Source organism: Sceloporus occidentalis, unplaced genomic scaffold (genome assembly GCF_023333645.1).
Source record: "Sceloporus occidentalis isolate IW3139 unplaced genomic scaffold, rSceOcc1.0.p SCAF_70, whole genome shotgun sequence".
NCBI lineage: Eukaryota > Metazoa > Chordata > Lepidosauria > Squamata > Phrynosomatidae > Sceloporus > Sceloporus occidentalis.
The window spans coordinates 1,975,011-2,047,099 of NW_028317050.1; the positions used below are offsets into that span (position 1 = coordinate 1,975,011).

The 72,089-nt window shown below is 41.0% G+C and overlaps 1 protein-coding gene across 1 annotated transcript; it reads right to left on the bottom strand.

Moving 5' to 3' along the window:
* Nucleotides 1-8,955: 8,955 nt before the first annotated feature.
* Nucleotides 8,956-29,677, bottom strand: LOC149286337 (D site-binding protein-like). The gene is made up of 4 exons (XM_089494241.1): nt 29,512-29,677; nt 22,322-22,654; nt 9,684-9,904; nt 8,956-9,171 (listed from the first exon to the last, which is right to left on the bottom strand). The coding sequence occupies exons 1-4, from the start codon at nt 29,675-29,677 to the stop codon at nt 8,956-8,958; spliced, it is 936 nt and encodes a 311-aa protein (XP_089350367.1).
* Nucleotides 29,678-72,089: the final 42,412 nt, after the last annotated feature.

Genomic DNA, 72,089 nt, shown 5'->3' on the forward strand with positions numbered 1-72,089 from the left:
GGTTATGAATGGATCTATTCTTTGAGAATATGATACATGGTGTCAATTGTGGGAATCTGAACTGATTTTAAAAATTGCAACTATCTGGTCAAGTATATCATTTTATTTAACGGTAATCATTAAACCTGTAGGGCATCATCCTTTTATTTGTCATAAATGTATTATCAATTTGAATTCAAATGTCCTCAAAGTAGAGAACACCAGAAGTAGTAGATAATATCGAAATATACTACTTTACAGGTACCAAAATCCAATAAAATAATATATATATATAATATACAATAACAATATTTTTTTTTTCATTTGGCAGTCCTCAATGATTCAATATAATATATAATTGCCATTTCTGGTTACACTTTTGATCCATACAAAAATAGAATATTTTTACAATGATATAGCTTTCAATATGGATTTTTGCTTTATTTTTACCCTTAAAATATAGAGTACAAATATCTTAAAAATATATTGTCTTACCTACCAAAGCAGCTGTTATATGCTGTTGTATTATAACATTGATTGGGGTTTATAAATGATGATTGTCATAGTGAACAAATAAATAAATAAATTAAAGCAACCTCTGATCTTGCCACCGCACCTTCGAAGACAAACAAACTTTTTACAAGCTGTGCAGCTTTTGATCATTATTGCAGCACATGCTTGTCTGTCTGTGTCCTTTTCCATAGTAATAAAAATAACATTGAGGAGAGAAAAAAAAAAATCAACTGTGCATGTCACAATTTGCAAAGGCTTTCAGCATACGTATGTAATGCAACGCAGATAAGACACTGTGCCGAGACCTATTTGTTACGGTGCCTGTTTATCAGCTAATACTAGTCATGTCATTTTAATTTCTTTGTAAAGCTACCCTTTGCTTCTTAATATAAGGGAAATTGGAAAACTATACGACGACTCCATAGCCACAAGAGATGCCATGTCTAAATGTGCCCTCAAGCCAGGCCAATAAGCAAAATACCCTGTTGTCTGCGTAGTAAAAAAGTACAACTACATTCAATAAAATGGGCTTTAAACATAGAAATAAAAGGTCTCTGTATCGTGTTAAGAAATTAAAACGTCCAACTTTTTATTAATTTAAACTTGCACTGCTTAGAATTAATTATTATTGTGGCAGAAATCCAATTAGGCCTTCCCAGCTTTCCTTAATTTTGTGAGATACAAAACATGTTAGAAATAGTTTGAAGTGCACAAAGGAGCAGCATCGGAGAGTTTAGTTCTAAACTAAACTGAAGAAAAAATCAACACCAAATAACAGCAGTATGAAATGAAAACCTAGTTTGGCCATATATAAGTGTCGAGCCATTTTAAAATTACAACACAATGTATTTATGTTCCCCCGGTTTCCTGATTTGTTCCCTTGAGGAAAATATAGGGCTCTTTTTCTTAACATATGAAAAAATATTAATTGCTTACATAATGTAGGGGTGCATTATTTAAAAAAAAAAAAAAAAAAAAAAGCAGGTTAAACTATCCTGAGAAAATAGAACTGCCTAAAATTGTTTCAGCAATACCCAAAATAAAAATAAAAATAAAAACACTCACCAGGCATGCACTCAACGCGTGTAGTAAATACCAAAACAGAAACCAGGTTACGGATTCAAGTTCTTGTTATTGTTATCATTCTGTAATATTTATGAGAAAACACTAAATGCATTTACTTCCCTGCCCCGCCATCATTTAGCCTTAAATGTAATGGCAGCCAATACACCCCCAGCCACTTACATAGGTAGGGCAATTGTAGAGTTGTTATCAAGCTTTAAATACCTTCATCCTTCTGTTCTCATGTCTACTTTACTGTGAGGCTGGTAGATACGTTGTAAAGCCTTGCAGCAGAAATGGTAGAGGTTAATACATTGAATTTAAATATGCATATGGCAAAGAAATTTTGTTTGGTTCTTATCTGCAGTCAAATTCTTTGTTTCTATATACTTGGTAAGACTGAGCAATGTATATCCAATAACCCTCTGGCATTCACATTATAAAAAATATGCTCACTGTTTAAAATATATTCCAAAAATGCTGTAAACCACTTTTATGATTGTGTAATTCTTACGAGACACATTTATATAAAGTTAGCCAGCTCAGTGAATGCTTAAACAATTGGGTATATTCTATGTATTTTATTTAGAGGGTAACTGCCATAATTTTTTTTATCACTAGTATCACATTTAAAATATGCTTTCAAAAGTATTGTGCTAGTTTTTGCATAATATGTTTTCAGATAGCTGCATATTAGTAACTTTTAGGTGTTCTAGCTCTAGTTATTTTAGCCCAATCTAATTATCATGTCTCCGTCCCAATCCCCCAGACATACTCTATGGTGGAAAGGATTTCATTGAAGAAAGAACATTACTTTAGAATTGCCAATAAGCAGCTCACTGTCACATGACTGACAACAATGGCATAAGAGAGTTTCAACGTGCATGAGTTAAATGAAATATTTGATTTTGGGCGGCATGGTCATTGATGCAAACACATGGATCCCTTTGATCTCACATTCAAAAGGAAGATGGCTCATGCAGGGCCTGTTTGTTTAAGTTCTAGTTGGATATACTTGAGAAATCTCATACCTTTCTTTTCAAATTGTTGCATTTTTTTAAAAAAATGTTACTGTATTTTTTTTATTGTATGCTCCAATATTGTTACGCCTTGTAACCAAACTTGGTTAACATTGTATGGTTTACAACCTCCTTAGAATTCCTATGCCATGCTTAGTCCTTGGGGTAACTTGTTTCTCTCGTTTCCCCTGTAGTGAAATGTGTTACGTCTGCTAGCTCAACTTTCCTTCAGACCACTGGCTTTCTGTCAGATTCCTATGACTTTTATTTGCAAAATAAAAGAAATATAAAATACACACTATATACAGTATAAGGTGCTTTGATCAGTTTAATCCTATGGCTTTGTCATTTTCATGCCTGACAATAATACTGATTAAAATCAATACATACATAATATACTTAAAATAACTAATAGAGAGGCCGTTTGTATACTATATGCTTATCAGCATGATGGGATCATTTATTAATATATTATACCTAAAAAACAGGATAGGGTGATATGTTATCCAGTTATTGCAAAGTACATATTCAAAGTTGAATTTTATATAAAAGAGATCCTCGTGGTGAGTTTGGCTATAGAGAGTACAGTGGGTTTCTCATTTCCATAAACAACTCTTCTGATACTTCACAAGAAAACTGCTTTATTTTGGGTCCCTCGCCCTTGACCACTCACAACCTTCCAAAGCCTGCGTCAGCACCTGTATTAATAGTCTCTCTGCAACCTGCTGAGCAGATGGCAACTCCAACAGCAGGATGTGTGCAGAAGTGAATGGTGACATCAACCTGGACTACAAATTGGTCATGTGCTAGGGAGCGTTACCACTTGCCTCCGGATTCAAAATACAGCGTCTGTTGAGTGGCCTGCAATAATTACACCATTACAGCTCTGGGATTAGGGCTGAAGGAAATAAGCTAGTAGCCGACTATGCGGCTCCCTCCCTGGTGGCCCCATACCACCACCAGTGTCGCTCCCTCCCTGGTGGCCCCATACCACCACCAGTGTCGCTCCCTCCCTGGTGGCCCCATACCACCACCTGTGTCGCTCCCTCCCTGGTGGCCCCGTACTGCCATCCGACCTGTAACCTCCTAATGACAACCGTGCTGAAACAAAGCACCAAGATCACAAACTGCTTGAAAAGAGCTAGGTTTTAAGTACCTCGCTTTATTTAAACAAGCACCTGCTTGTATATCGCCATTCATCCCACCAGTAATTAATGAAACATTATACAATTTTTTATGGTACATCCCATCTTTTTCACTGTATTAAGGTTCATGCATATAAAAATATAAAACATTTCAAAACAAACGTTTACTGAATAAAACCAATACAATATTTTAATATTTTTTTTATAAAGTGTTTACCCTATAGTGCATTTCTAAAAGTCATCTGTTGTACAAAGGATATGCCAAATGCTTTGACAATATTTATCTACCAGAACATTTTACCAAATACTCGATGGAACAGAAGTTTAGTTTTCTAACTTGTACCTTGAGCCACTGATACATAAAACTGTGAATGGCTCCCTCTTTACAAGAGCAAGAGCATAGATTGATTATTGGATCTGTGCAAATTGCTAATGTTTCAAAAAAATATATCCTAATACATGTCGTTTCCAAGAGTATGTTTGGAGTATGCAATAAACTGTGGTCTATAACATCTTTGGGACTAAAAGGAAAGATCAAGTGCAAGAAAAATACATTTGGAGAATACACCACAATATGCTTCAGCAGTAACATCAAAAAGTATTAGGACATTACAAAATATACATATTTAGCTCCAAGGATAATAAAACCCTCATGACCTTTATTGCTAACAAATATATTTTTGGATGATAAATTTATCTATACATCTATACATCTATATTATATATTTTTAATATAAATTTCTTGTGCTAAATATAACCATAAAAATAAACCAAATACTTTATATTTTTTTCAATTTTATAAGCAAAGCAGGTAAAAGTGCTGAATTTGTCTTGGAGATTCAAAAAAGTTTGCAGCTTACTTAAACAACATTTCAATGGAATATTGATTAAATTTACCCCAATTTATGAATTTTATAACAAAATTTTAACATTTGGGGTTTATTCACTAAAACATGTCAACTTAATATCACAATGCAACACAAAAGCCCAACTTAGGTAAGCTTCTTCTACAACAAAGGTGAGCCATGCACTTAAAATGCTAAATGCTCTCTTCTCAACTTAGTTTAGTAAATAGAACCCACTGTTAGTAGACATTGTCTAGCACAATTCAGATTTAATGCTTCTTTTTATAGTTGGGGGGGGGCAGTTTTGGCACATTTTGAAACAGCTTGTGAAAAAAAGTCAATCTGAAACACATGCCGGGTAACAGGGGAGGGCTGCCAACATTCAAGCCAAGGGGCAAGTCCAGCCAAGTCACCTATTCATAAAACAGTGCAAGACATCTGCCAGATGTAACCTTCTAGAAGACACATGGAAAAACTTCAGGTAGTTGCCCAAAATTTCTAAATCGGGCCAGCCCAGAGGGCAATCCCACCCCCCCCTACTCCTGTCCTGGGAGTTATTGATATACCCACATCGATAAACTGCAGTGTCAGTACATTTCAATATAACCTTGCTTTATTGATTTACATATTAGCCATTTTGTATATAACTTTTATATAGGGTGATCTCACCACAGATGTATATTATAATCAATAAAAAGAAACATCTGTGATTTATGCAGATAGGTATGTTTTTTCAGTAAAGAAGATGTGTACTTAGTGTGCAGTATAGTTAAAAATGAGAGCCATCGTTTAAAGCTCTCTCAAACCGATTGTCTTATACACTAGATATTGTTTATATATCTAGATATTGTGCTCAGCATTACATTTCCAATTCTTCTTTGCGTCAAAGCTCTTGGAAATGGGTTGTGTTAAAATATCATAAGAATAAGTGCTAAATATACAGCAGTATGCCTGTACCAAAAGACCATTATTCTTCAGCAATGAAAAAACAAAGCATTTTAAAGTGGTATTAATGTCTGTATGATTACTTCAGGGCCACTCCAGCTATCATATGCATGTGATTGCCGAGAGCTTCCTTTAAATTATCATTGTGCTCCCTTTGCAAATGCAAAGGGGGATTCGGCAGCATCCCTGTATTTGCCTATTTTCTGCTATTTTCAGTGCAGGGGACGTGTTCAGCTGAACACGTGTGCCTACATGTGATATACATACTACCAGTCATCTCCAGCTCTGGCTTGACTTGCACATAAGTGCATACTTACAAAGTACTTTAATATGCAAATTATTTTTGTTAAGGCTTTCTTGGGGAATTTTACTGATCCTAGTAGGTTCCTAAATAAAAATCACAAGCCAAGAGAAATTCCCTGTATGGTTTTGCTGTTTCCCCATCAGTGATCAAGCGACATCTTGTGACCAATGTACGCACTGCAACAAAGGGAACATTTAAGTCCAGTTCATTTCATTTGCTCCACTGAAACTACAATTCTGTTAGTGGCCATGATTGTATATATCTGCAGATTAGAAGCATCTATAAAATACATCTATATAAAAAAAGACAAAAAAAATCAATAAAGTCTCCTTTGAAAGATTACAAAGAATGCCATATTTTCTGTATCCATTATGAACTAGTGCAAATCACCTATGTAACATGCTTATTATCGACTCCCAAGTTAGGTAAATGGTCAAGTTCGAAATTTGATTCTGGCTTATTTCTCCTATTTTAGCTAAAGTTCGTAGCTCAGTTACAGCTAGAGTACCAAGGTTATCTATTCCCAATTTAGACATGAGGCTGACAATCTTTCATAGGAGGCATGGAAACCAGTTTTACTGATTCAGCTTACTATTAATGTAATGCTAATTTGATAAGGAAATATCTCCTTATTCTCTGCTAGTTTTTTTTTTCTTTTCAAATTTCCGATCTTGCCTTTTCACCCAACCTATCGCTATTACCCTTACAGAAAATAAGACATAAAAGGCAGATGCACAATTGGTGGCTGGCCTAGAACAACTAACTTGAATGAGTTAAGAGGAGAAAGCTACTTGACTGCACACAGGAGAACAGCTGCTGCGGCACCTTTTCATTGATGAGATACTGGCTGGAGATACTACTATATACCAAGTTGTTCTGCAGCAGCATGCTTCTACAAAGAGATATTGAATAGTTCATGTTCCAGAAAGCCTTTTAGAATGAGTCTGCTAATGAACTTGTATCTGGGACACAAGCATTTGCCCTTAAGTCAAAAACCTGCCATCCTCTCCTTTCTAATATTATCAGCTGTCAAGCTATTAGGTTTCATGTCCACAATGGTCCTCATGTACCAATTACAGTCGGGATAGAAAGAGCACCAGTTACTTTATGGCTGATAATATTAAGAATTTTTTTTCAGAATCAATCCATGTACATGCAAAACATCACCCCATCTGTATATACAAAAACCAATGCTAGCGTCCTTTCATTGTGCCTTTTTCTTAATCAATCAGATGTAATAAACCCTTAAAGTTTCCACTCGGAGACTATGCTAAACCATATGCATAAATAGACAATAGCTTTACTTGTATTTCCGATCCAACTACAATAGATTGGATAACCAAAGTGCATAAGTGGCATCAAAGTTATATTCTGCTTTAGAATACATTAAAATCATTCAGAATTTTTCATTGCTTCAATTAAGGCATTCTGTAAAAGGGTTACATGAGTGCAGTGTTCTGTATGAGCTTCTTATCTTGTGGCTGCACCAGCACCATCTTCTTGTTAGTCTATGAAGGTACAGCCACAAAATGGAACTGCTGTTATGGCCAAAACCAAACATTTTAACAGGCATTTCCACAGGTGGCTTTCCAATATTTAAGAAGAAAAAGCTTTAAAAATGTGATAGACCCTTTTACCTTGTTGTTTGTTTTTTTTAAGTTGGATTTCACTGAGCATTTAATATAATACTTTGCAGAACGATAGATGATAAAACATTTAGGCTGCAGTGTCAATGCTTGTGAACGAATGGAAATATGCAATACTCTATATTGTTATTCATACCACCTTCTGTATGTATTTAACATAGTAGTAAATCTCAGCTGTGTGCTAAAGATACACAGCTCCCCAGATCTCACAGATACAAATTGGGAATTCATTGGAGAAATTAGTGTGGGCTAAACCAAGAACAGTGGTTCAAAGCCAAATCTTTAATATACACCATCTTTTAAATACCTGCTCCATATGGGATATCTGTATTTCCTCAAATGTTGGTGTGTATTAGGACTGGGTTAGGAACCAGTGATCTATGTATGGCATCAAGGTTAGCAAACTTGCTCCTCAAACTTAACTACTGGTTTGTCAACAACCGATGGATTGTTTAATAATATAATGATTATTATCCCCAAACTACCCATGGACAATCATGGTGGTGTAAATGTTTGGATTCACAAGGAAGTTTAACATAGGCTAGTATGTAAATACACTAACCTTTTAATTGCCATTTAACTCACAAATATACCCATTTAAAATCGTTTTCTAAACCTGCCACCACAAATCACAATCTTGTGATATATTTACTGACATGTTGTTAACCAAACTGCCAAAGTTGTATGGCCAGAACATTCTACTAGATATGACTTGGATGTTGTGTAACCACTATGTTTCTGAAACCAGGTGATCGGCCATTATATTGATCTGCTACTTTACCAACACAATGTCATAGTTCCTCGGGAAAAAAAAGGAACTAAACTTTCATGGAATGGTATCAAGCCATTCACCAAGTGGGAGCCATTGTTCCTCTACCATATTGTCAAGACATCAGTTACAATTCCACACTCATAACTCAAATCTTTTAAAGGCTTTGTCAAACTGCTAGATGATCTCATGACAATTTTCCATTTATATTTCTAACAAAATTGTATTTTCATTGACCAGTTATTAGAAGCTTTTGTCATTTGTTTTGTATCCATTTCCCTACATACCACAGGATTTACAATAAAGAAACACAAGATAAATACAATGCAACTAGGGAGTGTGTAAGGGATACCTGATACCAAGTAATTAGCTTTACATGCTAGCTGGTGTATTGGATAATGCCTGTGTACACATGGCAGGATCAACTGTATTTCTTGTTTTCATTCTTCATCTTGCTTTACTCCCAGGTGATACCCCACATTGTCTATTAGTCAATATAGCACCTTCATCCTTGGGTAAAAGGAGGTCTTGATGGAATGCTAAAATATGGAGCTAGAAAGCAGGGTAAGAAAAGTGTATATTTGCCTGCTTTCTACTGTCCCTCATGCCCGCTAACTCTTGTGCTATTTGTCAGTGAAGGGTCAGTCTCAGGGAAACAAGGGGCTTTGTGGGGGCAGATTTTTGTGAAACTGTGTTAGTTTGTGCAACCATGGGGGACAGCTACACGTTTACAAGGCTCCATGCTGTGACTCGTATTTGGAGAGAATGTTGCGATAGCGGGAGAGTTCTTGACGGATTTTTGCTACCTCTTGACGAAGCACTGCATTCTCTTTTTCAAGAAAGGCAGCCCGCACTGTGATCTGATTCTCTTTCAGGCGACGAGCATCCCGTGACCGTTTGGCCGCTTCATTGTTTTTGTACCTCCGGTTCCAATATTTCTCATCCTAGTGATTATTAAAAAGAAATGTACATTGTAACAAGTCGATTAAGAACTTCAAGGCAAATCTCTCTGCAGATTAACAACAGCATACACAGGTGAAAGTATGTACATGGGTTGTTGTTGTAATCACACAATTACAATTGTTAGGGTAATCTCATTTATATATTCTTTATATTGAGTTCAGTGAAGCAAACACTATCTTTTCCCCTAGAAAAACATCTTAGATTTAATGCTTGTTTAACATGTAACAGTAAAACAAATTTCTCTTATTCCCCACATCTTCATATTATGAATGAATCAGCAACACGTTTGCCAATGTATTGCTGTCATATGTCTTTTCCTGAAGATGTGTGGAATTAAAGATCAAGAGTAGATTATTGCAGACTAAATATCATGCTAAAAATGTAGGCGTTTTGCCTACTTCTACATATCTGCATATAGATAAACCACAGCTAACGGTTTCAGCCAAATCAAAATGCAGAGCCAAAAGAGAATAACACCATGTCCTCACTTTACCTTCTGTTCATCTGGCACCTGTATTTTTCTAGCTTTTTTCATAATGGGCTGTGGTTTCAACTCCTCTTCAGAAAATCGATGTTTCCTAGGGTCGAAAGTCTCATGTCCTGGCACACTGGACAAGGCAAGGTCAGCAGGATCTGGGTCAAAGTTCATCATCACTTCCACAGAGTCTGGGTCCACAGGACTTGGACTGTCCCTAGACACAGGAGTCATCTGATCTTAAGTGCAAAAAAACCAAAAAACAGCTTGGATTACTCAGAGGACACCAGCGAAGAACCAGTTATGCCGTAAAGATTCGGCTTCACACTGAAATACATGTCACGCTTCCATATTAAAAAATCCTATTGCAAAAAATGAGCCTTTCAACAAATATGTCCATGTATTTGCTAAAAATGAATGAGAATGGAAAGTCCTTTGAAAATGCTATTTGTCAGGAGAAACACGTGTATGGTTACAACAGCATCAATTTAACTTAATAATGTATCCATCTATGGTATAAGGGAGCACGACTGACATAGTTCTAGGAATACAATATGCAAAATATGCTCCCCCCTTCACATTATATCTTTTTTATTTAACTTCATTTACATAAGAATAATTAGATTACTACAAAAGATTCAAAATGTTGACCTATGTCCAGTATAATAGCAACTATAACATGTTTCACTGCACATCAACATCTGAAAGACTACAGGGGTTCATTCGCAAAGCCTCGGAGGCCAGAATGGTAAATGATTTGTGAGCTGAGCTAAGGCAGCGTTATATTTGGAAGTGTTGCCTCTTATTGTTTCATGGGCAAGCAGTTACTTTCAGCGTATGGAAACCCGTGTTAACCACCAAAGTTATGCATTTGTAAAGTCTACCTCAAAATCCAGGAAAAAACAATACGAGAACAAGCTTTCATTTTTAATATGATAGTATTCAGGAAATTATTTACCAGCTTCGCAAACTGCCATTAAAGCGATCTGTCGCATTTTGATGAATATTACACTTTGCAATGCATTGCATTAAGTAAACTTTTATAATGAAGTTTACTTATTAAAAACAATATACATATCACTAACTCCTTTTATCTTTTAACATAGGTAGTAGCCTTCTTAACTTCACATTCACACAATTTGTAGGATTATTCCTCCTCATTGACGAATAAAAAAACTTTATAAAAAAAAACAAAAAACTAGATATTCCATATTGATATAACAAAGTGCAAGCTACATGCACTTCTAATAAATAATTTATAATGTATGCTAAAATCTGTGACAGTGGCTGGTCCCTTTTAAACAGAAAAATATCGTCTACTGTCATGCCTGTTACATCTAAATGTGAAAAACTCTAAGCTGTAGTGAGGAGGGCAACTGTTGGCATTATATAAATAATCATCATCAATAAGTGGTACATTTAACAATCTATGGGTAGCTGACATACATATAATGAATGCAATGATGTTAAGGTTTAAAATGTTTTGAGTTGGTTGTGCTGTTAAGACAGATCATTTAAACGGTGCATAAATAAATACTGAAAATGGAAGGCACTTATTTTTATTTCTTCTGGTCAAAGCGGAAACTCCTACACTAAGTATGCTGAAATGCTTTGCGAGATGATGTTCTTGATGTAAATGTATAGAGATTTCCCATTAAAATGGAGAGCATTACACAGTAATCCTGCTAACATTGCGTTGAATGCGGCAAATGGCGCCCCCAGTCATATTGGCTCCGATTGGACAGAGGTTAGAGAAAAGAGAATTATACTCAAATTAAAACATCCCATGCAAAATTTGCCCTTAACCCCTTCAATCCACTATAGACGTACCGGGACATCCAAAAAACGCCCACTAAGAAACCCCTATGGACGTTCCGGTACGTCCAGCCCTTCGTGCAGCGTCAGGGACACATCCCTGCCGCTGCACGGGAGACCAGGCTGTCGTTTGACAGCCTGGACTCCCCCCTGGCAGCAGAAGCCGGCATCGCCGGCTTTCTGCTGCCCGATCTCCCGTATCAGCTTCCGGCATGAAAGCCGGTAAGCTGTTACAGTTGAAAGTGCCCGATCGCGCAGTTGCAAACGCGCGATCGGGCATTCCCTTCCGGGTTACGTCACTGCTGACGTAACCCGGAAGGTCATCAGAGGACAGGATATCCCCTGCGGGGATATCCTGCCCTCCGATGAGGCACAGAGACGCTGCGATCTCTATGCAGGTCTGTGAGGACCTGCTAGAGATCACAGTGTGATCGGTGCAGGGGGATCGCGGGGAGGGGAGTGAGAAACCATGTCTCTCACTCCCCCTCCCGTCCTGAAAGAGAAAAGCAAAAAACAAATATAATCTGAGCTGTGATGTCATTGTGACATCACTGGCATGTTCAGGAGGTCCCTAGGAGGACCTCTAACCATTTCTGTGTAAAAATAATATATAAAAAATAAAAAAAAATGTAAAAAAATAAAAAACCTTACTTCCCATTGCCCTAGCATAACATCTAGCTAAGTGGAAACAGTGACTTTTCCTTCTCCTTTAATGGACAAAGGGGTTATGAACAAATGGCGCATCCACAATTCTACATATCATTTAAATGAATTTTCCATATGTATGGATTGTCTAGATTCTATAAGATATGAAAGGATCACTCTCGTCTGCAATTTCCATGGATTTCTGTTCCCCATTAAAGTAGAGCAGTATTCGGAGAGGTTCCTTCTATTGCCGTGTAATCTGCAGACAGGTGATGGCCGTGGCCCTGCACGAGTCTGGGTACAGTAATCAGGTCTCGTGCTCTCGCACAGAGAGGCGGCTGCTGCATCAGCCCTCCCCGCCTCCCTCGCTGGCTTGGCACATGTCAGCTCCTGCAGCTGCTCCCCGTGAGTGGATTTCCCTGGCTGGCCATGTTCTTCTAGAAGGAGGGAGGGGTATATTTGCAATGAGCATGCACATGGAGTTGGAGTGTGAGGTGGCCCCAGGGAAGGGAATGCAAAGGAGGGTGTTAGAGTAAGGAAAAGGAGGGGTGGGCAGTGGAGAGAGGACTTTTACAAAGGGAGCCGGCTGAGCGAGACTAATTGATGTGAAATCCTAAATTCCTAGGGAGGAAATGGGAGGGGGTGGGATAGCTGGATGTAGAATCAGATCTGCTGCCAGCCTTCTGCAGAGCGCTGTTGCTAGCTTATCTGGGTAGAACTGTGCCCACATAGGAATGCAATTTGCATTCACCATCATAAGGAAGAATCAAGGATTAGATATGTAGGATGCACAACATAAGAGCAAAAAAACCTTCATACTGTCACAGTCTGTGCAAAGGAATTAAAAATACTGTTTATTATCTACAATGTATCTTTCAGGAATACTGCTAATTGCGTATTTATCACAAAAATATTTACACAATTTCCTTTTAACAAGCTATATCGAATGGGATTCACAAATGTAAAAAAATGCCCGAACCCCACGGGTTTATAAGTATACACATGAACAAATACATGGCCAAAACAGATCCATCTACTAAAGTTCTGTTTCCTCTTTGGATTAGCCCCAGAGACTCAGCCGCCGCTAGCACTTCAACACTAGATCGCAGAGATTCTAGAGAAGAAACTGTAGGTAGTCATGAAGAAATCTGTGGCTGTAGCCAAAGGTCAATTCATGTAGTTTCAAAGAAACTAGGAAAATCAAACAGTTATACTAGCTTTATGAACTGGCACCAATATTCTCGGACTGGGGCTGTTCTTAGGTTCTTAATGAGGTACCAGGAGGTTTAGCGCAATCATAAGCAACTACTACCATCCTAAAATACAGAAAGACAAACCAATCCAAAGTGATTTTTGCTGTTTCACTGATGGCATGAAACCACAGGTGTTATGGGTTCACAACAAGCTGATAAATATATTTTAAATGAGTTTGCACACAAGCATTCCCTAATAAGTGGGAAGTTTGGAACCCCTGGCACATTTCATACAAAGCATATGAGGCATCTAATACAAAGATTGGGGAGATGCCAGGGGATTATGTAGCTTTTCTCGAAAGATATACAACACCCTGGATTTAATGGAAATGTAAACCTTAGTTTAATTTATTTTTTTTACTTAAAATGCAGTTGTAGTGTTGGAATGCATCAGATTGTTTGCCCGGTAGCTGGTGGTGTATTTTGCCAACATCCGCTCTGCCCAGTGAGTAAGCAGTGCGCCAGACAGCCTGATCGCCCAGAAGTATGCTCTGTCCTATTGATTATGCAGCTGAGGGGCTACCATCCCACTCAGCTTTAGTCCTAGACCCACCTACCTCTGCGGAGCACTACCGTATGAGATCAGTTACTGACCTGTGGATACTCTTAGCAAAACAGATCCTAATTTACCAATTTTACCTCTGACTACACAAGTCAAATGGACCTTGCTCGTTAATGATTTCTGCAGTGATTCCAGGACAACTTAACTCCTGATAAATATTTAACTTACAGGCTCTAGACTTTTTTTCAAATTATTTCAGAATGACTTCAGTCAGGTACGGAGACGCTACCAATGGGTATACAGGAATACCATCCCGTTCCTGTTTTGTTATGAAATCTGTTCATGAATATGCATGAAAACAGGGCTCCGTACAATAACATTATGGCTCAGTGCAGTTCCTGACTAATGATTTGATCATCTGATCATATACAGTATTTGAGAAAGAAATCATTTCCGAGGATACACATCTTACTATTTACTGGAGACAGGAAAGTGGAGGGATTCAGACACAATTTGGCTGAACTTTCTAAAGAGTCCCTCCAGGGGCTTCAAGCAAACCTCTGCAAAATTGACTTGAATCTATGATTTAGCTATGGAAGCTAATCTTACTCAAAGCAAGTCTGTAATAAACACAAAAGGTAGAACAAAGGACTGCAGGATTTAAATCACGAAGCTTCACAGGCAGGCCACAGATGGAAGAATTATAATACCTTCAAGCAGATTGATATACAATAGCTTTGCTAATAAGGTTATTTCACCAAATGCAATTTAAGAAGCCTAACAAAAAGTAAATACACCTATGTAACTTCCAGTTTTTTTTTGGAATATATAATTTAGTGCTGCAGTATCAGTGGCTTCTTTTTATATGCTACGCTCCATGTGTTGGTATTTCAATGGTTACATTGTCACTGGTATACTTTTTTATACCTCTATCTGCACACATACAGACTGATTATTTAAAATTCCTATAGCAAAGGTTCTTTAAGTAATGCCTAAAGATTTTTTATTGCTTAGTATATACACCGATGAGCCATAACATTATGACCAGTGAAGTGAATAATACTGATAATCTTGTTATCATGGCACCTGTCAGTGGGTGGGATATATTAACCAGCAAGTGAACATTGTGTCCTTAAAGTTTTTGTGTTAGAGGCAGGAAAGGTGGGCAAGCCTAAGAATCTGAGTGACTTTGACATGGGCCAAATTATGATGGCTAGGTGATTGGGTCAGAGCATCTTCAAAACTGCAGCTCTTGTGGGGTGTTCCCAGTTTGCAGTGGTCAGTACATATCAAAAGTGGTCCAAGGAAGGAAGGAAAAGAGGTGAACCGGTAAAGGGTCATGGGCAGCCAAGGAAAGGTCTGAATCATATAGAGACCGACTCCCATCATAGATTGTCCTCAAACACTAGTCTTACCACACTAAGTTCAGTTAGGGGAAGTGGGACATTGATGGATATCATCAAGACATTAGGAGGTAGTGGGAACTTAATCACACACACTCAAATGAGTGAGTCAAGATTCTTGTGGGACAGCTCTCAGGCAGAGCAAAGGAAGCCTACACAGCCTTTCCTAGAAAGGAAAGACTAGATGGGCTGAATGGTTCTTATCTGCTGTCACTTTCTATGACTATGAGGAGGTTAAGCAAGTCATGCTGGCACAGCATGCTGTTATCACTAAACTCTGGAGGTTATAAGAGCTTTGGCAGAGGAGTGGGATGCGCCAGCTGACTGAATCAAGCTTGCTGAGGATGGTGGGACGTGCAATTGACACAGTAGAAGGAATCCAGCTGGTGCTGCTGGAACGGATCTATAACAAATGTCCAGCTGAGGTGCACAAGGAAACAAGGAGGTCAAGAACCTTTAAGGTATCCCTGCAGATATACTGCTTGGCAATGAATTGAAGCCAGTGGAATCCTGCTTTGCGACTGGTGTGAGCTATTGTCAAACTCGACAGACCAACACTAACCCTTGTCCTTCACTGGCAACTGAGAACTGATCCGAGCATAGGCTCTGAGCAAAGTAGAACACACTGTGACAGACAATGACACTTAGGAAGACAGATCCTGTCTGGGAACTGATAACCAAAGTGCAATCTTCCCATATATCAAGGCTATCTTAACCTGTAAGTTTTCCCCACAAAGGCTGACCACCCTCATGGACCCTGCAAGATTTACATTGGAAGGCTTATTCCAGGGTCTGGAACCTGACACCTTTATACTTGGGTTTCCGTGGGCTGTGTTTTATGAAAATATAATAAATGGATATTAGTACATAATTATTGCACGAAAACTATGAAGAATTGTGCAAAAATACGTATAAACTTATAGGAGACAAGTGGAGTTTGAATGATACCTTTATTGGCTAACTGAGTAAATATAGATTGCAAGCTTTCAAGACCTCTCAGGTCCCTTCATCAGGCATGTTATACAATAATGTGAAGAACCTCTCTTTAAGTATCAGTCAAATAGCATGGTTACAATTGGGAAGCAGATAACATCAAAATGTCTAAGACAAGGTTCTTTGATCAGTCAATAGTGTTAAAATCAGAGGTGGATTGGAGTCATAAAAGGAGGTGTCTGGAGGTATTCACAACTCTAATGGGGTCAGGTTGTGTGCATGTCTCGTTTGTTATCTACAAAGTGATAATGGGATACAAATTCCCTACCCCCGTTGAGGCCAGCATTTAAAGAGTTAAATTTAAGTATTAATATAACCTCCCATATTTTTCTCTCCCTCTGAGTTTTGAACAGTCCCACTAATACAGCCAGTCTGATGTCACTGATGCTATGTCCATTTTGGCAAAAATGTTCTCCCACTGGTGTCTCTGCTCTGTTGTTGTTGATGTTGAATCTGTGTGAATTAAACCTTTTATGCAATGGCTGGCCTGTTTCGCCTACGTAGAGGGCTGTTGGACACTTTGCACACATAATAAGGTAAACCACATTAGAAGATTTGCAGGAGAAGGCACCATTGATCTTATGGAGTGTATTAGAATTTGGTATAGGCACAGTGTGGATGTGTGCGCATGTTTTACACCTTCCTTGTAGGCAGGGGAAAGTGCCATTTTTTGTGGACTTGTTCAGGGCACTCCTGGTTAGTAGTTGTTTAAGATTGGGGGGCTGTCTGAAGGAAAGTAGGGGAGGCTGTGGAAAAATGTCCCTGAGTCTGTCATCAGTGTGTAGTGTTGCTTGAAGTTCTTTAGATATTTTGCGTAGAGCTTCTACCTGGGGGTGGTAAGTGACAACCAGGAGCACACGGGTTCCAGTATGATGTTCTTTGTACTTTAGTAATTTTTTTCTGGGAATGTTGGTGGCCTTCTGTATCTGGTTGTCAATTATCCTGGCATTGTAGCCCTGGTTCATAAAGTCTCCCCTTAGTTTCTGGAGCTGTTTGTCGCGATCTGCTGTATCAGAACAGATGCGGTTGTATCTGATGGCCTGGCTGTATATGATAGAGTTTTTTGGTATGTTTAGGGTGGAAGCTGTTGTTTTTAAGGTAAGTCGGTCTGTCTGTTATTTCTGTGGGTGAGTGGCTGATTGTGAGGTTGGTGGTGGGGTGAAATGTGTTGTAGTTCTCGTGGAAGGTGATAAGTTCCTCTTTGCTGGCGGTCCAGATGATTAGAATATCATCTATATAGCGAAGGTACACCAGGGGTTTTGTTTGGCAGGTGGATATGAAATCCTCTTCTAATTTTGCCATAAAGAGGTTGGCGTATTGTGGCGCCAACCACTATTGACTGATCAAAGAACCTTGTCTTAGACATTTTGATGTTATCTGCTTCCCAATTGTAACCATGCTATTTGACTGATACTTAGAGAGGTTTTTCACATTATTGTATAACATAACCTGATGAAGGGACCTGAGAGGTCTTGAAAGCTTGCAATCTATATTTACTCAGTTAGCCAATAAAGGTATCATTCAAACTCCACTTGTCTCCTGTAATTATACGGCTAACATGGTACCAACTCTCATCTTGTATAAACTTGAAGAGAAATAAGTCACCATTTCGGCTTACAAAAACAATGAAAAACTATTCACTACCAGCTATGTGCATTTCTACGCTTTGGATTATTACATTGCAATTAAATGATTAAGTGGCATGTTTAGCATAGTTATGTTGGGCATCAACAAGTAAAATCATAGAAACACAATTTGAAAGAACACTCGCAATACATCCCAGCAATGTTCCTGTCAGCATCTACACGTTTTCTCTATATCATCTTATTCTCTGAATCTGGTTAGCTTCATAGGTAACTATGCCAAAGTACAACCCAGACACAAATAGAGAATATGGTAATTTAAACTTCAGATAATCCCACGTGAAAACACATTTAAAACTATTTTAACCTGTTTTGCGCCGTATTATTTATTATATGCATAAGTGTGCTGTTTGCCCCCAGTGCATTCATGCTGGCTATAGGATTGTAACAACCTACTCTACAGAGAAAGCTTCAGAGGACTTTTTTTTAGGGCAGTCCAAAATATACGGTGACCAGACCTTCTCTTTATAGGGGAAAATTTATATAACATGACGGCTTTAAAACCCGGTATTTATGAGCATGTTACCATTTGTTATGTCTTTCTTAACATAGTTACATTATGCTGACACTTTTAGGTATCATTTCCAGTAAATGGTGTAGGAGTATGGAAAAACACTCTTCTATATCCCCACATTTGTACCTGCAGCGACAACTTAAATCATGGTTGGTGAGTTGTTTTTTGTTTTTTTTTTTATTTGCCCCATTGCCTTACAATATTACTATTAGCAATAAGTTGCCATTTAAAGTTCTGAAAGAACAAAACCCTGTATCATTACAATGGCCTTGCTTTATATATATATTGTAGTTTACTATACTAGTAGTTACATAAAATGACGCAAATGAGAGCAAACACATAAACATTCAAGTAACACTGCACATTTACAAAAAAATCCAGATGTGAAAGCGAAGACAAGGAATTTCTATCTGACCTTGTGAGGGATTACATGCTCCTGTAATACTTCAAACTTGTTATGCTGAGCTCTTTTCATCTGACAATCTCTAACTATAGTACACAGATTTTGTCTCTGGAAGTTAAGATGAGAACATGTAGCATAATTACAGATCAAGTCAAATGATCCTGAGAAGTGTGCATTAGGAGAGGGTATAATGCGTTCTGCAATTTAACAAACAATGCAAAAGACAGACGCGCCTATGCTTCAGCACTAAGTTCAATCAGTCTATCCAGTGTCATTTTTTAATCACAGCTTTAGGGTGTTTTTTTTTTTTTAAACTGTTCTAATGATTTCAAACATGAACTTTAGCGAATTACTACGTTTTACATATAATATGAGCCTGCTCTAGTAAAAACATGATGCAGTAACTACTAGCCACCATTGACACGATTTCTGGGCAAAATATTTGCAGTTACATTATAGCAGGTGTATCTTTCAGAAAGTCTGACACTGAATATAGCGCTATAGACTGCTACATAATAATGCAACTGTTACTTGTAAAATGATACATCATAGTAATTAGTTTTTATTATTGCCATACACATTGCAAACACATTATGATCCAAGAAAATAGTTTGACGGGGGTCCTTGGATCTGCACCCATTAAAGAGGTCCTCTTGTGAATGGGAACTTTTAGCTTATTGAAACTACCTCTAGCCCATATTATATGTCTGTCAATCAGTGTAATTGTTTTGGAAATATTCTGTTTATTTTTTTCCATGCAAGTACAGTACAGAACCATAATAATAATGTTCTGTCACAAATCACAAAAATTTGGGTCTAGTCACTAAACAACAAGATGCTTGAGAGTTCTCTAATGAGATTTGCCTAAATCTGCCATAGATTTAACAGCTATGAGGTTGTTACAGATCCCATTAACGGACATCTAATGTTCAGAAAGCAAACCAATGTTGTATATAAAATGCCCACAAGCTATCAAACTGTACAAAAACAGAAAACGCCGCGTTCCTCAGTCCTCAGAGACATGATGCCAGCCTCTCCCATAACCAGCATTCTCTTGTATTTTGCTTCCTTAACACTTATGGGCTTTGTTCTTGCCAATTCACCCCACATCACCTCTACAAAAGTATACTTTGGCTGTTGACAAAGAAGCAATAGGCATAGAGCCTGGTTGTCAAGTAGGCACATGCATTCAGCCAGGCAGGGCCACATTAATTCCCTGTTCTACATACACTGGCTAAGGATGAACTCGAGGCAGACACACATTCAAGCACTCTCTTTTTTTCGTTCACACACATACTAGCGCACACACACACACACACACACACACGCGGCTGTAAGCCTCTTGCCATCTGTTCCACCCTGCCGTTTGGAGTATAAATGCAGACTGTAACTCAGAGTTGCATCATGACTATGAATGCTGGGGAGGCACGTGGACTAGAAGCAGGCGTCTGCTTAGTTCATCTCACGTTTTAGACACAGGTTCTGGGAGGAGACAAAACAACAGAACAAAAAGCACTCTCTGGTGAACAATACACCATTATTTAAATACTAATAAAAAACAAAGGAGAAGAGTGATCATTTCTGCAAGGAAACATTGTTGCCTGGAAAGAATATGATTAATGTAGGTGCAGATCCCTGACATAATAACTTAGTGGCCTTGAGAAACCTGTAAATACCTATTTATAAAGCAATTGTGAAATATTGCTACCTTACTATAGATCAAGCAAAATTAATCAATGACTATAGCATATTCAAAACAAACAAAAAAGCCAGATATGGGTTGTACAGTGAACCCAGGGATAGGATTTTAAGTAATCCTCTTGGCATACAAAATCGATCTATTACAAAGAGACTCATATTCTTATCTGTATGACACAATCCCATCTGTACCTCTGTTACTACAAGAGAATGAGGCTCTTGTTAATGTCCCAGCTAAGGGTTTAAGATGTGATCTCTCTGTACATACAGTGGCATTTCTGGCTGGCACAACATGGCAAACCGGTTATGTGTTTGTGGTTGGGACAGGCTTCCTCGTGTTAAACTCAAAACAAGGCACAGACTTGGCCTTTCTTTTTGCTCAATGTGTTTGCCAGGAGAAGAGGAACACACAGTGTTTCCGCCAAACTGTACAACTGGATGCAATTATTAGTAACTCTTTCTGCTCAATACACCCATTATTTTTACCAAATTAAGGATTCCAAATATTTACCCCCAAAACACATTTGTTTGATTAAGTGAAATTCTCACAGTCTCCGTTTGACTTGCTGAGCATGCCAATGAGAAACCCTCTGCATGAACAACAAGCCACCCCTTTTTGCACAATGAGTTCTAGCCCGTCTAACAATAGACAACAAACCTGATCCGTGTAACAAAGAGGAAAAGTATTGGTTAAGGCAACTAAATGGCACCTTTGAAAACTTGGGTGTTAATGAAAAATGTATTATACAATCCAGTGATTGTATAATACATTTTTCATTAACACCCAAGTCATCTAGGCACCCTGGCACAGGAAGCACTGGATACAAATCCCTAAGGTTTCAACAAGCCAATCAGTGACACAAAAAGGGTAAGTGATCTAATTTTTTCTAGGTTTAGTCAATTTGTTTTAACTATGTTGAAAAGTGGAGGAGGAGTTTAGGAGGCTGCCTGGAACATTGGAGAAAACTATAAATATTTTCCCATTTATGGTAACCAGTTAGTTTACACATTATTAATCAGACATCTCTAAACTATGCTACATGCCCACTATGCAATGACATTGATGGAGGTCTGTTTTGTTACAGCACAGACTACCTCAAACTGCAGGTAAGATTACCAGTTGGTCCTGCCGGGCCTCTAACTCTGCCTCTGTCCTCCATCTCTGCCTCTATCCCTTCCCCCAAAAAATGTTGGGGTATGCAATTCCTATAGTTGCCATTAAGGCTACCCCAAAAGGGTTAATACATACAAAATAAACAGTCTTTCACAAGTTCATGCATGTGAACATTAAATTGATATAATTTGTGGTAAGTAACAAATGATTTAAACATGGACATATGTACTCGTGTATGTCCCTGCATCCATACTATACTGTTGGTACTTCAAAGGATTTGACAAGCAGTTTCAACAAAATGGTAAAAAAAAAAAAAACTTTACAGAGAAGAATAAAAAAAACACTTAGGATGGACTTTTCTTTGCCTTTAACTGGATGAATACAACTATTTTTCAATCACCATGAAAAATATATTTTTCTACCTTATAATCTGTTGAAAATGCATACTCAAGTCTTGGTTTTTTGATATAAAAAAAAAACTTGTATATAGCGTTAAATTGACACTGACTTAAAGGAACAAAGAAGCAAAATTTCAGACCATTCTTCTAATCTACACATTCCCTATAAAATGTAGTTAGAAATGTCTTATTTGTTAGCTCCTCGCTTCCATCAGTAAGCAATATTTTAAACTCAATATCAAAAGTATAAATAATAACATTATTGAATGTTATACCTGCTTTGCCACTTGAATGTTCAAATTCACTACCCATCATACTTTGTACTGGAGAGGAACAGGCAGAGGTAGAAGAGGCGCAGGATGCTGGTCGGCTGAGGTCTACCACTGACTGGTTCGATGGAGGTGGTGTTAGATTAGATGGTGAAAAAGGCTGGTGAGGTGGGCTTGGTGGGAGACCATTCTCCAGCAGAAACTCATCCAGGTCAACATATTCTATTTCATTATATGGCAGGGTACGTTCCCAAAGCAGGGATCCTAGGAAAGCACAGTGAGAGGAGCGCTGACCAGCCATTTCATCTTCTAGTTTTCTCTCCTTGTCCTTCATGATACCTTGAGGATAAGGCACATAGTATAATCAGAAGACAGAAAAATTAAGCCATTATAATACTTTAAGTATTTTTTTTAACACAGCAGAATCCATTGTAATTTCTTGCAGGTTACCCAACACCTCATACCATACATAATACATTTAGAAACATTACAGCTACAAAATTTAAAATGTGTTTGCATGGCCTTACAGCTAAGACAGATCATATAAACCTTGATTATTAAGCTTCGGAGATATCACTAGAACCCACTAGCAAAGCAGGCATTGCGTGAAAATTGTTTATAATCCAAATAAAAACCACACAAATAGTTTAGAAATTTTTAGTCGTTAACTGGCTCCGGTAATACATCAGGTCCTGCCTTACCCTAGGAACCCCCTGGCCAGGCAGGCACTCATGCAGGATGACTGCAGTTGAAAATCAAGGCCATGTGATAAGATTCACATATATACGCACATTTATAGTAACATTCATTCTCAGTGATGAAATCTGCTTTTCATATCACACATAAACAGGTAAAAGCTACCAATGTCACACTGGATGGTGGTCTACATGCACCAAAATGTTCTACTGGTGAAAGCTTGACAAGGGCTAAAGTATTCAACAGCTGGAGTATTAGTGGTCACGTGATATATTTAATTTTAAAATAACTCCTTGAGCCTTCAATAAGACCAACTCATATTTTAAAAATTCATGAGGATGAAATATTCCAGTTTATTCCTAGAATACGGCAGGTTTAGAGTCGTAGCACAGCATAAACAATATCAAATTCCTGACCAAATGGTAAAGCAAACCATTCTTAAAAATACTGCAATGAAAACATGGTTTGAGTAATTTTATAGGATAAAAGCTAAAAGTTGAGCACTGTGGCATATTATTATATTACTAGCTTTTGTGTCACTCTCTCCCTTTTACCCTTTCCTCTTCTCTTTGGGCAGCACATAACCCCCATCTCCCTGTCGGACATAACACTATCTGGCAGCCCCCACTCATACACAACGTTATCCAGTACTCCAGCACAAGGCCTTACATTGGACAACATTGCCATGTTGCCCATAATTCTTACTGTGAGAAAGAGCCAATTGCCATGTTGCCCAGCTGTAAAAAAGGACTGTCAAGGACATTAATTGAATGTATATGTCTAATTTTCAATTTAGGTTTGATGCTGCACAGCAGGAATAATAGACTCCTATTGTTTATTTCAGTTTTGTACGGAACGTTACATTTCTCTAGGTGTGTCGTCCAATAAATGTCCAATAGAGCCCCACCAATTAAAAATGCATATTAAAGTACCTTGCAGGTACCTTAAGATGCATTCTTTAGTGCAAAAGAAAAATCAATTCTTTCCTTGCTAGAAAACCTGCAGCTCCAGAACTGTTGCAAACCTCAAAGTTTCAACACTGCATGTTGGTGCCTACACCTGGTATGTTTTTTTCCTGGAAAGTGAAAACAATAACACGCACACAAGCATTAACACACACACTCACATGCATCACACAGCCTGTAAGATACAGTTTATTTGGGGAAAATATATATTTTTTGTTGGGGATTAATGCAGCAATTTGATGAATAATATGCAATGTGTTTAACCCTTCTTTTCTCATATCTTAAAGAAGAAAAGTGGCATCTACACGTGGGTTCTATCTGAGAAGCCACCAAACAACTTTATTCTAAATGTAAATAAATATATTTAGATTAAAACAGGATGGATGCAAGGTATTTGGTGGCTTCTCAGATGGAACCCATATGTGCTGCTACCGCCACTATATCCCCCCTTCTCTCAATTTCTTTCCTTCTCTTTCCTCATTATCTCTCCCCTATATCGTTCTCTTTATCTCTTCATTTTCTTACTACTTATCTCTCCCCTATCCCAGTGCTCAGCATCAATAGCCAGCAAGCTTTGCGAGGGAACAGTGAAACAGAAGTCTGTATTAACAGACCTTGTGCCGTTTAATAAAATTAACTAGTTGCTCTAGAGCCCCAACATTCAGCCACATCCATACTTCTCACCTGTCTCACTAAGAGGCAATCCAACTGGGCTCCGAGATGTATAGAACCCACTGACATTGCACTCCTGGAAATGACATCACTTCTCAGCAAGCTTCCACCGCATACTCTGCCGCTTGCTTTCCAGCTCGTAACCCACAAGATTTTGGAGTGTTTCTGTGGGAATTTTTGACCATTCATACAGTAGAGCATTTGTAAGGTCAGGCACTAACATTGGATGAGAAGGCCCAGCTCGCAATCTCCATTCCACTTCATCCTAAAGGTGATGATGGGGTTGAAGTCAGGGCTCTGTGTGACCAGTCAAGTTCTTCCACACCAAACACATCCAACCTTTATTGACCTTGCTTTGTGCACTGGGGCACAGTCATGCTAGAAGATAAAAGGGCCTTCCCGAAATTGTTCTCACAAAGTTGGAAGAATATCATTGTCCAAAATGTCTTGGTATACTGAAGCATTAAGATTTCCTTTCACTGGAAGTAAGGGGCACAACATCTGAAAAACAGTCCCATACCATATCCCTACTTCACCAAACTTCACAGTTGGCACAATGCACTCAGGCATCTGCCGAACCCAGACTCGCCCATCAGACTGCCAAACAGAGAAGTGTTTCCACTGCTCCAGAGTCCGGTGACGGCGTGCTTTACACCACTCGATCCGCCACTTGGCATTGTACTTGGTGATGTGAGGCTTGCATGCAGCTGCTCGGCCAAGGCAACACATTCTGTGAAGCTCCCGCCGCACAGTTTTTGTGCTGATATTAACACCAGTGGAAGTTTGGAACTCTTCAGCTATGGAATCAGCAGAGCGTTGACAACTTTTCCACACCACTTTTACGCGGTCTACTGCTTTGTGGCTCTGGTCCTGCTGTTTCTAAACGCTTTCAATGTCCAATAATACCACTTTACAGTTGACAGTGGGATATCTAGCAGGGATGAAATTTCACAAACTGACTTAATGCAAAGGTGGCATCCTATCACAGCACCACGCTTGAATTCACTGAGCAAATCAGAACGACCCATTTTATTCACAAATGTTTGTAAATGCCGACTGCATGGCTAGGTTCTTCTTTTAACCCCTTAAGGATAATGAGCGGTCCCTTAACCCATTGAAAACAATGCATTTTGAGCCCGTACATGTACGGGCTTTGTCATTAAGGGGTTAAACACCTCTTGCAATGGGCCAGATTGAAACACTTGAACTAAACCATTAAGAGGTGTGTCCTCATACAAGACAAGAGTCTACATAACAGTCTTAAGCTAGATGGACAAAGCTTTAAAAGTAATATCAGGAAATTTGACTTTACTGAAAGGGTAGTGGATGCAAGGAATAACCTTCCAGCAGAAGTGGAGATTTAAACAGTAAAAGGCAATTGAGCAAGCATGGGATAGGTATATGGCTAAGCTAGACATAAGATAAGGCCAGGGACTAAGGGAAATATTCAGAGGTTGGGCAGACTAGATGGGTCGAATGGCTCTTATTTGCCGACACCTTTTATGTTTCTAACCTAACAATGACCTGTTCCTTAGCAGGTCTAATAGACAAATTAAACCTCAGATGTGCAACACCACGTGACATATTACATCGTGTCATGATTTATTCAACAAAAATAAGCCAAAATGGAGAAGCCATGTGTGAAAAACTAAGTACACCCCTACTACTTCCATAGGAATTAAGACACCAAGTAGCTGACAGGTGCTGCTAATCAAATGCCCTTCATTAGTTGATCATCAGCAAGTGTGACCACCTCTATAAAAGCCGAAGTTTTAGCAGTTTGCTGCTGGAGCATTCAGGCGTGTGTTAACACAATGCCAAGAAGGAATGACATTAGCAATGATTTTAGAGAAGCAATTGCTGCTGCCCATCAATCTGGCCATTTTCAAACAAACTCCATCATTCTACAGTGAGAAAGATTATTAAGACACGGAATACACATGTAAAAAAAAAAAAATTATACAGCACTTGTGTATATGTGGACAGAGGCTCCACTCCCACTAGTGTCTCACCACTAGACAATAAAATCAACAATCATTCATAGAGAGTGCGCTTATTACTGTTTATTGATATATTATGTGCGTGCGTGTGTATGCACATGTCGGTCGGGGCAGAATAGGAGTCAGAAAGAGGATGAAAAATATAACTAGCAGACAAGATAGAAAAAAATCAGCAAGTCATATAGTTCCTTTTACAGAAGGAAAGACCACTAGGGGAGCAGAGAAGAAAGGGGGAAAAGAGCTTGAGTAAAGCATGAAACCCAGAGAAGGGGCCCAAAGCTCCTTAATACGGCCTTGCAACTGTCCTCTCCTGGTAGCCTCCACTGAAACCAGAAAGCATCGGTATGAAATCTAGCATATGATTGGTAGCACTCTCTCTGAAGTGACTGAAGCAGCAGCCAATCTCCTGTATGCTAGCAAAACATGTTCAGGTAGCATACATGTGATTGATGGCTGCTACTCACGTGAATTTCAATGTCAGCTCTGAGAATTGAACAGAGGCAGCAGGGGTAATAGTTATGATACTGAAGAACTCAAATACCTAAAGAATGCTTGCACCCAAATGCACTAGATTCCATGCAGAATAGACTCCTACATACCCTAAATCCGGGAGTCCTCCCTTAACGCCAAACTAAAGTATTACATGGCTCACAGAATCTAGCTCGATGTTTTTAGGCAAGTGGTGTGGTTTTTAGGCCAGGTATGTTCAACCTAGTAAATGTTTTGTTTTTTTTATACAATCTCTAAAATGTTATTATACAGGCATTATAATTTTCTTATGTAGAAAGGAAGAACATACTCCACACCTGAAATTTGTCATTTAAACAAAATAAATAATTGCTTTACCAACTGGAGCGCAGTTTTTCTGCATATTCTAAACCACCTGTTCCTTAACTCCAAAACAAAAGGACAAAGCTTGCACTCCAATGTTTCATAGTACTGTCAACCCCCCTGTATAAATTTTTTCCCCATGCATGAATACATTAATGTTCTGAAAGCACAATAAACACTTGAGAGGCATAACAATCTCTTCCACATGGCCCGTCCTGTCACCACCCCATACTACACGTGCTGCAGTAACTCATCCAGTCAGGTGTCAGCAAGGTAGGACGCAACATTGAACACCAGCTTCTTGCTCACCTGAAATGCACTCTACCTACACCCTGCCTTCCATGCTTTACAGGCAATGGTCCATGTTATTGTGCAACTCAGCTCTCTAACGCCAAATCCTTGGAGATCTATCTACTAAACATTCACTAAATGTAAAATAAGTACATGTGATTCAGAGAACTCGATACACACGAAGTTCCACTACAGAAGAGAATATGAGCCAAAGAAACCTCTCCCAAAATAACTATTAAAATTTCATGCATGCTATGTATTTATTGCTCCACAGTCAATTATACTTATATATATTTTGTCAAATAAATGCACGTGAGATCATGTGTAATATTCTATTAAAAAAAACTGGAAAAATCTATTTATTTATTTTTTAGATTATGTGTCCTACATAATCTAAAAAATAAATAAATAGATTTTTCCAGTTGTGTAGTATTCTGCTGAGTCCTCAACAACTAAAAAGTAAAACAAGAAATAGAGAAATGGGTAAAGTATTGGTCTTGGCAACACCCATACTTGATGTTTTGATAATTCTTTGAAATCTGCAAACTGATAGTATATATAACCAAAGAGATTTGGGGTGGAAAATGAATTCATTTTGGAATATATCTCCTGTTTATAGTTCCAGTAGCTGCTGGTAATTGCAAGCCATTAAAATAAGAGTTTGCATCATGGTTGTGCTGCTTCCCTAGTAATATGTTATTTCTGAGATGCACAACCATACCAAGAATGAAGGATCTGGAATCCAAATGATGAAAATTAAAAACAGGGGCAATGTGCACCTAACAAATTTGATGGACTTACAACTGTATAAAACCTCAAAAGTCAAAATGACAAAGGAGGAGAAATGTTACAAGAAGAAGTCATGATCTAGATGTAAGGTAAAGAACTTTTACATTGCTAACAGAGTGGGAAAGAAATTGAACAGCCTTCTTCCCATCAGAAGTGGTACAGGGTAATATAGTGAGTACGGTATGGGCATAAAGTCTAAGACGATACCAAGGACTTATTAAGATCTGAGTCTTTATATGAGGAAATGCTGGCAGACTAAGATGGGCCAAATGTTTTCTATCTGCTGTCAAATTCGGTTTCTATGACAAATGCCTCCATCACCCCAAAATACTAATTGTTATTATTACATTTTATTTATAAACATGCAAAAGATTTGTAAGTTATGTAACAATACCAAAGAGTGAAAAGCAATAGCGTTACAATTGGCAATATACAAAACTGACAATGACAACTTAAGACACACTGGTGCATGAGTATAAGAAGACCATGAGCAACCTATTATTTAATATGGTCAATAAGCTGCATGACACTGCTTCTTGCCACAACACAGGCTGCACATGATTGAACCCCAATGCCTTTTTATGTTTGATATGCAGAACCTACTAATCCTAAGAAGTGCATGCGATGCTCTGTATATTCTATTTTGGAAGTAGATCCTAAACATGTCTAGGGGAGCTTTAGAAATATACTATAAATGAGATGATTCTATGATGATACAGCAGCAGCAGGAAAAATATGGATGCAATGTGAAAGAGTACACTAGCAGCAGAGGCAAAAATGGTTACAAAATATACAATTGCAGAGCAAAGGTGTAGGAATGAGATCTATGTAGAATGCATAGAATGCACCTGAAGCCTTTATTTAACCATACGAAGCATATAGGATCCCTGCGAAGGAACGAATGGCTGGCACACTGCTTTACCACAGCTGTCAGGGCAATTGCTGTACTTACAATTAGAGAGGTCCTTTGCCCTTCGCTCCTGCCCCTTTATGGGGCCTTGCAGCAGGCTCTTCAAGCTCACCATCCCCGCCCCTGGCACCCCAATGGGAGGCGTTGGATGCAGCTGTTGGCCCTGTAGCTTTTCACTGCCAGCCAGCTGGGTTGTTGGCCGAGCCATCTCTTCTGACAGTTTGCACGTCAATACGAAGCAGATGAAGGATGCAACAAGAACCCCCCCAACACGGGAATACCGAGCGCACTGCAACAAGACGTCTTCTTCGTTCTTAAAAATGAATGTACTTAAAATCAATTTTTTTCAAGAAAAATAATTAAGTGATTAAATCAAATGAGACACAATGCAATTCAAAAGAGGTCTCCACTTGAGCAAGTGAGCAGAGAACGCTCAAAGCACCGGATACACGGACTTTTTCTTTTTGCTTGGGGGTGAAGGTAGTTTACCCATTTCCTGATCAATGGAAAAATGTTTTGCTTTTTTTCTTATTTTCCTCTGTGGCAGAGAGAAGATAGGAGGAGTCTGCAGCAGCTACATCCATGAAACTGAGACTTCCCGGGCAGCCAATCAGCTGGAAAGCTTGCGTGGGTTTTTTTTTCCTCGTCTCCACCAGATATTTATTTATTTCCAGGGACCCTTTTATTTTAAGGGCTCGCAGCGCGACTGCCTCAGCCTGCCTGTGTGTGTGTTTGTGTTTTCCAAGTTTCACTGGGAGAGTCATGTGGCAGTGACATGGGGAGAGGCAGGTGGACCCTGACCTATTTTTACCCAATCAAACGCCGGTGGGGAGGTTCTTGACCTAGTTATGGCCAATCGGCATCGTGCGAAGGCGTGGCACAGAGGGTTAGGTACACATGGACAGGCATGTGTCACCTGGCCGTGCTCACTGGGACACTGATTAGAAGAGAGAGCTGATTATGTGTATGTAAGCGTGGATGTTTGTTGGTTTTCTTAAAGCGATACCGACTCAGCATGTGCTAGGCGGGAAACAGAGTACATGCTCGTGAGGTAAATGCATGAAGAGGTGAGTTATGTGGTAGGAGGCTGCCCGTTTAGTAGCCAGTGGCAACAATTGCGTCTAGTAGCGTGAACACGGGGAGGCTTCTTACAAGGAGAGGTCATCCGTTCAAATATGTACAGTTTAACTGCAAACAATAAAATTGGTGATAAGGCATCAGAAGCAGATAATAAATGGATTTTAACCCCTTGGCTGCTAAGCCATTTCCCACCTGGGTGCTAAGCTGGTTTTTGGCATTTTGGTGCATCTCTCGTTTAAACGCGTTTAGAAGTACATTTCTTGGGAATAAACTATACAAACCTAGCAGATTCCAAATATACCATTTTTATATGTGTATGTCTCATTAGGTTTGCAAAATAAAGCCAAAAATGGGAAAAAGGTGTATTTTTTCACTTCCGAAAATAGTTTGTAATTTTATTTTTCTAAACTCTAATATCAAAACCTGTGTTGCTAAATATTTGTAGTAGGTAACCGGTCTAAAATAAACAGACATTGAGAACAGTAGACTGTGTTTTTCAAATATTTTATTGCTAAAAATATTTACTAGACTATCACAAAATTCATCTTTAAATTTAATGCATGGCTGCCGTCAATTAAACAGCTCTAGCTGCCCAGGATGTTAAAATATGCCAACAAAACTATATATTTTTAGAAACTACACCCCCAGCCGCAGCAAATGAGGTCTTATTTGTATTTGTATCACAAATCTGACGTGTACAATAAATAAGTGAATATCACACTTATAAAAAAAAAAAATTTAATGCGACATGTTCATTTGTGTCTTGCGCACTCCAGGTTTCTACTACTAACACATGCAGCCCCTCATTTGATGCGCTAAGGGGTGTAGTTTCTGCAAATGTATACTTTTTGTCCCATAATTTAATTTCCCAGCTGTCTAGAGCTGTCTAATTGCAGGCATCACCCCTAAATGTTTTAAGACAGTTTTTTAACAATATTCTCAAATCTGCCATATCTGAAGTTAAAGTGGTCTAGACATGTGGGAAGTAAAATTAGGGTACATAAAGTACACATTTCAAGAAATTACACCCCTTGGAGCTTCAAATGAGGGGCTGCATGTATTTCTAGGACAAAAGTTAAGTGCACAAATAATGATGGAATATGTCGCTTTGGCTAGAAAATATGTTTTTTCTAACCATAGCGACATGTTCATTTGTGTCTTGCGCACTCCAGGTTTGTACTAGAAACACATGCAGCCCCTCATTTGATGCGCCAAGGGGTGTAGTTTTTCCAAATGTGTACATTTTGTGCCATAATTTAACTTCTTACGCGAGCAGTAATGCCACGTCAAGGCTTCAACCCTAATTACTGATCATTCACACCCCTTTCATATCACCATTCACACACCATACTATCCGTACATTCACTCACAGAAGCACACACACCATTCTTTCCCCTTACAATTCCAAAGAAATAATGGTAAAGGGAGAAAAAAAAAATCACTTTTACAGCAAAAATAAGTTTTGCAGTAAAAATGCAAGGTGCTCCAGGGATGATATGGTTACTCACGTACTGCATAGGCTAAGTGGCTGATTTGACTAATATTTATAGTTCATCAGGATTTCAAAAATTGCTTTCCTCTACCATTGGCTAAATTTAACCTCATGATCAAAGGGATCATGGGGTTAAAATTTTGTATCGGCCATTTTTAAAAAGGGAATGTGACTTTTCATAGCTATATGATCACTGTGGTAACATTGGCTACCACAGTGATCATTTAGCTAGAATACTTAAACTTTTTTTTTTTTAAAGTTAAACTAGTTTATGTTTAGATAATTTAATTTGGGGGTCTCTAGGCAATTTTGATCTTTATTTATCTGCCTTTAGAGACCCCCAAATCATTTTTTTTACTTTTTTTTTTTGAATTTTAATTTTTTTAACTTAATATTTTTTATTATTTTTTCACACTATACTGTTGGAAAGGTGAGGCGATTACCTTTCCAACAGTATATGTTGGGGGTCTGTAGCTGCTTAGATGCCTGAGATACAGGCATCTAAGCAGCATGCCCCCATACCGCTTTAACTGACAATTGTCAGTTATTAATAAAGTTGCGCGGTGACGTCATCGCGTCATTGCGCGTGCCGTCACCGGCCGGATCGGGTGGCCCCGGCGATCTGCCCCTCACACTGGGTCCACAGACCTCCATCAAGGTAAGATAGTGCTAGTGACAGCATGGTGCCGTCGTTAGCACCTGACTGGGACTGCTAGCGACGGCACCATGCCGTCGTTAGCAGTCAAGGGGTTAATGTATTTACATAGCACTGCCCCTGCACAGCTGGGGCAGTCATTTTGCATAGCAGGGCCATTTTGCTATGTCTTTATTCAACATTAAATTAAAATTAATTAAACATTAAAACATTAAATGTATATATTGCTTTTAATATACGAATAGATTTTTTTAAAATCTTGTTTTACAGATATATACATTAAAGACAGCTAGTATAAATGGGGTGGTGGAAAATCAGTTGAAATGTGGTCATTAGCTTTACCTTCCCTGCCAACTGCTTTCATGTCCCTGTCTACTTTCCTGCAGCTCCACTTCTTCTCTTACCTCATCTTCTTTTGTCTTCTTTCCTCTGTCCTCTTCTCGCTGGTACCAGCTCCGCCGACAAAGACCTCACAGAGGGTGTACGAGGAGGTTCCGCCCGTTTGAAAAAAAACTCCGGAAGGCCTGGCCTAGAGAAAAAAAGGCATGTATTTAATAAACAGCTTCACTGAGCCACGGGAAGTCATTAAACCTTGTCAGGGGCAGCCGTCATTCTCTTCAGGGGCAGATGCCCTTTGTTAAGCATTACTGAGTCTCCAAAGTAAAACTTTACAGGGACAGTGCCTAAATAACTGGAATGTGTTGGCAAAATTGGGACAATTGACAAATATATTTAGACAATCTTTAACCAGTCCACCGTAACCCAGGCACCCCTTTCTCCTGTGCCCTCTGGAATGCATGCTGTGTGTGCAACAAACTAATTGCCACATACTTAGACACTACCTCTCCTGCTGCTCTCTCTTACGGTGGCCTTCACTTCAGCCACACTCCCAGACCTGGAGACAAACAGGGAGGTGGTGTTGGTATTCTCCTCTCTCCCCGCTGCGCCTTTCAATGTCTACCACCAATTCCCTCTCTGTCTTTCGAAGTACACTCTGTCCGGCTTTTCTCCCCAATTGCTCTTAACGTTGCAGTGATCTACCGGCCTCCTGGCCCCACCTCACGCTTCTTTGATCACTTTGCTGCTTGGCTTTCCCGCTTTCTTTCCTCCACCATGCCTACACTAATCCTAGGGGACTTCAATATATCTATGGATGACTCATCCTCACCTGCTGCTTCCAAACTACTTTCACTCTCCTCCTCCCTTGGACTTTAACCCCTTAACAACAATCCACGTACATGTACGGGGTTGCCGTGCAACGTGTTAACGACAATGCCCTTACATGTACGGGCTGCCGTTAAATAGCTGCATCGCTGCTATCGGCGGCTTTGTAGCATCCACGGAAGCCTCACAAGTGAGGCTGACCGTGGATCCGGGGAGGAAAGCCCCGATCATCAAAGATCCCGGCGGCGCCCGGGTAAAACAGCTTAGGAAGCGATTGGAATTGCTTCCTAAGCATAAACTGTGTTGCTGACATGCCTCGATATCGAGGCATGTAGCCACACAACCCCCCTACCCCGATAGCCTTGTGATTGCTCCGAAGAGCAACCACAAGTGCCATCCTGTAAATGACGTTGATGTCATTCAAAGGATGGCATTAACAATAGAAAATTATTTCACAGAGAGTCTATCCAGACCCTCTAGAGAACTCTCAAGCTCCTCCTGCAAGTTGAATGCAGGTACTGCATCCAACCATGCAAGGTCAATGGAGCCCAGCTCACTAATGAGAGTGATTAGTAAAAAACTGTAAAAAAAAAATAATTGTTCAAAGATGTTAAAAAAAAATGTAAAAAAATATGGTAACATGTAAAAATCCCCACTGTCACCCCAAAAAAAAGCTTTTAATAAGCAAGTCCTAAAATTCTTTATCATGGAAAGAGTTAAAATATTGGCATTACAAATGCCCATAGGGTGTCTCGTATTAAAAAATGCATGAGTTGATGGGGTAACTTGAATTGGCCGGATGCAAAGATGTCCCAAATATGGGACATGGGGGCAGTAGGATCAGATGTCTAAATGGCATAAAAATACACACCTCGCAAAGGCGGCCTTTTACCCTACAAACCCATGCACGGGGGGGTATCACTGCGCTCAGGAGATGTTACTGAACATATATTGGGGTGTTGTTTGACACGGACATATACCAGGAGCGATAAATTTATACCTGAAGTTCAACATGTGTGGAAAAAAAATAAAAATGTACTTCAATAAAGTTTCACAAAGGCTGGTGGTAAAATTAGTGCATGGAAAGGGTTAAAATACCAGCATTTCAAATACCTTGGGGTGTCTAGTTTTTAAAAATATATGATTTGATGGGGTAAATTGCATTGGCCGGCTTCAAAGATACCCGAAATGGCACATGGTGGGAAGAATTACCAGATTTGGGAAAAAAAGGTTTTGAAATAGCAAAACGCTACCTGTACATATTGCCCCATAACGTGTAGAAAAAAACATAAAAACATTGGGTATTTCTAAACTCAGGACAAATAGTAGAATCTATTTAGCAGTTTTTTTCATTCCTTTTTGCAGATGAGTAAAAGTTTTTTGTTTAAAAAGTTAGAAAAAGTAATTTTTTTAAACAAAAAATACCCATATTTTATAATTTTATAGTAAATTAGATGATATGATAAAATTAATGGTATCTAAAGAAAGCCCTGTTTGTCCTGAAAAAAACAATATATAATATGTGTGGGAGCATGAAATTGTCACGCGCGCCGCCGCGGCTCGTACCTTTGGCGCTCGCGTCAGCTCGCCTGCCCTCGCTGTCACAGCCCCGACGCCGTGCGCACACGTCTGTGTCGTGGCTCCGCCTCCGCCGTGATCCGACGTCGGCAGGGCAGCCCTGCCTCCACACCCTCGGCCGGGATCGCACCTACACGCCGAGGATGTGAAGGCGCGTACCGCCGGGACCGCGGTTATGACGCGCCTGAGGACCGCGTCTGCCACGACGACGTCACGCCACGCACGCAACGCCGTGGCCTGTATGTGAGTACCGTCTCCTATTTAAGCCCCATTTGAATTCCAGTCTTTACCCGTTCAAAGTGTTATGCTTTTTGGGTGTGCTGTTTCCTGCCATTTCTCTATTTCCTTGTGTACCGACCTTTGCCTGTTATTTGACCACGATTCTTCGCTGCCTGCCTACGACCCCGGACCTGTTTAATCGATTTTGCTTCTGATTTGCCTGCCTTGACCGAAGCACCAACTTCCCGAATCACCAAATTGATCTAGTGTTCTCCCACCTTTGTTCCACATCTCATTTCTCTCAACTCTCCCATCTGTCTGATAACAGCCTGCTTACATTTAATCTTAACATACCACACACACCTTCTCTATCCAAGAAACCACCTCAAACCTGCTGTAACATCTGCAACCTCAGCTCCCCACAACTTACAGATACACTACAGCCACTCCTCAAGTATATCCTCCTCCTGTCCTGATACAGCTACAGCTCAGTATAACCATACACTAGCCTCAGCCCTAGATATGGTTGCCCTTGTAACTGTACACAATCCCCCACGCCATCCACGTCAGCCATGGCATTCCACTCAGACACGCCTCCTTCAAAGGAGAAAGTCTTGTTCACCTGAAGACATTCACTATAAACTCATGCTCCATTCCTACACATCGGCCCTCTATCTCTCTAAATGTTTATTCTTCACTTTTAACACCCTTCTCAGGCCCACAGCACCTCCCTTGTCCTCCAACCTCTCTGCCCAAGAGCTTGCCACTTACTTCAAAAACAAAATTGACACCATCAGGGATAGCATCCTCCCCCATAGTGTCAATCATATGGTACCTCAACCTCCATCCTCACCAGCTACAGCCCAGTTACACCCTTTGGGGTTTCTAAGGTCCTGTTGTCCTCCCACCTCACCACCTGTCCCCTCAACCTTGCACCTTCACATCTCCTACCACCCCTCTCTAGTCCTTACCCCAACCCACATCTTTCATCTCTCCTTTTCCTCTGGTGTATTCCCGTCCTCATTCAAATATGCCATCATCTCCCCCATCCTAAAGAAACGTTCCCTTGATCCCACATCCCCATCAAATTACTGTCCAGTTTCACTTCTCCCGCTAGCTTCCTAACCTAAAATCGATTATCCTACAATCTCTTCAAACTGGGAATCGCTGGTAGACTCTCTACAATCCGGTTTCCATCCACAACATTCAACAGAGACTGCACTCACTAAAATTACTAATGACCTCCTCGCAGCTAAAACGAAAGGCCAATTCTCACTGGTTATTCTCTTGGACCTCTCAGCAGCCTTTGACACAGTCGCCCATCCCCTCCTCCTACAAACCCTCCATGCTCATGGCATCCGTGACATGGCTCTTTAATGGCTTAAATCCTACCTTTCTTACCATACTTTTTGTGTCTCATTTACTGGACCATGCTTGACTCTGCTCTCTCCTTCATTCCTCACATCCAGTCCATCACTAAATCCTGCTGCCTCCACCTGAGAAACATCTCCCGAATCTGTCCTTTCCTCACACAAGAAACCACCAAGTTACTAATCAACTCCCTTGTGATATCCCCCCTGGATTATTGCAACCTTCACCGCTTCAATCCATTCTCAACACTGCAGTCAGATAAATGTTTCAAAGCGATCACGTGCACAGAATTGAGGGGGAGTGGTTGCTACGGATCGCTGGGGACATCCAGCGGTCAGTAACAGCGGCCCCTCGCGAAGCCATTGTCCATCGAGACGCTGGATCGCGCATCATCGATGACGTACCTGGTACGCCCCGGTCTGTGGGTGACACCCAACCAGGTACGTCACCGGTACGGAAGGGGATAATGCAGGGCCATAAGACAATAACGGGGTAGGTAACTACCTCAAAAAAATCTGCCATCAACCTTATGCCAACCCAGCGCTATTCACCCCATAATCACATCACCACCACCTGCTACCCTGGACAATACTTAAGGAGTTTCCATGGAATATCCACCACCAGTTGCAAAAACACATATGCCCTGCTTATTCGACCATGCTGTCTCTGTGGAGGCTTCAGTGCAAAAAAACATTGTATACTATAAGTCCTGCCAGAGAAACTTAACCTCTCCAAACCTTTCAGAAAATTTGCTGTGAATTGGAGCATCAGCAGCGACCCCCTAAAGACACCCAAAGGAGTTTACTGTAAAACCTTACAGCCTCAAAGCCCCCCATTCTCCTGGAATGACTTAAGCCATCTGATGAGGTGTACTCCTCCTCTTGCTCCAGATCCACTGCCTAGATACTCTGGTGCAGTGGACCCCCCAGAAAAAGCTGACAAGTCTTGAAAACATAGCTATTCTGACTTTCCAGTGCAGAGGACTCTTAAGGACCTGTCCAACAATTAATGGCTTTGTTGTATCGGGCCATTTTTCAGCAGATCCGATCATTGGTTTTGGACAAGCTGGTTACTGCAGTGAGGGCTGTTCTAGACCTGGAGGAAAAACAGCAAAAGGGTTCTTGTAAAAAGCCCAAGGCTTTTCCAGTCCATGAAGCCTTGAAGTCTGTTATTACTGACCAGTGGAATGCTCCTAAAAGAAAGCTAACCATCTCCAAAAGAGTCTCAAGGCTGATCCCTTTCCCAGAAGATTTCTCTGAGCTGTGTTCAGAGAAAATAGATGCTCCAGTGGCCATGGCCACTAGAAGATCCACTATTCCAGTGGAGGATTCCTCTCATTTTTGGATCCCATGGATAGGAAGCCAGATGGAGCAGCTAGGAGATCTTTTGAAGCTTAAGCAGCTAATTTTAAACCAGGGATTGCAGCGGCTTCAGTGGCCAGGGCTATTTGCTTGTGGCTCCAGCTGATTGAGGAAGAAATCCTAGGGGTTCAGGAGAAGAAGAGGCTCTCTGGGGCATTTCAGATGTGAGGAGTGCGGCTGACTTCTTGTGTAATTCTGCTATGGAATCCATCCGTATGGCTGCTAGGGCCTCTGCCTTCAACCGTAGTCTCCAGAAGGGCTTTATGGCTCATATCTTGGTTAGCAGACTCCGCCTCCAAGCACCATTTGTGTGAGATCCCCTTCTCTGAAAAATAGCTATTCAGGAAGGAGTTAGAAATTTTGTTGGAGAAAGCCACTGATGACAAGTACTTTTGCCTAAACGTAAACCTCTGCCACATTTTCGTCCCAACCTGTTTAGGGCATCTAGAGGTCAGGATTCCAGACCCCAGTCCAGATTTTGGGCTAGGCCCTAGGGTTCAAGATTTCGGTCTTTTCGTGGTAGAGGCAGACCTTCTGTCAGGACCCGGGCGAGCAGGTCTGGTAGGAGTCCATGTGCAGGGGATACGGGGGACTCTGTCTGTACTCCTTTATGCATGGTGACAGAGAGATAGGTACAGACAGAGTAGCAGAACTGGAAAGGACGGGAGCTGAGGCACAGAGACGGGAGCAGAGGAAAGTGCAGGCTCGGGAGCTGAGGCAGAGAGACGGGAGCTGAGGCAGGTACAGGCTCGGGTGCAGGTGCAGGTACCGGCTCGGGTGCAGGCGCAGGTACCGGCTCGGGTGCAGGCGCAGGTACCGGCTCGGGTGCAGGCGCAGGTACCGGCTCGGGTGCAGGCGCAGGTACCGGCTCGGGTGCAGGCGCAGGTACCGGCTCGGGTGCAGGCGCAGGCACCGGCTCGGGTGCAGGCACAGGTTCGGGTGCAGGCACAGGTACAGGCTCGGGTGCGGGCCCACTGGCAGGTAAGCCCACAGGCAGGTTCAGGCACAAGTACAGGCTCGGGTGCGGGCCCACTGGCAGGTAAGCCCACAGGCAGGTTCAGGCACAGGTACAGGCTCGGGTGCAGGCCCACTGGCAGGTAAGCCCACAGGCAGGTTCAGGCACAGGTACAGGCTCGGGTGCGGGCCCACTGGCAGGTAAGCCCACAGGCAGGTTCAGGCACAGGTACAGGTACAGGTGAGGCCCACTGGCAGGGCGGACGGGAATGGAGGCCCACTGGCAGGGCGGACGGGAACGGAGGCCCACTGGCAGGGCGGACGGGAACGGAGGCCCACTGGCAGGGCGGACGGGAACGGAGGCCCACTGGCAGGGCGGACGGGAACGGAGGCCCACTGGCAGGGCGGACGGGAATGGAGTACTACCGGGCCAGGTACGTGTACAGGTTCATGCACGGGTACGGACTTACGCTCGGGTACTGGATCATGCACGAGTACCGGCTCAGGCACGGGTACAGGAACGGGTTCAGGTTCGGGCACGGGTTCAGGCTCGGGCACGGGTTCAGGCACAGGAGCAAGCTCAGGTACAGATAGCGGCTCAGAGCAAAGGCAGTCCTTTAACATCAATGCCAAGGCCCTGACTGATGGGCAGGGCAGGTCTTATAAAGGCAGGCTTCACTCAGTTCATGAGGCGCAGCTGTACCTGATAATCAGGTTCAGCTCACTCCAGAGGGAGGAGGGTGGCCACTAGTGGTAGCAGATGTATTAGCTTGATGTATGATTCAGCCATGGTTCAGGGAGCAGAGAGTGGACCCTGACACCTTCCTCCTCCAAGAAAGTATGACACCAGGAACATTGCGATAGGGGGCAGGCTGAAGAGTTTTCTTCATCAATGGACTCTTTTTTTGTTTGGACGCCTGGACCCTGGGCATCATTTCCAGAGGGTACTGTCTGGAGCTTGTCAGTTTTTCCCCCAGAGCGCTTTATGATTTCTATGCCTCCTGCGGATCCATTCAGGAGAATGGCACTTTGGGACCTTCTTCAATAGTTCGGGATAAAGCAAGTGTTGATCCCAGTGCCTCCAGACCAAAGAGGAATAGGTTTTTACTACTACGTCTTCGTTGTTCCCAAATCATCAGGAGACTTCAGACTACTCTCGATCTTCAGGATGCCTATCTTCAGGTTCCCATCAGGCAGGAGTCGCAGAAGTTTATTTGGGTGGCCATTCCTTCTGCAAAAGGGACTCTTCATTTACAGTTCCAGGCTCTTCCTTTTGGTCTCGCGTCAGCTCCAATAGTCTTCACCAAACTGCTGTCAGGGAATGTCGCCTTCCTGAGGAAGGAAGGAATCAAGGTGGTCCCTTATTTAGACGACTGGCTTCTGGCAGCAAGCTCTCCAGATCTTCACTCCCACCAGATTCACAGGACTGTTTGCCTGCTTCAGGATTTGGGATGGATTGTCAATTTTCAAAGATCCAGTCTGCTTCCTACCAGAATTATTCTTTTTCTGAGGTTTATCCTGGATACTTGCTGTCAAAAGATCTTTCTGCCAGGGGACAAGATTCAGAATATCACCAGCCTTTCCCGTTTGATTTTATACAGACGTCTTTCCAGCCTGAGGCTGCTAATGTGCCTTCTGGGAATGATGGTATCTACCTGGCATGGGCCCTTCTTCATATCCGGCAACTACATTGTTTCATCCTGAGGACATGGGATCGATCCATTCCAGCCCTCTCAAGGAAGGTTGCCATTCCAGCCAACATTCATCTTTCCCTCAGATGGTGGCTCCAGGTAAAAAGACTGAATTCAAGTCTGGTTTGGACCGAGCCTGTTTGGACAGTAGTGTCTAAAGACGCCAGCTTATCCGGTTGGGGAGCCACGTTGGAGGAAGAATTCAGACAAGGTTTTTGGTCAAACCAGGAACGTCATCTTCATATCAATGTGCTGGAACTTCTGGCAGTCTGGAAGGCGTTCCTTTCTTGGCAATCCAGGTTACGGGGAAAAGCAGTGAGAGTTCTGTCAGACAATCAAACAAGCAAAGCGGCACAAGAGTCTTTTGGCCGTGTTCATTCATGGAAAGGAGAACATTACTGCAGATTTCCTCAGCAGAACATCTGTCATTCAAGGGGAATGGAGCTTGAACACTGACATTTCTGCAGGTCACAAGAGACACCGGGGTACTCCACAGATCGACCTCATGGCAACGGCAGCCAACAGGAAACTGCCGCTGTTTTATTCCCTGTCATTGGTGGGCCGTCCGTTAGCTCTGGATGCCTTTTCCCAAGCTTGGGACTAAGATTTGGCTTACATCTTTCCCCCTCGTCCTCTCCTCACCAGGGTTCTCCGGAAGATGAAAAGAGACATATGCCCTGTGATCCTGATAGCTCCCGACTGACCGGAAAGGATTTGGTACCCAGAGTTAATCGGTCTGTCCGTAGAGCCTCCAAAGAAGTTGGGGGAACAAGCCGGACCTGCTCCATCAAGGGCTTGTACTCCACCCGAATCCCGCTTACTTCAAGTTGTCAGCATGGCTCCTGAGAGGGAGAAATTAATTCAGGCTGAAACTCTGATGAAGACCCGGAATCAAGTTACCAACCTCCGGTATGAGAAGATCTGCAAGTCCTTCTCCTCCTGGTGTGCTACCAGACAGCTCCAGCAGGATAATGTCTCCATCAGCAACGTCCTAGATTTCCTTCAAGATGGTTTTCATAAAGGTGTGTCTCCAGCCATCCTGAAGGTCCATGTGGCAGCTCTCAGAGCTCTATCAAGTGCGCAGTTAGCTGTGCACCCTTGGATCTCTCATTTCATGAAAGCCATCTCTGGACTTTGTCCATTCAAGAGGCCTCTGGTTCCCTCCTGGGACCTGAATTTAGTTTTATCTAGCCTAACTACTCCTCCTTTTAAGCCCCTTGAAGACATCCCGATCAAGTATCTCACCTGGAAGGTCTGTTACTATCTTTAACATCAGCTAGAACAGCCGAGATCCAGTCTCTCTCTGCATTTTAACTCCTTATCTCCAAATCTTTGAATCTTTGAAAGGACATTGTCCTTCCTGTCTTTTGTCCTCAACCTATGAATGACGAGGAACGCCGGCTCCATTGCATGGATGTGCGCAGGTGTTTGAACTTTTACCTACAGAAGACTGCTCCATGGAGAAGGTTTTAAAATTTGTTTGTTTCCTTTTCCGGAGCAAGAAAGGGTCTTAGCATTACGAGGTCCTCTATAGCTACATGGTGGATCTCCGCTATCTCTAAAGCCTACCAAGTTTCTGATAAAGAACCTCCCTCTGGTCTCAAGACTCATTCCACCCGGGCGGTCACAACATCTTGGGCTGAGGCTGCTGGATTTCCTATTAAGCTAATTTGCAAAGCTGCTGTTTGGGAGAGTGTTCATACCTTTGTCAAGCATTATCGTCTGCAGCTGTAGATGATGCCAAGTTCGGTAGAAGAGTCTTGGAGTCTCAATGTAGATTTATAGAAACAAAATGATGGGAGGGCACTGATCAAATGAGGTGGGATTATCTCACCCAAGCGGTGAAAGTTTAAATGTTTGAGGTGGGCCAACCACACTGTTGTTTTTCGTTGTTGAAATAATATTACTAAACATATATAAAATCCAGGGCTGTAATTTAGATGGGGCAAAGTGCCCCATACCCCAGGGACTAGAAAGGGAAGGGTGTATTTGGGCCACCAATTAAATTTGTCTTCTGGAAGCAAATGTGATGTCAGTGCAGCGTGGGACCTCCGTCACTGATCCACAGCCTTAGTTACAGACTAACTTAACAGTAAGAAGGTTTGAGATAGCAGGAGTATGGCTTGGAAAGGCAGTGGTGGTTGTGAGGGGGGTTGTTAACCTGAAGAAGTAGGTGTTACAATATTTTGGAAGGCAAGTGCAAAATCTAATACATTGGATATGGACATCAGCTTACTCCTTTGAACAATTTTAAATATTGGTTTCTGATATGTTAAATTGTAGCCTTAGTGTGAAGGCAGGAATAATTAAAAATACTTTGAAAGTCCTTTTTGGGGGGCATTTGGACTCCAAACTAACCTACTTATTTTCCATGCTGGAGTACTCACCAACAAACTTTAAAATGAAAAGAAAAAAACATGACATCAAAACTTCCTTGCAAACAATGCACCTGAAAAAATGTCTGCTGATCCTAAATGTCATAATGTATGATTTAAATAGCATCATTCTTCTTATGTCCAACTATGGTTCATTCATTCATCACTTTGCATATACAAGTTGGTTTTCTTTTGTGTCAGTAGCTATATATATATATATCCATTAATTCCGTTGCATAAGCGTTAATTTGTATGCTACACCCAGTTTAAATGCTATAGGTATTTTGAAATGTCCAAAAAAACAAGAAACAAAGTTGTGCCCTAATAATCATAGATGCTTGTTACATAATACAGTAAAATTAATTAACATCCTGCATACCTGTTTTATGAGTTTACCTGTCTATATTTGAGTTATACTTGAATCAGTTTATGGTAACCTAGGAAAATATCTGTACTCCCATAAATAAAATACAGGTTTTAGGTCTAGTAATCCCTGAGTTGCCATTTCCTAGTGTGAGCTAGCAGTTCTGTTACGTAATTGTATTTCTTAGTAATGATATACTGTAGAAACATAGAATTGTACAACAGAGAAGAACCATTGGGCTCATCTAGTACCCCATTTTTCCTGTAGGGACTCAATCAGTCCCAATCGCTTGTCCCATGCGAATTCCCTCACTGTATTAGCCTCCAGCACTTCTGATGGGACATTACTCTATTTATCTACCTGATGAATGTACAGTGGGGAGCTATGAATAACCCTTTCCTGCCCAGACTCAGCAGCCTATTTTTATAACCAATACACTTGCCTCATCTCTTGACAGCATAGCTCCAATTAAATGTCACCCCCGACAATTGAAACGACAACCGGGTATACCAAAACCACACGGTTTCTTCATAAGCGCTGCTGCATGACTGAAGGCTTTTTCAGAAAATCCAAATCCAGCGAAGCCTTTACTTACTATAAATTCATACTTCGCACCTACAACTCTGCCCTCTCTCTCGCCAAACAGCTCTACTTTTCCACTATCGTATCCTCCCTTTCTTCCAACCATCGACGCCTTTTTTCTACCTTCAACTCCCTTCTCTGTCCCTCCATACCCACACCACAAACCTCTCTCACTGCCCAAGATCTTGCTACCCACTTCAAAGACAAGATTGAGACTATTAGATAAGACCTATCTTCTTTACAACTCCCTCCTACACCACTTACACCACTCTCTCCACTCATCCCATACTAACTGTCTTTTCCCCCACAACTGAAGAAGAGACAGCCACTCTACAATCACCTTACATACTTCCTCTCCTCCAATTTCCTCCTTGACCCCCTACAGTCTGGTTTCAAACCCCTTCACTCTACTGAAACAACTTTATCAATTGTCTCCAATTACTTTCTATCTGCCAAAGCAAAAGGTCACTTCTCCATTCTAATCTCTTGCTTTTGATACTGTTGATCACCGCCCCTTCCTCAACCAAGAATGCACAAAAAAAAATCTCAAATGGTCTTCTAAATGTGCATGACCAAGATATTGATATCTTTATAACTGCTACACGTATACATTTAGTTGAATGAAATAGTAAACATATACATGCATTGCATTGGAGTGGACATGCCTGTTTTACTCTGTGTTTGCCCTCTGGTAGCAGCAATCTTTGGGGATCCTACCCATTTTTACCTGGCTTTTTCTGACCCTGCACTTTGGTGCCTGTTTTAGCCTTCTGTCTGTGATCAGCTTTCTCGACCATGTCTCCGTGCGTGAGTGTTCCTGCTATGTGCCCTGCCAGTGGGCTGTTCTGCCGTGTGCCCTGCCACTGGGCTGTATTACTGTGTGCCCTACCAGTGGGCTGTCTTGGAGTGTACCCTGTTTGGGGGTCCTTCCAGTCATGTATCCAGCGCCATGGACCTTTCAAGCAGTGTTCCCTGTCGAGAGCAGGCCCCCTCCAGTCTGGCTTTAGCATCCTGTTGTGTGCCCCGCCAGTGGGCTATCGTATCTGTGCTAGTTGATCAGCCCAGGTTTGTACTTACCTGTCATTTTCCAATACAGACTATCATATATAATATATATATCCAGCCTTCTGTGTATTTCTATTTGCTTGTCTGTATGTATCTACCAACGAGTCACTATGGATCGTGGGAACAGATAGAGCCCCTGGTATCACCCGGTACCTGAGTGACTTGACTCCTAGCCCATGCCCTGACAGTCAGCCACTAAGCAGTAGACCACAGAGCAGGGCCGCAGAATGCTGAAGCATGTAGCCAGTGAAAAGCATCTGTCCTCAGTGGCACACAAGCCAAACTTAAATATGTGCAATGCCAAGCATAGGCTGGAGTTATCTAAAGCACACCTCTACTGGAATCTGGAGCAGTGGAAATGTGTTATCTGGAGTGATGAACCATGCATCTGAAAGTCCAGTGTCTACTACATATGTGCATTCGAATTAATCCAAATTGCAAATTTAACAAAATTTGCTAATGTCATCAATTCATATGAACCTCTAAATTTTCATCCAAATCTCACACTCTAAAAAAACTCCCTGCCTTCTCTGCTGCCTTTCGTGTCTCGTAGTTCTGCTTCCATTTTCCCTTAAGCAAGGCCTTCTCATCCAATTGTCATTAACTTTACCAGGTCAAGAAAGAGTCTCAGCTCGGGGTTAGCGGTTAATTCAGATTGCTGGCCTTTATTCATAATGAGAACCAAGTACAAAATGAAAATAAGGCACACAATAGTCCAGAGACGGATGAGTTACTTCAAGGCAGGTAATTAATATCTTTTGTTGCAGATAATTCATAAAGCAAACCATAAGATAACGAACATGAAAGTTCATTGCGTGAAGTCTATGAGAAAATCCAATTGGAGCTGTTGTAGTAACAACATCTTATGAAAGCAGGTAGGCAGATATACACCGGTGATTACCGTTCTCCTGCCACAGAGTTAATAGTGGAAGTCCAAGTGAGATATTGGAGCTATAAGGAGTATTGGAATCTGTAGCAGGTATAACAATGACAAGCAGAATCAATGAAGCAGAGTTGATGTTCCAATAAGACTTCTTATAAAGATACACAGGCTTCTGTAGTTGAGGAACTTGATTTTGGTAATCTTAATTCCAATGGAACCAGGTTCTTTAGTAAGGTAAATGCAAGTTAAATCACAGGATATCCGGAGCCAGATTACAGAGCCTGTAATGTCATCACAGTGTCCAGGTGAAAGTCAGACCAGACAATTGCCAGGTAGAGTGACCCCTGGTGGTCAAAACAGGTAAATCATAACAAACGAAGGGTTTAACATGAAACAACATCCTGCAGTCAGGATAGAATCCCGACACCAATAAAGTGCCTGACTTCACAAATGCTTTATAGGCAAAGTTCATATTAATGCTCATGGTTTTGGAATGGGATATCCAACAAGATCATATAGGTGTCATGGTCAAATGTCTACATACAGACATATAGCATATGATTATTTTAGGCCAAACCCTGAAAAAATAAACTAAATAAAAGCCCAGTTATATTGGTGATTTAACAGGAAGTGAAATACATTTAAGCAAATAGTTGACTTGATTCAGAGCTTTTCTTAGCAAAAAATACCCAACAGGGAGAACTAATTAAGCCCTTAGGCAATCTCCTTAAGTTGTTGATAGACTATACTGTTTCACTGCCATGCCATTGACAAAAAAACAAACAAAAAACCAGCTCATTAATATGGGCTGACCCTTTAAAAATTCTAAGATACCTTTATCTGTGTTAACTAGATAATAAAGCTTGTGGTACTGCGGACACAGTGGACAGGATGATAATTCTTACATACCAAAAATCTCTTTGTGAATAACACTTAGCATATAAACTGATTTACTTGAGGGAGCAAGAAACCCTGAGTGAGAATAGGAAAGATTTTCACCTTGACTTCTAGAGCTGTAGCTCTCCAAAAACTGACATAAAATTGTCCATAAGTAAATACGGGTCGGGACAAATATATTCCAACCTTACTTAGAGCCTGACCCTGAATTTTGCTTATGCTAATTGCAAAACTTAAATGTACTTGAAATTGCCTTTGTTTCAAAATGAAAGGAAAATCAGATGGTTCGACATGGTATCCATGCTACTAAACAACAGTGTTGCTGGCCACAGGTTCTGTATCATTCAGATTACCTGACGTGTTACAATGCACAGTATGTACTTGCAACCAAATATTGTAATGGGCTAATCACGGTGTAATGAGTGTAAAATTGGCTCAATGGTGTAAGGGCAAAATGCCAGTAAAACAGCCTCTAGAGTGCGATACTGGTTCAATCAATTACATTCAACAGAGTATTTTACTTTGAAGGTAAGTGTGTGTGTATATGTGTATATATATATATATATATATATATATATATATATATATATATATATATATATATACACACACATTGTTCTTGGAACCTTGTTACTTGTTGTTTTGTATTCTTACTCTGTTTGGATTCCTATGGGTTTCCTCAACCCTATTTTTCTTTGTGTTATGTTTTCATCAACTTGGATAGTGATACCAACACATACCAACACACATATCTAATGCTTGTCCCTTCCCCTTGTAAATGCTGAATGGCCAGAGTAAAAAAAGAGTAAAAACACCCACCCATCAATCACAACCATCCAGGTTTTGGGCTAATTCTACCTAATTTCACCAGGGATCGACCTTATTATCGGAGATTCATACAAACGCAGAAAACAGGAAATATTAATGAAAAAAGCACATTCATGCTCAAAGACTAACACATTGATGGTAACACACTCCCTCTCACACCACTTACACATTCATGGTAACACATACTCCTAACACCACTTACACATACACATTCATGCTAACAGACACTTACACATTATTATTATTATTTATACTTTTATATATGTGAACACTTTTCGACCAGCCCTGGGCCAGCCAGCCCCTGGACATTGCTGGAGTCAGTACTGTTGGGGTCTGGTCTGCACTCAAGCGGAGCTAGTCTGCATAAAGTATCAGAAGGTAACATAATTCATTGAATTTCCTAATATAAGAACCATGGAAACCATACAGGCATACCTTTAACCCCTTCGTGACAAAGGCTGATTTTACTTTTTGTACCCTTCGTGACAATGGCCTTTTTAACATTTCTGCGCTGCTTGTGTTTAGCTGTAATTTTCTTCTTTCCCGTTTACTGAACCCACACACATTAGATATTGTTTTTTTCAGGACAAGAGGGGCTTTCTTTAGATGACATTGTTTTGATTGTATCATATTATTTACTACTAAAAAAAGTATAAAATATGGTGAAAAATTTAGAAAAAAATGACTTTCTAACTTTTAGTTGAAAAATCTTTTACTCATCTATAAAAGGTAATGAAAAAACCTGCTAAATGGATTCTACTATTTGTCCTGAGTTTAGAAATACCCAATGTTTTTATGGTTTTTTGCTTTTTTCTACCCATTATGGGGCAATAAGTACAGGTAGCGTTTTGCTATTTCAAAGCCATTTTTTCCAAATCTGGTAATTCTTCCCCCCATGTGCCATTTCGGGTATCTTTGAACCCGGCCAATGTAATTTACCCCATCAAATCATATATTTTTGAAAACTAGACAGCCCAGGGTATTCCAAATGCTAGTATTTTAACTCTTTCCATGCACCATATCTACCACCAGTTTTTGTCAAACTTTGTGGTAGTCATTTTTTTGCATTTGTTTTGTCACACACATTTTACTTCAGGTATGAATTAAAAGGTTCTCGTATATGTCACTATCACAAAACACCCCAATATGTGTTCAGCAACATCTCCTGAGTACAGCGATACCTCACATGAATGATTTTGCCTGGCTGTTTGGGGGCAAAAGGGCCACATTTGGGGCATGCGCATTTTTCAATGTTGAACTTTGGCATTTGGGGATTCACTGCCCATGCCCTATTTGGTACATCTTTGAGCCGGGCCATTTCAGTGTGCCCAACAAAACCATATATTTTTCAAAACTAGACACCACAGGGTATTTTAAATGCTGGTATTTTAACTCTTTGCATGCACACATTTTACCACCAGCATGTTTTCAAAGTTTGCAGTAGTATTTTTGTGTGTGTATTTTTCCCACACACACCTACTTTATGTATGAATATACAGCTCCTGGTATATGCCGCTGTCACACGACACCCCATAATGTGTTCAGCAACATCTCCTGAGTGCAGTGATACCCCACATGCATGGGTTTGTCATTTTTGTGGGAACTAAAAGGCCACATTTGGTACGTGTTGATTTTTTCTAATTGGAAATTAGGTGGGTGGCCATCCTTCCCCCGGTGTTAATTGGGACGTTGTTGAACCTGGCCAATTCAATTTACCCCATCAAATCATACCTTTTTTAAAAGTAGACACCCCACGGGCATTTAATATGCCAGTATTTTAACTCTTTCTATGCGAGAATTGTTTTAAGCTAATATGCTAATTTTAGGACTTGCTCACAAAAATATATTTTTTATATATATATATATATTTTTGTCTTTTTAAAAAAAAAATGTAAAATTTTTTTCAACTTGGAGGTTCCCCTGATAGTGACATCAGTGGGAAATGATTTTTACATTTTACTAGTTTTTTACTATTTTTTTTCTAATTATTATTAATTTTATTTTATTTTTTAATTTATTTTTACTAATCACACTGTGATTAGAAAGCTGGGTTCCATTGACTTGCATGGTGAATGCAGTACCTGTATTCAACCTGCAAGTGGAGCCAAAGTTCTCTAGATGGTCTGGACCATCTAGCGAACTTTTAAAATTTGTTGGTTCCTGTTACAGGGCAGCGGCCATCTTGCTTGATGGCGAAGATCACTGGCAGCTGCGGCTGTGGCCGCTCTCCGGAGCGGTCACAGCCCATCGAAAGGTAAGTGTTTGGTGTCGCTGGATGCCTCCTGATCGAGGCATTCCAGCGACACCATTTAAGTTTAGGAGGCGATCGTCGATCGCCTCCTAAACGCTTTTAAAACGGGCGTCCGCCGCCATACAAAGTATGGCGGATGTTGACGCCCCGTGGAGGGGCCAGAGATGGCCCCTTCGTTCCGATCGCGGCGTTGCTGAATGCCTCGAGGTCGAGGCATTCAGCAACGTTTTTTGGGTGCAGAAAGCGAAAACAGATCGCTTTCTGCACCCGTTTAAAGACGTGCCGGTCCTGGCACGTCAATTGTCGTAAAGCACATGCTTTTCCGTGTCGTGCCAGGACCGGCAATTGTCGTTAAGGGGTTAAGGACACCTGCGAGTAAGGACATACTTGCAGTACAACCATTCCCCTGTTTATATCATTACATTATATAGCCTGATCCCTGCTACCATACAAGGTTCCTCTCCCCTCAATAAAAGATATATTTTTTAAAAAATCAGGTAAAGGCATAGGCACCATAAATTATTTTTTTCAACATTTATTGTTTCCCCATAAAAATGAACTACTGGGCTTTTGTGGACTACAGCTCTCTTTACTCTCATTACAAAAGCTTGCCATGTACATGTATTCTACTTTTTTGCGTCTTTAGCATGATTATTGAATTTAACCCCTTCTGTGTGCTTTAAATGTATTATATGTCACCTGCATGGGCTCCGTGTGCAATCTAGGTGTATGTGCAACCTCATTTACTAAGGGGGTGGGTGCTTATTATTTTGTTTCAATAATTTTCACTATTTGGTTTAGAATTTTACAGCAAGACAGGAGGCTTCATATTTTGCATAACCTTCTTTACTGAATAACCTCCAGCAGCAAAGGAGTTAACAACCATCATAAAAGAACCAATCAAAACAGACATGACTCTATATCAGTCCCAACATCTAGCAACTCCTCCTCTTTCTTTGCTGCTTGACCTCCAGGTGAGCAATTTCCAATTACAGTCTTTATCTTATTTTTTAACCCCTTCGCGACCTTTGCCGGTTCAGGACCGTCACGACATGAAGGTCACTAAATGACCTTTGACGGTCCTGAACCGTCAAAAAGTAAAATAAGCTTGTCGAGGCATTCAGTAACGCCGAGATCGGCATCGGGGGCCAGACATGTCTGGCCCCTCCCCAAGGCGTCAACAGCCGCCATACATTGTATGGCGGCGGACGCCCGTTTTAAAAGCGTTTAGGAGGTGATCAACGATTGCCTCCTAAACTTAAATGGTGTCGCTGGAATGCCTCGATCAGGAGGCATCCAGCGACACCAAACACTTACCTCTGGGTGGGCTGTGACCGCTCCGGAGAGCGGTCACAGCCGCAGCTGCCGGTGTTCTTCGCCATCAATAAGATGGCGGCCGCCCTGTAAAAGAAACAACCAAGTTTTTAAAGTTCGCTAGATGGTCTAGAGAACTCTGGCTCCACTTGCAGGTTGAATACAGGTACTGCATTCAACCATGCAAGTCAATGGAGCCCAGCTTTCTAATCACAATGTGATTAGTAAAATATTAAAAAATAAATAAAATATGGAAAAAATTAAAAGTGTAACATTTAAAAATAATTATGCAGTGATGTCACTAGATGAACCATCCAGCAAAATGTGTAAAAAAAAATATATATAAAAAAAAAGTATTAAAAAAATAAAATAAAAAAAATAAAGTGCTAAAATTTCTCAAAAATCTCAACAAAGAGTTAAAATAAAAGCACTTCAAATACCCAAGGGGTGTCTAATATAAAAAAAAAATGGCTGATGGGGTAAATTGGAGTGGCTGAGCTCAAAGATAGGGCATAGGTACAGACTTTCCAAAATGTGGCATTTTAAATCTCAAACAACACGACAAATCCATACATGTCGGGTATCACTGCACTCAGGAGATGTTCCTGAACACATATTGGGGGGTTGTTTGACAGTGGCATATACCAGGACCTGTATATCTATAACTAAAGTACAATTTGTATGAAAAAAAATAAAAAAAAATTACTATTACAAAGTTTGACAAAGTGTAGTTGTATAATTGGTGCATGGAAAGGGTTAAAATAACAGCATTTGGAATACCCTGGGGTGTCTAGTTTTCAAAAATATATGGTTTGAATGGGTTAAATTGAGTTAACCGGCTTCAAAGATGTTCCAAAGAGGAGATGGAGGCAGAATGACCAGATTTGTTAAAAAAGATTTGGAAATCATAAAACGCTGCTTGTACTTATTGCCCTATAACTTACAAAAAACAGCAAAAAAACATAAAAACATTGGGTATTTCTAAACTCAGGACAAGTAGTAGAATCTATTTAGCTAGTTTTTTTACTTGCTTTTTTAGGTGAGTAAAAGATTTTTCAAATAAAAGTCATAAAATGTGTTTTTTTTTCAATTTTTCACCATGTTTTTTTTATTTTTTTTTATAGTAAATAAGATTATATGATCAAAATAATGATATCTGAAGAAAGCCCATCTTGTCCTGAAAAAAACAATATATAACTTATGTGGGTACACTAAATGGGTGAGGAGAAAATTACAGCTGAACACAAGCACCACAAAAGTATTAAAACAGCCTCGGTCCCACAGGGTACAAAACGAAAAATGAGCCCGGTCCTTAAGGGGTTAAGATATTCATTATAAGTTATTATTGTTTTCTCATATATATTATATTCTTTTGGGTTAGGCCTTTTCCTTTGGTTCTTTCTATTCATACCGTTTTATTTCTGTTTAGCCTTTTATTTCATTACTGTGGTGCTGTTTTCTTCTACTAGGCCTTTTACACGTATTTAATTTCTTTATTTCTTATTGTTTTCTCAATTTTTTATTACCTTACATGTGTTTTTCCGTTGGCCGCGCGGTTTTGTTCTCTGCCGCGTAGCTCTCTGCAGCGGCTGCAGAGAGCCGCGGCGGTTTCGCGCGCTTTTTATTCTTGCTGCGTACCTCGCGGCTCTCCGCTTTGCGCGTCTTTTCTATTGCGGTGCGGTGCAGTGCACCGCCCGTGTATAGATCTCGGCTGGGTGACGGCTCGCGGAGAGATCAGTTTGACTTCTCCGCGAGCGAGTCTCCTGCTCACGGTGCGGTGCCGTTTTTCACCGCCCTCGTGTAGCTGCCGTTTGTCCTCTCCTGCATTTGGATGCTTACGGCATCCATTTTGTAGACTTCTGGGCCCTGCAGCACTGTATACTAACTTATTGCAGGGCCTGTAGGTCGCATTTCGCGACGGTTTTTGTGCCGTTTCTGTTGTTTTTGTGTGTTTTCTATATTTATGTTTTAAATAAATCGTAAAAAAAAATAAAAAAAATTGTCCTTTGCAGCCCTGCCCTTTGAGTCCTGCCTGAGCACAGGGTGTATCCCTGCTTTATTTGAGGGTAACCCCCTCTGTATATTTATTGAGGGTACCCCCCTCTACATTGATTGGCCCTACCCGGGCCCCATGGTTGGTGGTTTCTGAGGGATTCCCTCTCCACCTTTATATTGCCTCTGCTGAGACTCGGGGTGAACCCCTGAGCCATTACATGGTGTGACTGCCTTGTGGGCGAACCCGATTTTTCCCTATTTGTTCATCTCTGCCGCTCTATCTCACCAAATCCCTTACTTTGTGTTTTCCAGAATACAACTCAAAAAAAAATAAAATAAAAAAAAAACTGGAAACATGGCAGATGATTTTGAGACACCACTACCGGCGGCCCTTCAAGCTTGGCTTCGCTCAGCCCTGACTGCGGCGCTACCAGCTGCCTTAGCAGAGACACAATCGGCCTGTCAGACACAGACTGTGTCATCTCTACCGAGGGGCGAGGACTCGGATGCTGAAGACTCTCCAGACCAGGAAGTCTCTCGCAAACGCTCCAAGGGGGATGTCCCCTTGACATCAGGCAAGGGCAAAGCCCCGCTTCAGAAATCCGCTGTTGCTCCTTTGTCCTTGGTTCCTGATCCTGCCGATTCTCCTACCAGGGACCCGGCGAATGATTTTGAGGTTCTGGACGAATACCAGGCTGGTTCCTCCTGTTTTGAGTCTCCATTTTTTGATTTTGGCCGGGATCCGTCTCCTGACCGCCCGAAAGCTTCCACCTCAGGACCGGACCAACCGTTTGAGGTATCAGATGCGCTAGGTTGCCCGCTTTTTGACCCACGGGCTCTACGTCACCCACGTTCGGCCGAGTGGACTCCGTCCGCCCATATAGCGGAATTTATGCGTTTCTGGCTAAGACTTCCCTTGGATAAGGAGGTTCGCCAGCGTTTGCGGTCTGAATGCCCAAGACCCACTTTGCCTGAGAAGGTGTCGAACACCCCAGAGTTCGACCAGTCCTTCATAACATTCCTCTCTGGCACTGGACGCAACCCCAGAAAGGGCATCGAGCAAGGCTTACGGGCGGCACAGGATAAGTTGTTGGACACTACCGGCCCAATGGCTCAAGTCTTCCAGATGGCCGACGAGGACATGACAGCGGGCACCCCTCTAGATGCCCACCTGGTCCGGGAATGGATCCAGAGAGCTTTCTGCCTCATCGGAAATGCTAATTGTGCCATCTCTGCGGAACGGCGGAAGGCCGCTCTTTTCAAGTTAGATGCGAAACTCGCTGACTTGGCTCCCAAGGAACTGGGCCCCGAAGCAAATGGCCTTCTCTTCGGGGAAAAGTTTATGAAAAATCTCAGCCAGCATGTGAATGTCTTCACTTCGCTGAACAAGGCTCGTTCCTCCATGAAACGGGTTTTTCCTACAGGGCTGGTCGGCAGAGGGGTCGTGCCACCAGCAGAGTTGCCTTCGGCTCCAGGCACCAGTTTCCTCACGCCTCCACGACCTACCGGTCTCAAGACCGCACCCCATTTTCCCGCGGTTCCTTCAGAGGCAGAGGTTTCTCCACCTACCGAGGGAAGACTTCGGCAGGTAAGAGTTTGTACGCCTTTTCCCCTTATTCCGGTAGCGGGCAGGCTAGCACATTTTTCTCACGCATGGGCGGCTCTCACATCAGACCCTTGGGTTCTAGAGACTGTAGAGGGGTTTCGCTTAGAGTTTGTTTCTCCTCCTTGTCAGGTCGCCCCTCCCTTTTCCCCGCGCTTGCCGTGCAGCTCCAGAGACCTTATCCATGCGGAGCTGGCCTCCTTGCGCGTGAAGGGAGCTATAGAGCGGGCCCGCGGCCCTCCTTGTTTCATCAGCAATATCTTTCTCCTGACAAAAAAGTCCGGGGAGTTCCGCCCCGTTATAAATCTCCGTTCCCTGAACACTCTAGTAGTTTACCGTCACTTCAAGATGGAGGGTATCCATCTTTTGCGGGATCTACTCCGTGAGAACGATTGGTTCACGCGGTTGGATTTAAAAGACGCTTATCTGACGGTTCCGGTCCACTCAGAACACAGGAGGTATCTCCAGTTTCGTTGGAAGGACCTCCTCTGGCAATTTACCTGTCTCCCGTTCGGCCTCAGCTCAGCTCCGTGGTGCTTCACGAAGCTTCTGAAGCCGGTCATGGAGTTCATTCGCGCTCGCGGCGTTCGGTGCATCGTCTATCTGGACGATTTGCTCCTCATGGCTCCCGACAAAGACTCTCTCATTCGGGACACGACCCTGGCAGTCCGGCTATTTCAGGACCTCGGGTTTATCATCAACGAGACCAAGTCGGTCCTCGTCCCTACTCAGTCCATCCAGTTCCTTGGATTCAACGTGGATTCTGTTGCGGCAATGCTCCGCTTGCCACGGGACAAGGTTCTGGCTATCAAAAAGGAGATTCGGAAAATTCTTCGATCTCCATCTGTCTCCCTCAGGTCACTGGCGCGTGTCGTAGGTCTTTTATCGGCCTCCATTCAGGCCATATTTCCCGGTCCCTTGCACTACCGGGCTCTTCAGAGGTTGAAGACTCGGCATCTTCGGACGTCGGGTTCCTACGACCTTTTCGTTCCCCTTTCCGACGAGGCACGGCTGGAGCTTCGCTGGTGGCTCTCCCACAAGGACGCCTGGAATGGCCGGGCCATTTTTGGCTCGGCTCCAGATCTCGTCCTAGAGTCGGACGCCAGCCTGCTTGGCTGGGGTGCGGTGTGCAACGACACAGCAACGGGGGGTCTCTGGTCAGACGACGAACGCGGTCTCCACATAAATTTTTTGGAACTCATAGCGGGTTCTTTTGCCGTCTGCAGCTTTACCAAGGCTGTCACTCATTGTTCCCTTGTCCTCCGCATGGACAATGTGTCCGCGGTTCGGTACGTCAACCGGCTTGGAGGCACAAGGTCTCGACTCCTGACGGAGCTCACCAAAGAGCTCTATCAGTATTGTCTGGACAATCACCTGTCCATTCGGGCGGAGTACCTGCCCGGCAAAGACAATTTAGTGGCGGATTGGTTTTCGCGCCATAGAAGGGATGCCAGCGACTGGCGTCTTCTTCGGGGGGTGTTTCTGTCCCTGGATCACTCCCGGGGTCCTTTTCACCTGGACCTCTTTGCCTCCAGGATGAACCGGACCCTCTCTCCCTGGCGGCGGACGCCTTCCTCCAGTCCTGGCCCCCTCTGGGCGCTTATGCATTTCCTCCATTCTCCATGATTCTGCGCACGCTCCACTGCCTATCCAGGCAGGGAGTTACGGTTCTTGTGATCACTCCGTTTTGGAGGACTCAGCCGTGGTTCCCGTTGCTGCTGGAGTTGTCCTGCGAGGACCCTCTTCTCCTCCCCTCCTCTCCGGACCTGATCCTGGACCCGGAGGGGAACCCCCATCCCCTGATTCTTCAGGACCGCCTGGCACTAGTGGCTTGGCTGGTTTCAGGGGATCCTGGAATGTGCCAGGCCTATCGGCAGTGTCTAGGGAATTGCTTTGGGGCTCTTGGGCCCCTGGAACTCGGAAGTCCTATCTCCTGTCCTGGGGTGTGTGGTGTCGCTGGTGTTTGGAACACAATTTCGATCCCGTTACGGCTCCTGTAGTAGCTGTACTTAACTTTTTTGCGCACCTTTATTCTCAGGGTAAGTCTTACCGGTCCATTAATTTGTTCCGGTCGGCTATCTCTGCAGCCCACGTTCCCGTTGCTGGTCTAGGCGTCGGTAAGGATCCCTCTGTGTGTCGCCTCCTCCGAGGGATCCGTATTTCTCGTCCCCCTTCGGTGCGCTATTCCGCCTTTTGGGATGTCTCGAGAGTTCTAGACTTCCTTGAGGCATGGCCGGATAATTCCCGCTTGTCTTTACGTCAGCTTTCCGCTAAGACCGCTCTGTTGTTATGTCTGGTTTCCTTTCGTCGGGTTTCCGATGTCCGGGCTTTTGACGTGGACTCTTTTTCGTTTTCACCGGTCGGGGTTTCCGTCTCCGTTTCGCGTCGGACTAAGTCTAATTCGGTCTCTGTGTCGTACCCTTACTTCCCCGATAGACCTAGACTTTGCGTTGCTCAGTCTGTTAAGGCTTACCTTTGCGCGTCTCGACCCTTCCGTAGCTCTTCCTCGGGTCCGCTATTTATTTCCTATGTCCGGCCGTTTCGTCCTGTTTCTTCTCCGACTTTGGCCAGGTGGATTAGATGGATCCTTGGCCTGGCTGGAGTTGAGCCTTCGTTTGGGGCTCATTCGGTTCGGGGTGCGGCCGCCTCGGCGGCTTTGTCTCTCGGGAGTTCTCTGTCCGATGTCCTTTCGGCTGCAGATTGGTCCCGGGAGTCCACTTTTCGTACCTTTTATTTTCGCCCTCAGCCGCATGCTTCCTGCGCTCTGTTGCGGCGTTAAAATTGCAAAATATGAAGCCTCCTGTCTTGCTGTAAAATTGGGGATTAATCTAGCCTTGGTGCAGTATTAATCTAAATTTTATTAAAGACAGGAGGCGAGTATTTTCCCCCCCTTTCTATCCCCTCCCTATTTGTTTTGGGGGGAATGTCTCGAGTTGTCCCTGCTCCGCTGTGTTTTACGGTTCTGTTGGGGATGTCTATTTTGTGCCTGGTATTGTCACTTTGCTTCTATTTTCCAGGCCGTTCTGCAACTCTTTGAGTATTCCGGATCCAAGGTCCTGTTTACCGGCGGATTTCCTGTTGGTTCTGCGGTTGCTGTTCCTATCTCCAGCTGTTCGGTGGCTTGCCCTTCCTGTTCGGCGTCACCGCAAAGAAAGAGGAGGAGTTGCTAGATGTTGGGACTGATATAGAGTCATGTCTGTTTTGATTGGTTCTTTTATGATGGTTGTTAACTCCTTTGCTGCTGGAGGTTATTCAGTAAAGAAGGTTATGCAAAATATGAAGCCTCCTGTCTTTAATAAAATTTAGATTAATACTGCACCAAGGCTAGATTAATCCCCAATTTATGGTTAACTAATATTGACTTTTCTTGAATAAAAATATATAGCTTTTCCTGTTAACTGTTTACACAGCTGTCTCCTAAAACTAACCATAGCAGAGCTAACAAAACATCCCCAGTACTTAAAGGGTTAAAAATCTGTATTTTTACCCCTGCATTTTTCTTTGCATGCTGGCCGTACTGTTAAATAGTCAATTTTTTTAATATATTTTTCATAAAATTTTGAACTAATTTTCCATTCTCTCTCTTTCCTTTTTTTTTGTTTCTATTGGGTCTAAGTAGAGTTAGCCACACAACTAATACCAGATATTCATGTGATTCTGATCTTACATTATCCCATCACATGAACTTTCTCATTTTATTTGAAAGAACTAATGAGGCTGTGCAGTGAATCAACAACATCCCATGAAACAGAGTACTAAGGTTGCAAAGCTTTAACTTACTCTTAATTTAATCAAAATCATTAGTGAAAAGGATAATTATTTTTGCATTGTACCGCATGTCATGAGAGACCTTTTAAGCTGCAATTTTATGTGGGTTTTTTTCTATCCCAGTAGTTGTGCTTATACTCATATTACGAGAACACTAGCAAGAAATATAAAAGAAGACTGGGAAAAATATTTTTCAATTTTCTGACCTACTAGACTATAATTGTAGTTAGGTTGCCTTTCAAATCTATTACTTCAAATAGTTTTCATTTATTCACATTTTGGTATATTACTTTTTTCAGACCCAGCATTGTATAATTTCCATTTAAACAATCTCCTTCTTGTTAACATGTTATTAAGACCTAGGCCACAATCTAGCATTTTATTATATTGAAACTTGCATTACCAACTACTTTGCAGAAGACTTTATTTCTTCTTTGCTAACATCCAAAAACTTTTCCAGCTTATACGGATAATTCAAATTGACTACTTAACCAAGGAAGTCATGTTTGAAAACACAGTGAGAAATTGTCAGGCATAAAAAACCTCAGTAGTGTGATTATGTTACTTTTATTCTAGTCAGATGGCGTTCTGGCAACCTTTTTTTGCCAGCTATAGAAGTGTGAAGTTATGTGATAATGCATGATCATGAAGATATGTGATTAAAATTTTCCTCGGGTTTTCAAAAGATTTGAAGAGGCTGATCTATTCAACACAGTGTATGTTAATCTGAGCGCCCTGAATAGTACGCTTTTTTAGGCCTGTGAGTTTCTATAGCAACAGAGTTCTAGATTTCAGGCGGATCCTAATACATTTCAGCGGCACCAAATAAGGCTGCTTGAGTTGCTATAGAAACAATGCAGGCCCAAGAGCCTTTGTTGGTATCTAGCACCAATTGATGTTTACTTGTTCCAGTAGACATATGTGTATGAACCGTATTTATTTGTCTCTTTTATGTAACATCCATATTTAAGTGCACATCACTAATTACTGCACATTGTGCAGTACGGAATGTAAATATTTTTAGTACTGTATTAATGTATTTCTTATATGTTTTTATCCCTACTTACATTATCACATACTCAATGCAATAATTACTCCCACTTGCTACAGATGGAGTATAAAGATACCAGTTACAAACCAGTAGGTATATAAAGAGAGATGAGAGAGAGACTGATCATTAAAAAAATAATACTTTCCGTTTTACAGATACTTTTTATTATGAAATCTTACCTTGTGAACTTTGTGTCATTATTTTTAATTCCACTCAATAAAGCAAGAAACGGGTGCATACTATTTAAAAGCACCTATCCGAGAGTACATGTACATCTGAATGTGTATGCTTCTTTTTTTAACATGAAATCTTTGTTATTCTGATGCAGCTACTGGAGGACAAATGTCATCACCCTCAGCCAGTTAAAGGGTTTCTTCTTTCCTTTGCTCTCATCTCCTACTCTTTTGCTTCACTGTTCCCTCCTTACTTACTTTTCATTCTTATCGCTCTTTACCTTTCTTACATTTCTGTCTTCCCTCTCTCCCCTACTCCTTATGTTTTTTTTCTTTAACTTGTCTAAATTTTTTCCTTTATTTTCTCTTCTCCTTTCTTTCTTTCCTTTTTTTTTACATTCTCTCTCTTTTCTTTGTTACCTTTTTGTGTTTTTCCCCCCTTTTCGTCATGTTCTGTCTCTTTTTCCTATTTCCTCTCCTTTCTCACTCATCTGTACTTTTCTCCACTAGTTTCTTTACTCTTTTCCTTTTTTCTCTCCAATATCTCTCTTTTTTTTCTTTCTTCTCACCTTGAAGGTATGGTTAGTGATTGAGTTGTAAACTTTAGAAGTTATTAATAGGTAACAAAAGAATTCTAGATCATTCTCATAAACTCATTTAGGTATAAAATCAAGTTAGATTTTGGGCATAGAATCAAGTTCATGCCATTCGCAAACAGAAAAGTGAAATTAAAAAATACATTGTGACTTCAGGTTCAGGCAGTATAAATCTCTGGATCAACAATTATTTAAATTAACCCCTTCGCGACCTTTGCCGGTTCAGGACCGTCATAACAAGAAGGTCACTAAATGACCTTTGACGGTCCTGAACCGTCAAAAAATTAAATAAGCTTAGAAAGTGATAAAGGATCACTTTCTTCGCTTAAACGGCCTTGCTGCAATGCCTCGATGTCGAGGCATTCAGCAAGGCCGAGATCGGCATCGGGGGCCATGTCTGGCCCCTTCCCGGGGCGTCAACAGCCGCCATACATTGTATGGCGGCGGACGCCCGTTTTAAAAGCGTTTAGGAGGCGTTTAGGAGGCGACTTAAATGGTGTCGCTGGAATGCCTCGATCAGGAGGCATCCAGCGACACCAAACACTTACCTCTGGGTGGGCTGTGACCGCTCCGGAGAGCGGTCACAGCCGCCGCTGCCGGTGATCTTCGCCATCAAGCAAGATGGCGGCGGCCCGGGAAATAAAACAATAAAGACGAAAAAGTTCGCTAGAGGGTCTCCAGACCCTCTAGAGAACTGGCTCCACTTGCTGGTTGAATACAGGTACTGCATTCAACCATGCAAGTCAATGGAGCCCAGCTTTCTAATCACTATGTGATTAGTAAAATATTCAAAAAAAATAAATAAAAAATGGAAAAAAATTTTTTAAAAAAATGTGCTAACATTTAAAAATAATTATGCAGTGATGTCACTAGATGAACCATCCAGTACCAGCAAAATGTGTAAAAAAAAAATATAAAAAAAGTATTAAAAAAATAAAATAAAATTAAAAAATGAAGTTTATTATTTTGAGCAAGTGCTAAAATTTCTCAAAAATCTCAACAAAGCACTTCAAATACCCAAGGGGTGTCTAATATATAAAAAAATGGCTGATGGGGTAAATTGGAGTGGCCTAGCTCAAAGATAGGGCATAGGTACAGACTGACCAAAATGGCGAAAAAAAGCGCACTTCCCAAATGTGGCATTTTAAATCTGAAACAACCCGACAAACCCATGCATGTCGGGTATCACTGCACTCAGGAGATGTTCCTGAACACACATTGGCGTGTTGTTTGACAGTGGCATATACCAGGACCTGTATATCTATAACTAAAGTACAATTTGTGTGAAAAAAAAATAAAAAAAATTACTATTACAAAGTTTGACAAAGTGTAGTTCTATAATTGGTGCATGGAAAGGGTTAAAATAACAGCATTTGGAATACCCTGGGGTGTCTAGTTTTCAAAAATATATGGTTTGAATGGGTTAAATTGAGTTAACCGGCTTCAAAGATATTCCAAAGAGGAGAGGGAGGCACAATGACCAAATGACCACCTGAATTACGCATGCCCCAAAAGTAGCCTTTTATCAGCCAAACAATCTGACAAACCCATGCATGTGGGGTATCGCTGTACTCAGGAGATGTTGCTGAACACATATTGGGGTGTTGTTTGACAGTGACATATACCAGCACCTGTATATCTATAACTAAAGTACAATTTGTGTGGAAAAAAAAATAAAAAAAATTACTATTACAAAGTTTGACAACGTGTAGTTGTATAATTGGTGCATGGAAAGGGTTAAAATAACAGCATTTGGAATACCCTGGGGTGTCTTGTTTTCAAAAATATATGGTTTGAATGGGTTAAATTGAGTTAACCGGCTTCAAAGATGTTCCAAAGAGGAGATGGAGGCAGACTGACCAGATTTGTTAAAAAAGATTTGGAAATCATAAAACGCTGCTTGTACTTATTGCCCTATAACTTACAAAAAACAGCAAAAAAACATAAAAACATTGGGTATTTCTAAACTCAGGACAAGTAGTAGAATCTATTTAGCTAGTTTTTTTACTTGCTTTTTTAGGTGAGTAAAAGATTTTTCAAATAAAAGTCATAAAATGTGTTTTTTTTTCAATTTTTCACCATGTTTTTTTATTTTTTTTTATAGTAAATAAGATGATACGATCAAAATAATGGTATCTGAAGAAAGCCCATCTTGTCCTGAAAAAAACAATATATAACTTATGTGGGTACACTAAATGGGTGAGGAGAAAATTACAGCTGAACACAAGCACCACAAAAGTGTCAAAACAGCCTCGGTCCCACAGGGTACAAAACGAAAAATGAGCCCGGTCCTTAAGGGGTTAAATTGTTTGATAAATCTGTTTTCTTTAATACTTTCAGTAAAGTGGAAAGCTATGCATTTAATGTTGAAGGAGCTGCAGATCAGCCATAGATAACGTTTCCAGGTATAGAAGTTATTGAATTATGGGTGCAATAGAAGTTTACGTGAGTGCAAAGTGGCAAAAAGGACTTGCCATTGCACCCACTTTGCACCCACAACATTTTCTATTGCACCCATATTGCAAAATGATGGACTTGCCATTGCACCTACCTTGCACCTCCATAAATTGTACCTGCACTCATGTTGCACCTAAAAGACTTGTTTTATTAATTTAATAATGTGTGCAGGGATGTTTTACTTGTAAGCAAACAGATATTCCCGGCTGCTGCTGCTTTATGGTAATTATGGTGAAGTTACATGTGAATAGTTGAGCAGATGAGTTTGGGCCACCACGCATGCGTGAAGCGTTTTATACAGACAGGGACGCACATCTATGGATGGATCCAATCGGAATATTACTCAATATAGATGCACACAGCAAGCTGCATGGAGAGTGTTGCAGCTGGAAAAAAGGGTATTTCTTATATCCTTGCATTAAAGTTTTACAGCAGATCTGATGTTATTAGGGTTTAAAGAATTAAAATAAACAGTTTAAAGGACAACTTTAGTGTGAAAACATATGTACCTATGAACAGGTTACCTTTGCAACATAATATAATTTGCAACATAATATAATGGTGAGCACATGGAGTAAGAGTTTAAAATCTTATATTATCACTATTCTAACCAATCATATATGAGGGAGATATGTTGTTACATTAAAAACACAGGAATTTCCTCAGAATGCCATTTTGACCAGTGATATGGTAAAACCTGCTGCCAATTTTGATATTGTCTGTAGCTGATCCAGGACAGGGATCTGTAGTTTAAGAAAATGTTTAATTGTCAGTTACGTTTCTCTTTTGCTATCACTATAGATAGTGTGGGCATATTTGAATGATTTTATGAGGTCCACACTGAGTGGTTTATTCCTCACTGTAGTAAGAACTTGACAATAATCTCCTTGATATTGGCATGCCTGCTTGACCATGCAAATATATGCTTAACATACAAGAGAAGACATAGACATGGGAGTAATTATTATGAAGCAAATAAGCAAGCAGTGCAATAACATGTCAGCAAGAAGCAAGCAGGGGAATTATGCCACTATACAGATCTTTGGTCTGACCTCACCTAGAGTAACGTGTACAGTTCTATAGACCTTATGTCCAGAAGGACATTGAGATATTGAAGAGGGTTCAGAGGAGGCCTGCTAAAAGGGTGAATGGCTTACAGGATAAAAAGTCATCAAGAGACACTAAGGGATCTCTATATGTATAGCTTGGAGAAAAGAAGCGAGAAAAGAGATGTGATAGAAATATTTACATTCATAAAAAAATTTCAAACTAGAGGATTAGATGTAATTTAATAAAGTTTTACTTTACCAAGAGAATGATAGAACAGTGGAACAGCTTCCAGCAGAAGTGTTAGCAGATTAAAGGAATTTAAACTTGTGTGGTATAGGCATAAACCTATTCTGATGAGTTTTACACAAAAAGTCTACCGAGATAAGTATACTTTTTTGCACAACACATTGGCTGGGGAGTAAACGTATTGTGTTTGCAGCACAGTTTTGGGAAGGCGCCTGAATCACTGTAGTGTCATACATTTCTTGCTATTCTGCATCTAAGATAAGACCAAGAACTGATAAATAGTCTTTATATCAGGAAAAATGGGCATACTAAATGGCCCAAGTGGTTCTTGAATGAGCAAACTAAATAACTAAAAATCTAGTACTGGTTTAGTTTTTTTCCGCCAGTACTAAGTTTATAATAGTTGAAATAAAGGTAAAGTTATATTTTATTTAGTTTGTGCATACTATGATCTTGGGATTTGATACCCCCTAGTGGTTAAACAAGAGTATTGCCCTGGCTTAGTTAGTATACCAAATAGTTCTTATCTGCTGTCAAATTATCTGTTTCTAATAATGCTTAATTAGTAAAAAATTTCAGCAAGTATATTTTCCTTTGTTTTTTTCTCCTTTATATACATACTACTGTTCAAAAGTTCAGGGTTACTTCACTGTTTTCATGGAAAATTTCTAGCTGTGCTAACATAATTGCAAAAGTTTTTTTTTATGATCAATTAGCCTTTTAACCCCTTCGTGACAAAGGCTGATTTTACTTTTTGTACCCTTCGTGACAATGGCCGTTTTAACATTTCTGCGCTGCTCGTGTTTAGCTGTAATTTTCTTCTTTCCCGTTTACTGAACCCACACACATTAGATATTGTTTTTTTCAGGACAAGAAGGGCTTTCTTTAGATGACATTGTTTTGATTGTATCGTATTATTTACTATTAAAAAAAGTATAAAATATGGTGAAAAATTTAGAAAAAAATGACTGTTTCTAACTTTTAGTTGAAAAATCTTTTACTCATCTATAAAAGGTAATAAAAAAACCTGCTAAATAGATTCTACTATTTGTCCTGAGTTTAGAAATACCCAATATTTTTATGTTTTTTTGCTTTTTTCTGCACGTTATGGAACAATAAGTACAGGTACCGTTTTGCTATTTCAAAGCCATTTTTTCCAAATCTGGTAATTCTTCCCACCATGTGCCATTTCGGGTATCTTTGAAGCCGGCCAATGCAATTTACCCCATCAAGTCATATATTTTTGAAAACTAGACAGCCCAGGGTATTCCAAATGCTGGTATTTTAACCCTTTCCAAGCACTTATTCTACCATCAGCCTTTGTCAAACTTTATGGTAGTAATTTTTTTGCATTTGTTTTTTCACACACATTTTACTTTAGGTATAAATAAACAGGTTCTGGTATATGTCACTATCAAAAAACACCCCAATATGTGTTTAGCAACATCTCCTGAGTACAGCGATACCTCACATGAATGATTTTGCCTGGCTGTTTGGGGGCAAAAGGGCCACATTTGGGGCATGCACATTTTTCAATGTTGCACTTTGGCATTTGGGGATCCACTGCCCATGCCCTATTTGGTACATCTTTGAGCCGGGCCATTTCAGTGTGCCCAATAAAGCTATATATTTTTGAAAACTAGACACCCCAGGGTATTTCAAATGCTGGTATTTTAACTCTTTCCATGCACCATATCTACCACCAGTCTTTGTCAAACTTTGTGATAGTCATTTTTTTCCATTTGTTTTGTCACACACATTTTACTTCAGGTATGAATTAAAAAGTTCTCGTATATGTCACTATCACAAAACACCCCAATATGTGTTCAGCAACATCTCCTGAGCGCAGTGATACCCCACATGAATGATTTTGCCTGGCTGTTCGGGGGCAAAAGAGCCACATTTGGGGCATGCACATTTTTCAATGTTGAACTTTGGCATTTGGGGATCCACTGCCCGTGCCCTATTTGGTACATCTTTGAGCCGGGCCATTTCAGTATGCCCAACAAAACCATATATTTTTGAAAACTAGACACCCCAGGGTATTTTAAATGCTGGTATTTTAACTCTTTGCATGCACACATTTTACCACCAGCATTTTTTTAAAGTTTGCAGTAGTATTTTTGTGTGTGTATTTTTCCCACACACACCTACTTTATGTATGAATTTACAGCTCCTGGTATATGCCGCTGTCACACGACACCCCAATATATGTTCAGCAACATCTCCTGAGTACAGTGATACCCCACATGCATGGGTTTGTCATTTTTGGGGGGAACTAAAAGGCCACATTTGGTACGTGTGCATTTTTCTAATTGGAAATTAGATGTGTGGCCATCCTTCCCCCCGTGTTAATTGGGACCTTGTTGAACCCGGCCAATTCAATTTACCCCATCAAATCATACATTTTTTAAAAGTAGACACCCCATGGGCATTTAATATGCCAGTATTTTAACTCTTTCCATGCGAGAATTGTTTTAAGCTAATATGCTAATTTTAGGACTTGCTCACAAAAATATATTTTTTATATATATTTTTTTTTTTTGCCTTTTTTTTTTATTTTTTTAACATTTTTTTTCAACTTGAAGGTTCCCCTGATAGTGACATCAGTGGGAAATTATTTTTACATTTTACTGTTTTTTTACTATTTTTTTTCTAATTATTATTAATTTTATTTTATTTTTAATTTATTTTTTCTAATCACTGTGATTAGAAAGCTGAGCTCCATTGACTTGCATGGTTGAATGCAGTACCTATATTCAACCTGCAAGTGGAGCCAGAGTTCTCTAGAGGGTCTGGAGACCGTCTAGCGAACTTTTTAGACTTTATTGTTTCTTTATTGAATTTTCCCGGACCGCCGCCATCTTGCAGATGGCGAAGATCACCGGCAGCTGTGGCTGTGACCGCTCTCCGGAGCGGTCACAGCCCATCCAAAGGTAAGTGTTTGGTGTCGCTGGATGCCTCCTGATCGAGGCATTCCAGCGACACCATTTAAGTTTAGGAGGCGATCGTTGATCGCCTCCTAAACGCTTTTAAAACGGGCGTCCGCCGCCATACAAAGTATGGCGGATGTTGACGCCCCGGGGAGGGGCCAGAGATGGCCCCTTTGTGCCGATAATGGCGTTGCTGAATGCCTCGAGGTCGAGGCATTACAGCAACGCCGTTTCAGTGCAGAAAGCGAAAATAGATCGCTTTCTGCACCCGTTTAATGACGTGCCGGTCCTGGCACGTCATTTGTCGTTATCGACATGAATTTCCGTGACGTGCCTGGACCGGCAATTGTCATCAAGGGGTTAAACTTAAACTTCGTTTAGTGAAAACAAGGTGCCATTGGGACACATGAGCAAGGAGCCTCTGTATTCCTATGAAGTTATTCCATTAAAAAATCAGCCTTTCCCAGGTACAATAGCCATTTACAATGTCTGCACTGTATTTGCTGTTATTTTAATAGACAAAATTTGCTTTTCTTTGTATATTACAATCATTTCTTTCCAGTGGCTGCACTACCTATTATATTTAATCTTGGCTACTGGCTTGGTCCTCCATGTCAAAGAAGGAAGGAGTGTGAACCAGAGCCAATCCAGCTCAAATTTCTCTTCCCATTTTGTTGTTTTGTTTTTATACACCTGTATGCATGTATATGTGTAGCTATATTTGTATTAATTTAGATTTACTTATCACTATATAATAATATATTATTTTCCTTCACGTTGTCATTTGCATATCAAGCCACAAGTGATGTCACTTTTTAGGTTATGGGCTCCCCTTTTTTTGTATATTTTTTTGTGGTGTGCATTCTGGAAATGTACAATTTGTGCCATCTTAGCCTCCGAACAGCTTCTCTGTGTCATTTTTGTCATCTAACAGTTTGCCAGGCCCCCAAACAGCTTGTCAGTGTCCCCAGATTGTCTGTGCCATCTTTGCCCCAAACAGCTTGTTAGTGCCCCTAAAAAGTCTGCCTGTTCCATCTTTGCCCCAACATCAAAGAGAAAATCTTGCTTGTGGGGACCAGAGTATTTGTTCTGTAAGGGGCCCCAAAATTTCTGATGGTGGCCCTGAAAGGTAGGACCCTGCTCTAAACAGCTTACAGTCTAAAGTCTTGGCCGCTATGACACATAGTTGCAAATACTGCCCCTCAGACCAAAATAACATTAGTGTTGGTAATCAAAATTAGATACTATGTATCTATCAGATTTAAATATATAAAAAGATTATATTAAATTACAATATATAATTTTTGTTTATAAATAATATATAAAAATAGTTAAATATATCAGTATCTTAGTACTTAATTATCATTCATACAATGTGAGTTTTTAATGATCATTAATATTTTAGACTTTACCATATTGATGCTAACTAAAAGATTTTACCAGATATTTTTGTCAATATCAAGATCCCAAAAACTATCGTCTTCAGTATTTTTGTCACCTTTTGGTTCCCACAAAATGAGGTTCTCAAGACTAAGTCCTATGTGGTGTTTGTGGTCATTAATATTGACTTTATTTGGTTAGATTTTCTGAAGATTTTTTTATGGATCATATAACACAGAGACAATTTTTTATTGGCCTGGCTCAAGCATGGCAGCTAACATGGCTAGTGATTAGTTCTCTTGAATGAGACTGTAATGATTAGGTGAGGTAGGACCCCAGATGGCAGAGTGAGCCAGGAAAACAGGAACCAGGAGTAGCCAGGAACCGAGAATCAGGTCTGAGAACTAGCCGGGTAAAACCAGAAAAGCGGAAGCCAAATCAATATCCAGAAGAGTAGTCAAACTAGCCGGGCCAATATCAGACGATCAGATAAAGCAGTTAAAGTAACTCGCACAGACAAACAGCAGAATACACCAACCAAGGGTGACCCAGAAGTTGAAGTCCCAGGTTTATAGGGAGAGATGGAGGCGTTTCCTGCATGTAGAGGTCACCCGAGGTTATAAGAGCACGTTACAGGTGTAAGTGCAATATTAAGTTTTGACCACACGGTTTGCAGCGTGGCCACGCAGTGAAGACGCTGAATGGGTAGCGGGTGTACTCGCTGCCCCGGAAGCCGCCTGAGACTAAGGCGTCGCAGGAGCAGCCACGGAGCGGGACCAGAGAGGCAGGTAAGTCCTTACACAGACAATATGTTTCCCTGTATGACTATGATGTATGATGAGATTATATCATACATCGTTATATATATATATATATATATATATATAATACCAATAATATGTACCGTATTTGCTCGATTTATAAGAGGACCCTGATTATAAGACGACCCCCCAAAATCTAAATATTAATTTAGGAAAAAAAGAGCCTGAATATAAGACTACCCTATAGGAAAAAAGTTTTACTAGTAAATATTAATTCATGTAAACTATTTTTTCATATTAAATAAAAGCTATGATTGAGAAAAATATTTTGTTTTTATTTCCTTTTATTTGCCAACCTGCCCCCAGAAATGCCTTATACCCCCTATTTGCCACTCTGCCCCATGATGTGCCTTTTAACCCTCCATATGCCACTCTGCCTCCAGAAATGTCTTATACCCTCCTATATGCCACTGTGCCCCATGATATGCCTTTTAACCCCCTATATGCCCCTCTGCCCCATGATATGCCTTATACCCTTACATGCCACTCTGGCATATAGGGGGTTAAAAGGCATATCATGGGGCAGAGTAGCATATAGGGGGTTAAAAGGGATTTCTGGAGGTATATATATGTAAACTGCTAACATCAATCACACTCCTATCAAGCCCAGTCAGCAAGTACATGCTGGAACCTGGGGATGATGATAGGAGTGTGATTACAGCCTCCATATGCAATGCTACCACCCCCTTACATATCCATGCTATCACACACACACACTCATCCACAAACATTTAAATACTCATTCATTCCGTTAATCACACATACCTGCTCATAAACCCTCCCCCACCCCTTACCTGAACTGCAGATCTCTCGCTTGTAGACTTCTGCAGGGGCCCGGCTGCTTCCCTTTGCAACTTCTCTTGACCCGCCCCCAGAGGAAGAAGGACAGGGCGGAGTCACGTGACGACTCTGCTGGCTTCATGTTCTCCTGCTGCTAGTACAAGAGACACTACTTGTGACCAAAGCACCGGTAAGCAGCCTGGCCCCAGCAGACATTTTTTCCCCAGCTATTTGAGGTCTGATTAGAAGACGACCTTGATTATAAGACAAGGGGTATTTTTCAGAGCATTTGCTCTGAAAAAAACCTTGTCTTATAATCGAGCAAATACGGTATATATATATAGAAGGGGGTGTGGAGTATATAGGGCAATGTACCCTCCAGGTTGATGTCATTGCTCACAGGGTGGGGGAAGATGGGGCAACCATTCCCCATTGTCCCACTTTTATTCTGGGTATGTCTGGATATGTTAATGTGTACATGAGTGTGTCTGGTTACGCTAGTGTGTGTCTGGTTATGTTAGGGTTTGGGTATGTTGGTATGCGTATGCGTGTGTCTGGGTATGTTAAAGTGTGTGTGTCTGAGTATGTTAGTGATTTCTCTGGGAAATCCATTTATATAAATCATACAGAGTTACACATTTGTATTGTATAGGTTTTTATTTTCTTTTAAATGCGTGGAAAATGTGTCTGGAATGGCAACACAGATATTATGAACGATAAAGTATCAAACATTTTCTTATGCGCAGCCCTATTTTTTCACTGACTTTCATGTTTGTGTTTTTAAAAAGGGAGCACACGTGTTTTTGCTGCACATTTTATTGATAAAATTAGCACCCAGTTCACTTTACCTATAGTCTGAGTGTGTTAGTCTGTGTATGTGTGTGTCTGGGTATTGTGGCCGTGTGTCTGGGTAACCGGGTCTGTCTATATCAGTGGCAGGTTGGAGCGCTCAATATTCCCAGCATGAAGTCAGCAGGTGGAGATGTTTAAAGGGCGGCCGTTAGAGGCATTAGTGGTCTGAAAACAGGGAGAGAGGCAGTTAAGACAGAGGCCCTAAGACTTTATGAAAAAGGTACGATCCAAACAAACTTGTGTTGTGCTGTAACTACTTTATGACTGGAATTGGATTAGCCGGCCAGTTGGTTAGTGAGAGAATTTTGTATAGATAGTCTCCAAGATGGAGTAGGATTTGTTTTGGACTGCTGCTCTGTTCATCTGTGGTAGTTTTTGAGAGTTGATGGACAATCCTGTCCTCTTGCTGTGCTTCCATCACAGCTCCCTTCTGAGCATTTATCAGCCGGTTGGTTCCTGTTGCACTGTAGTAGCATGCAGGAGGGCCTTTAAAACATCTGGGTTGATACAGGGTTCAAACAGCAATGTCCCACTTCTGACACCACTTGTGGCAGGATGGCCCGGTTATGAACAAGAAACTCCAAACGCCAACAGAATAAAAGCAAAATGTGGTTTATTGTAGCTTTAAGGTCCACAGTGTTGCCCTTCACAGTGTAAATAAACAAAACAAAAAACAAATCCTACTCCATCTTGGAGACTATCTATACAAAATTATTCTCTCATTAACCAATTGGCCAGCTAATACAGTCCCAGTCATAAAGTAGTTACAGCACAACACAAGTTTGTTTGGA

Bases quoted from the DNA above. Each gene is read 5' to 3' on its own strand.
- LOC149286337 (XM_089494241.1), bottom strand. From the start codon at position 29,677: ATGGCTCGGCCAACAACCCAGCTGGCTGGCAGTGAAAAGCTACAGGGC. The intron at 22,655-29,511 runs GTAAGTACAGCA...CTTATCCTCAAG, and splicing joins GGCAAAGGACCTCTCTAATT to GTATCATGAAGGACAAGGAG. The intron at 9,172-9,683 runs GTAAAGTGAGGA...AATAATCACTAG, and splicing joins AGGTGCCAGATGAACAGAAG to GATGAGAAATATTGGAACCG.